Source organism: Leptidea sinapis, chromosome 5 (assembly GCF_905404315.1).
Source record: "Leptidea sinapis chromosome 5, ilLepSina1.1, whole genome shotgun sequence".
Taxonomy (NCBI): domain Eukaryota; kingdom Metazoa; phylum Arthropoda; class Insecta; order Lepidoptera; family Pieridae; genus Leptidea; species Leptidea sinapis.
In genome coordinates this window covers 6,358,623-6,430,711 of record NC_066269.1, presented here as the reverse complement: position 1 = coordinate 6,430,711, position 72,089 = coordinate 6,358,623, and the positions used below count along the sequence as shown (strand labels likewise).

Here is a 72,089-nt window from a genome sequence, read left to right as displayed (position 1 = left end):
AAGTGATTTAACAAAATACTCAATGCCTTACAAGATTTATTAAAAGAAACAGTAAATTAATAAATAATAACCCATGAGTTATTGAGTACAGTAGATGCATACACACACAAAATATATAAATAAATAAGATCGGCATTTGGAAGTAAACCTCATTTTTATGAATACTAAATAATATCGGAAAATCTTATATTTTTAGATCATCATCTGTACAAAAACAATATGTTGAATCATTAATTAACATGATATTGCTATCCTATAGCTGTCAATATGATCTCATAATAGTTAATATCCGGACGACCGAGCCTTGCTCGGATTTTTAAGAATGTACAAAACTTGAACAAAAAAAAAACTAATAGGACTTCTGGATTCGAACGAGGGGTCTTTAAATAAGTAATATTTTAATATTTACTATTTACTTAACAACGCCATCTGCTGTTGTGTCGTTAAAGCAATTGGTTGCTCACAAAAATAGTATTATTATTCGCCAATAGATGTCAGGAAGAGTCATATTTTTCAGTTGAGACTACTCAAACGCCTCCTTTTTGTTATTTTTCTTCCAAGTTTATGTTTAAGTTGATTATCGATAAAACACGAATAAAATGACATTTTCTAAAAATGATTCCTAGCTAGATCGGTTTATCGCCCCCGAAACCCCCTATATACTAAATTTTATGAAAATCGTTGGAGCCGATTCCGAGATTCCAATTATATATATATATATATATACAAGAATTGCTCATTTAAAGATATAAGATAATGAAAATAGTGCATAAGCAGTTATAACTTTATCAGTAAATAATGATTGTTATAAACACTCCAACAGTAACGTTAGTTGGAAAATCATAAAAAATTGGGGATAAATAAATCATTTACAACGAAATCGATTGATCTTTTAAAAAGTATTTCTGCCGTGAAGCTGTAATGTGTAAGCATTATTGTGTTTCGGTCTGAAAGGTGCCGTAGCTAGTGAAATTACTGGGCAAATGAGACTTAACATCTTATGTCTCAAGGAGACGAGCGCAATTGTAGTGCCGCTCAGAACTTTTGGGTTTTTCAAGAATCCTGAGAGGCACTGCATTGTAATGGACAGGGCGTATCAATTACCATCAGCTGACCGCCCTGTTCGTCTCTTATCCAAAACAACTGTATGCCAGTTGAAACTGTTTCTGATTAGTTTTTATTAAATTTAAATTAGCGTGCACACACAGACAACTGCCCATTAATTCTCAAAAATACTTTTTGGCCTCAGTTTACATAACTACAACCAACGTAGTCTGTGTTTTTAAAGAAAAAAACTATGTAAAGACTCGGCACGTCTGCGATTTTTGTTGTATATTATATAGCAGGCAGACCGATTATTGTGACTCAATGGTGAGTCATATTAATGTGAAGTTTATGAATATGCTCACTCATTTAAATGTTCGTTAAAACGTTAAGAGTAATCACAAATAGTTGTTGGGAAATTCGTAATTATTTTCCAACTACTTCTTATTGTTTAGTTAGATTTTCCATATTTGCGGTAGACCAGAGCATTCGCTGTGTAAATGCGTTATTACAAAATTTTGCAGAATGGCTAAGCGTTGAACAAAATCAAATACAAATTAATTTTATTCAAGTAAACGTAGATAGAAATGAGGAGTTCCGTAGGAGAACCACAGTCATAGCCCAAATGATTGCGAATCTGAAGTGGCAGTGGGCAGGGCACATAGTTCGACGGACAGATGGCCGTTGGGGCAGTAAGGTCCTCGAATGGCGACCACATACCGGAAGACACAGTGTTGATAGGCGACCACAAGATAGACTGACGATCTGGTCAAGATCGCCGGAATACGTCAGATGAGGGCAGCGCAGGAAAGATCGTCGTGGAAATTTTTGGGGGAAGCCTTTGTCCAGTAGTGGACGACTTCCGGCTGATGGTGATGATGAAACGTAGATAATGCACTTTTAAAATTTTCTATTTGGACGAGAACACATCTTTAAATTTGCGTCGGGAGGGAGGTAATCCACAAACTTCTGAGTTTTTCTTACTTTTTTTACAAAATATATTAATGTATATGTAAAGTTCAATTACTGAGCTTACAAAACTTCTAATTTTGACGAATACACGCGCGTACACCTTCCTTAAAGGCCAGCAACGCTCTTGTGATTCCTCTGGTATAGCAAGAGAATGTGGGCGGCGGTGATCAATTAACACCAGGTGACCCGTACGCTCGTTAGTCCTCCTATTCCATAAAAAAAAATACTCACCGACAAATAATTTTAGAATAGATTTAAAAAAATATATATAAAATATATATAAAGTATAATATTATCTGTTAATATAATTTAATAATAAATGGCGAAACAAAACTTCTTAGGGTCAAATGTCTTCAAAGCAGGTACAATCACAAATTTTAAATTCGCACATAATATTAAAAAGATTTATACGACAATGTTATATCATTAATGCCCTCTGTATTCTATTTAAGCAATTAAGACATCGCCGTTTCTCTAATAAATTATAGTTTTTTATCTTTAGGTCATCGCCCTTTTCTGAATTAATGTAAAAACTCTTAATAGAGCTGTTGATATCGTAATAACATGCGTATAATTAAATCTCTCCTTAATCATTAATTTATGAATGGTTTGACTCAATTGTACGCATTGATGACTCATTAATATATATATATATATATGTACACTCTGTAAATTATTAGAACCACGTACGTTATAGCAGGCAAACATAATGAAGATGTAGAAAGAATAAAAATAAGTGTGATTACTAACTCTCTTTTGTTTGAGAGAGAGAGAGAGGGGGGGGGGAGGGAGGGAGTAAATCACAGTAAAGCACTTTTATGTTATAAGTACCAGGCGAATATAAGTGAAGTAGAGATAGAATAATCTATTTGACTTGTGATGGCTACAGTGCGCGTATTTGAAAGAGACACCATCATACATAACAACATGAAGCTATGGTAACCACGACGTCATGAAAGTAGTAGAGTTTTATATTCAAAATATTTTGAACTTCTTATACTGCAGCCATAATAGGTGAAAGTTTTATTTTTCTTACCACGCTTGGGCAAGGAATTCACCATATCGTTACTTTTGAACTTGTATATTTATTGACAAAAATCAGGAACAAAATATTAAGTGCTGTATCAATTGCTGATCAAAATCAGGGGTTGTTCTATAATGACTCTAATTTTCTTTATGAGTTTTAACTGATGAACAAAAACATACCAATGGGAATAAAATTTTATCAGAGAGCTATATAATATAATATTCCATCCGAATGTAATTTGTAGAAATAATATTTTTTTATACAAGACAACTAGTACTGAGGTAAAGATTCACTTGTTGTCAAGTGATCACCGCCGGCGACAATCTGTTGCAATATCACAGGAATTACGTTATCAGTCCTACTTTCTCAAGAAGGGAATCTATTATCAAACATAACTGTACGTTATTCGTGCACTAGAGTACTTATTTAAAATGACAATACCGCATAAATTGTTGAAACGGTTTAATGTAAGTACTCATATAATTACAATAGAAGTTTGATATAAAGAAGGATGCGAGCAACAACTGTTACGTGTCTATAAAATCAATGTGACAGATCCAATCACATCATTGTGGGTAATGTTAGAAAAGTATTGATGCGTTTTGAAGTACCGCCGTGCACGTTTCCAGACGCCTGAACAATAACTGTAGAGTCACATAAAACCCATGCTTTGATTGGCGGAAGAAGACAAATCGACTAATACAAAGAGTTTTTAATGTCAAAATTATGGACACTTCTCGTTTGATTGAAAAAAATATTGATATCATTTTACTGATTAAGTAACAGACTTTTGATATCAATTTAAAGTTTTTTGATATCTGTAATAGTTACGAAATAATCAATTACACCTACACATAATAATATAATATAAATAAAATTGGAGTGTCTGTTTGTAATATTGAAATAACCGTTTTTTACCACATGTATATGAATATATATACGATACATACAACAAAATATTTTTTTACAATTGTTGTCTGTCTGTCTGTCTGTCTGTTTGTTCTGGCTAATCTCTGAAATGGCTGAACCGATTTTGACGGGACTTTTATTGACAGGTAGCTGTTGTAATAAGGAGTAACTTAGGCTACTTTTATTTTAGAAAAAATCTTTTATTTTCAATAAATAATTTTTTAAAATAATTTAGTTGCAATATCCAAGAAACGGTCTAACTCTAAAAATAATTTATATGGCAAAACAACGTTTGCCGGGTCAGCAAGTAAATTTTATACTTACTAGCTGACGTTTTATTGCAATATAAAGTAATAAAAAAAATTCAATAAGTAATTAAATTTTTGGGGTATAAAAAATAGATGACGACCGAATCTTAAACCTACCAAATATATCGTACATAAAATTTTGTATTCGTTTGCCATGTTGCAACTCTATTGCGGATTTGTGGATGGAACAGAATAATATAAAAATAGCGATACAAAAATAGGTGTTTATCGTAAACGGGTGAAAATTTGAAGTTGTATGTATTTTTTAATGCTGAATCATAATAAAATAAAAAAAAAATGGCTGACTCTCAGACCTACCCGATATGCATACAAAATGTAATACAAGTCGGTTTAGCCGTTTCGAAGGAGTTTGATAACAAACATTACACACAAATTTTATATATTAGTTTATAGTTTACGATTTATTAGTCTCAGAGTAAAAGCTATGGACAGACGTACGAATGGACTTGACGTAAATATAAACGTTTGTTTCTGTTCACTCTCCAGTGATACGACAAAAGTCGAAAGTCAAAAATAGAGTTTGTATACCATACTGAAGTACTGTACGCATAATAATGCAGTAGGTACTAAGTTGACCTTAAATGCACATAATTTGATTTCTTGTTAAGATAAAACAAAAGACATTTAGCAACTTAACACAAAAATGGAATGGTAACGACCATCAAGATTTTATCAAACAATATTTTTTATTCTCTCTCTCCTTACATGTATGTACTTAAATAGGTTGTGTTAATGTTAATTACTAAGTATTTTGGTAGATGATAAGATACCAAATTTGGTGGTTGTTTTTGACGTTCAATAAGTGATTTTAAATCCTAATTTGGAATAAAAAAGAATTTGAATTAAATATATTTTTTCAAATTTAAGGCTAGGTTGCATCATTTAAGCGGTTATAGTGAAGGTTTAAGTCAAATTTAACGTTAACAGTAACTCTGACTTTAACATCGTATTCCTTGGCTTAATGGAAGTTAAAATAAAAAAAAAGTCAATATCGAACATAAATATTTATTTGAATCTTTTGACTATTTAGCTGTACAGTTATTTAACATTAACAATAGCTGTAACCGGTGAAGTCCAGGTTACGGTTACGGAGAAGTAGTAATGTTTAAACATTAAGGGCGCCGTAATTAGTGAAATTACTGGGAAAATGAGTCTTAACATCGCTCAATTTTTGGGTTTTTCAAGAATTCTGAACGGCACTGCATTGTAGTGGGCAGGGCGTGTGTATTACTATCAGCTGATTGTCCTGCTCGTCTCGTCCCTTATTGTCACAAAAAATTCCCGATTTGCACTATCCCTGCACACAAAACAAGCATAGGTATAACTATGACCTACCTTCTTCTCTTCAAGCTTAACAGTGCTGTTGTTTCGAGTATGGGCAGAGCTGCTCTCTTATCATAAGGTTTGAAACCACGCACATGTCAGAAGTGAAATTTTTTATCTCAAAAATCTTAGTAAGGCGCGGTTATAATTCAATTTCCACAAAAATTGGTTTCTTAGAGAGTCAACTACAACATATCGCAATGAAAATATTCCGACGCAAAAAATACAGTGCACAAAGAAGGCCTTAAAGAAAAATTTTAACTGAAAAAAATATTTATAATTAATATATAAATAATATAATTTGAAATATCCAATAAAACATTTGGAAATCGCTTCCCAAAACTAAACTTTGAAGTCATAAATCTCTGAAATATTAGCTATAACAACATTCTTTTTTTAAAGAAATAAATATAGTTAGCACTTTTCTAAAACTTAAACCGAACAATTTTTCAATTTTATATGTAAATTTTGAATAAACAAAAGAAAATCAGTAAACTTAATGCTCATTTTCAGCTTAGCCACATGATCAGCACAAATATTGTAGGGTTGGTTGAAGCGTTAACAATCCTAGTCAGATCGCGCCTTAACATTAACTTTAAGTGTTACTTTGAAATATATTATGAAGAATTTTTATTACAAATTATTGCGCGCAAGAGAGCAAAATTTGTGCCACAGACTGAAGAAAAACAAACTTGAAGAGCCTTCTCTTAGGGTGCTAATAAGCTCAGCACCGGTATCTTTTTTATATGAAGCTTCGTTACAAGTTATAGTTAATTATGCAACTGTTGTGTAATGAGGGGTATTAAAACACGAATGTGGGTGATAATAGTATCACATGAGTGTTTAAATACCTAATAATCAACAGTTGCATACAAGTTGCATAGTTGCATACAATTACTTACACCTATAATATGAATCCTCTATAAAAGATTCTGAAACAGTTAGCTTTCTGCTAACATTTAAAAATCCAAAGGAGTGTTATTATGAAAACCGATGATATAATGTTGTACTGAATTTCATTACAACACTTGTTTGGATGATGTTATGGTTATTAGGACATCAGGTTTAAATAACTTTATTCTCATTAAGACCTATTGTCACTTACATGAGAAATTAATATTTTAACAATTAAAGTAGGTACTTAACAACAATGATTTTGGTAGGTACAGAATGCAATTCAATGTTAGGCCATCAGATAAGACATAAAACAACCTACATATGTTATTGAAACATTTCATAATTATTGAGTATGTACCTTTGAAGGCTCGCTTTAAAAGAAGACAGTGTTATGGCATTTCTTATTTCTGAGGGCAGGTTGTTATATATCTGAACTCCCTCAAAGGTTATTGTCTGTTTTCCATAATTACTTCTCACCATTGGCAGCTCAATATGGCTAGCTCTTCGTGTAACAGTTCTGGTTAAATTCCTTTTTTTTAAAAAGGATGTGTTAGTCTGATTTTTTTTATTTAAACCCTTGCAAATGAGTAAGCATGTAGTGTGTGTGTATAATTGACTGATTGTCATAATTTTTGTTTCTGTATAGATTTTTTCAGTTGAAGTTAAGTAGGGATAATGAAACAGTAGCTTTACTAGTTTTATTTTGTGTTGTCTGTAGTTTAACTAATTTCGACTTTGCAGTACAACCCCATATTTCTATGAGATACAATAGGTGTGGTTTAACTAGTGAGTTGTAAATTGTAAATCGAACACGGCGTGAAATAGATCTGACAATGTTTCGCAACATACCAATTAGAGATGATAATTTTGTTCTTACTTTATCGGTCCAAAATGAGGCCTAGATATTTCTCTTCTCTTTTTTCTTCGATTTGTTGATTATTTATTCTTAAATGTGTGAAAGGAGAAATAGTTTTGTTTTTGCTTTAAAGATGATGTACGAGGTTTTAGATATGTTTATAGTTAAAAGGTTACTTTGAAAATATTGAAAAATAGTATTAAGCTCGGCCTGTGCCAAAGAAACAAGTTCATTAATTGATTTTCCAAAGTAAAAAAGTCAAGTATTATCAGCATAAAGTGTAATCTGTCCGTGCAAACCTATTTCATGAATGTTGTTAACATAAATTAAATATAAAAGGGGTCCTAAGATTGAGCCTTGAGGCACCCCGTGTAAAGGTGATGTAGGCTTACTTTGATGATTTTTATTTTTACAATTTGCTATCGTTGACTCAAATATGATACAAAAATGTTTAGAGGTATTCCTGTGATACACAGATTTGCTAATTTCTGTAGTAAAAGTGTGTGGCTGACAGTATCAAATGCTTTTTTTAAGTCGATGAAAATGCCTAGAGCTCTATTTTTTTGGTCAATGTTTGTTTTTATTTTAGTAACTAAATCTATAGTAGCAGATACTCTACTGGATTGTGACCTGAAACCATATTGATGGTTGGAGAGAAAGTCTATTGAGTTAAGATAGTTTTGTAATCGTTTATGGAGTATTATATTTTAGATAGTACGGGCAGGACTTCATCTACACTACAAGGCTCTAGGGAGAAAAGTGATGGTTTCGTGGTGTCTGCACTTGAGCAAGACGTACTGTTTTTTGCGTGTATGAGAGTGAGATGGAATTTGATTTGCCAGAATTGTGCCGATTGTTGAAAAGTATTTGTTAAATTCTTCACAAATTTCTATAGAATCCGTTATTAATTTAGAGTTGATGACAAGCTTTGAGGGAGTTATCACAGTTTTAAGATTGTTTTTACTAAGACCGTTGATCAAATTCCACATTTTTTTTTGGCTTTTTAACGCATTTCTGGAACTATTTATAATAGTAACTATCCTTTGTATTGGGTGTTGGGTGTTTTAATGTTGACAATAAGCGAACTGTTTTAGAATCTTTAATAGAGGATTTAAAGCATGGGTGTAGATAAATTAAATTATAATACCACATAAGTGATTCTTAACAAATCTTTTAAAAATCGTTATAAAGGCTTATAAACCATCCCATAAAAGACTTACTAACCATGTAAGAGGCAGGTTTATTTTGTTAATTGTGTTAACATTATGATCATCGCATTTTCTAGAAAATTCGTGTGCTTAAGAACATACATTATTACATCACCAAGAATATATTTAGAGGCAACAGTTTCCCTTTATGATTTCTTAGGACCAACGTTGTAAACTGAATATATCAAAAAATCTGGATGTAACCAGCTCTTAGTCTAAAGAAAAATCTTAAAACTTATAGTAAGGATTGGTCTTCGCTGCGCTCCAATTAAATACCGCAGGCGTAGTCGCAAAGTGCGGCAACCAGTACTACGCCCAAGTGTGCGTACTCAAGCCAGTCTCGAAAAATGTGTGCAGACGTTGACGTGCCACGTGTTCTGTTTAACTTACTCTGTAAAACTTTGTAAAAGTAATACTACAAGAAATAAGAAAGACACTGGGGATCACAACATATGAACTAAGTATTTTTAACACTAAGTATTTTGTATTTTACTTATTTCAATATAAAATAAGACGAAATTATGGAAGGCGGCTTTAGTGAACCCGATCCCTAAGAAAGGTATACGCTCGGATCCGTCCAACTACTCCATTGCCATTACATCCATTTTCTCCAAAATAATGGAGTCGATAATCGATCACCAGCTCTTGGGATACCTAGAGGAGCACCAGCTGATCAGCGACTACCAGTACAGTTTCCGTTAGGGTCACTCAGGTGGTGATCTTCTTGCATACCTCACCCGTAAATGGGCGCAAGCGGTCGTGTCGAAGGGAGAGGCGTTGGCGGTGAGTTTGGACATAGCGAAAGCCGTCGATTGGGTGTGGAATAAAGCGCTCATAGTGAAACTGCCATTCTATGGGCCTCCCGAGAGGTTGTGCAAATGGGTCACTCGCTTTTTGGCCGATCGGAGCATCAAGGTTGTTATCAACGGTGCATGCTCCAACTTAAAACCTATAAACGCTGGTGTCCCGTAAGGCTGCGTGCTATCCCCTACACTGTTTCTTCTAGCATATCAATGATAAAAAATGCTGCAAATCAGCAGTATTCATTGCTATACAGATGACAGCACAGGGTATGCTTCATACACCGGCCGTGCCATCGTGTCCCGGGAAAGCATCGACGAGATCCGGAACAAACTTGTGTCTGAAATCGAGACTTTGCCTTGCAAAGTCTGGGAATAGGGCCTACAAAATTTAGTTCACACAAGTTTTGCGTTTACCGCTAAAAAGTCTCCCTTCGTCGTATCTCCTCGATTCGAGATCACTCCTCTAATTGCCACAGCCTGTATTGACATACTTCGCGTCAATATATCGAGTCACGTTCAGTTCCATTGTCACTTGGAAGAGAAGGCCAAACTGGCCTCTAAAAAGCTTGGTGTACTCAGTAAGGCGAAACAGTACTTCACTATGAGCCACCTCCCGCAACTTTATAAGGCACAAATTCGGCCTCACATGGAGTACTTTTCTCACCTCTGGGTGGGTGCTCCCCAGTACCAGCTTCTTCCATTTGATTTTGCATACAACGATGAGCGGCACGAATCAATGACGATCAAGTCATCTCCAATCGACTTGATTCTTTGGCGTAGCGTAGAGATGTGGGTTCTCTCTGCATCTTCTACCGTATTTATCACGGGGAGTGCTCAGAGGAGCTTTTCGGGTTGATTCTAGCGGCCGAATTCCACCACCGGATATTACGTGCAAGGTACCACACGCATCACGTTGACGTCTGGCATTCCACAACCGCGCGCTTTGCAAGAAATTTCTTAACTCGCACAGCCACTTTGTGGAATCAAGTACCGGCTGCGGTTTTCCCGAACCGATACGACTTTGGGACCTTCAAGAAAAGAGGATACTCCCACTTTGAAGGCCGGTAACGCATCTTTTGACACCTGTTGTTTCGGTTGTCCATGGGCGGTTGCCACACCTCTCTCCATCCCGTGAGCCTCATGCCCATTTGCCCCTTCTTATATAAAAAAAAACACGAAGCGTAAGATACAAAATTTGAAAAATGCCATTGATTGCCAAGAATCCACGCACACAAGTTCTTAGGTGGTGCGGAATTTAGTTGGAGTGCAGCGGAGACCAAACCTAAATATAAGTCTTAAAAATTATTTCTTCTTTTTCAAATGCTAGTAAAAGTACAAGGACGTATTTTGTTTACTGGTTAATAATAATGTCAATCCGTTACAATGACACAGATCAATAATTGTGACACAAATCAAATAAATGCTTTGCCAAATGTTTCTCGATTGAAAAATCCAATCACGCAATTAAGTGATTTAAGATGATTGATTTAATTGATTGCGATTTGTTAACATCGACGGATAACTGTGACTAGGTCAGCATGTTATTTTGCCAAGGAACGGGACTATCGAATGCTAAATGATTTAAAGTGATTGTCAAAATTCATAGTTATTTTATACAACAATTTGACTTATGATCTGGCTAATAGCTAGTTTTGCCAACAAATATTGTTTTAAATTTTCCATTTAAAACGGTATTGATATGAATATAATAATAAATAAGAATTTATATGATAATTATGGCTTGTCCTCTTTCTAAAATATGAGTTAAAATTTTGGTTTTTTATCTTGTCACATACATCGATACATACATATTTCACAAGACTACTACTGGACTACTAGACGACTAGGCACTCAATAAATGTCTTCATCATCATCATCAGCCAGAAACCGTCCAATGCTGGACAAAAGCCTCCCCCAAAAATTTCCACGACGATCGGTCCTGCGCTGCCCTCATCCAACGTATTCCGGCGATCTTGATCAGATCGTCGGTCCATCCTGTGGGGGGCCTGCCAACACTGCGTCTTCCGGTACGTGGTCGCCATTCGAGGACTTTACTGCATCAACGTCCATCTGTCCGTCGAACTATGTGCCCTGCCCACTACCATTTCAGTTTCGCAATCGTTTGGATTATGTCGGTTACTTTGGTTCTCCTACGGATCTCCTCATTTCTGATTCGATCTCGCAAGGAAACTCCGAGCATAGCCCTCTCCATTGCCCTCTGAGCGACCATGAGCTTTCACTAAATGTCCAAGTCATTTTATCATTTAGTTAATAAGAAGTAGTTGCAAGAAACTGATTATTTACCATTTCTTTATTGATATTTACAGCTTTGCCATTTTACACATATATCTAAACTATGCAAAGTGATACAACATGATAAAGTGGAACCTTTCAAGTTACTTGTTTATTTTTTATTATCCTATCAGATCCACTAATGGGAAACGGCCTGACCTGCTTAGCTCCATGTATTGCGGTCCTGTGTCAGCTCCGACCAGATCTTATTATAGGCATCCAGATATTCACGCCATCGTTTTCGGGGGCTCCCTCGACATCTTTGCGCGTCCTGAATTTCTTGTGTGTGCATCCGACATGCATGCCCAGCCCAGTTCCAGATAATCCTGGCGGCTTTTTCTCCCACATCAGCAATACAAGATCTGGAGCGAAGTTCCGTATTACTTATGTGATCCATTAGCTTGGCTTCATAGGTCGCTGTCAAACCTGGAGCTGATTTCTTCTGATTAACCATGTCTGTGCACCATAAGTTGGACAGGATAAGGGTGGACAGGATGCACATATCGACGAGTTTTCTTTTTATGAAAACACCAGTGGGAGGCCCCTTTGCACAGGAATGCCGACTAGATTATGGGTACCAAAACGGCGCCTATTTCTGCCGTGAAGCAGTAATACGTAAACATTACTGTGTTTCGGTCTGAAGGGCGCCGTAGCTAGTGAAATTACTGGGCAAATGAGACTTAACGTCTTATGTCTCAAGGTGACGAGCGCAATTATAGTGCCGCTCAGAATATTTAGGTTTTTCAAGAATCCTGAGGGGCACTGCATTGTAATGGGTAGGGCGTATCAATTACCATCAGCTAAACGTCCTGCTCGTCTCGTTCCTTATTTTAATTATAAAAAATCGACGAGTTTACGTACAATTAACTTTAGTAAGTGAAAAATGTAAGCAAATCACAAAAAATCTCAAGATTTATTGAGTAGATCTCCTCACATCCACTGTTAATAATAAAGGTATTATCCATTATATGAATTTTCGAAAGAAACTGTATAGATATGTTTTACCTATTTCATTGGTTGAAACCATTAATATGTTCTCTGGCAGTTATCACTAACCTTTATTGGACATAGACAAATAAACTATTTTGATATCGTTTGCTAAAAATTACTGTTTGTGTTTGCTGTCTAGTGTAAAACTGGTGGAAAATAATAATACTTATTTATGTAATAAGGTGTATTAAAACGTGGGTTTATCACACGAGGCGAAGCCGAGTGTGATTATAGTATCACATGAGTGTTTTAAGGTATTAAAGTATAAAGTATAATTAGGTATAATTATCAACAGTTGCATACAAGACTTTATCTACACCCAGAATTTGAATGCTCTAAAAGATTCTGAAACAGTTAGCTTATTGCCAACATTACAAAACAACCAGTCCTAGTAGTAACCTAATATCATCCATTACTAATTATATACAAATAAACTAAGTATTAATAAAAGAATTATTTATTTTACTAGTAATTTACATTTTGTATAGTGCAATTATTAAAATTCACTTGAATATTATGTTCTTTTACAGAAGTTAAGATATCTGGCGGTGTGCTGTGAAAACTTGAATCGTTCATTTTTTTTGTAAACAAAATAATAAAAATATTGAAGAAAAATGGTGGGGATTCGAATAACCTACTTTTTTTTACGGCGCGCGAAGTTCTGGTAGTGTGGAACACGCGTAAACAAAAATGTTCTTTTTTTGAAATTCGTATACCACGCATCGAGCAATAAGAATGTGGCTGTCTGTTGAAACACTGCGCATGAGGGATCTAAAAAAGAATAGGAGTATTGTTATGAAATTCAGTACAACATTACATCACTCGTTTGGATGATGTAATGGTTATTAAGACATTGGGTGTTTTAATGTTGGCAGTAAGCTAACTGTTTCAGAATCTTTAATAGAGGATTTAAAGCATGGTAGATAAACAATATTACAACATTAACGTCGACTTCAAACGTTTATATTATTACAATTGCAAAACACACCTGGTAGAAGTGAAACCTTTAAAAAGCCTTCTTTGGCTTTAAGATAATAAGACGAACGTAAAGTCAAAGTCAAAGTCAAAAACTCTTTATTCATTGTAAAACTTTATAAGTTATTTAGTGCAAGTCAGGATGAAGTACAAAAGTTACAATAGCATTCAAATGAGTATAACAATATTTTATTTTTTAATAGGTTACATTTTAATTTCATTTGGGAGTTTATTATAAAATACAACACAATCCACTTTAAAGGATTTAGCAATTTTACGGAGCCTAGTAGAAGGAATTGCGAGTTTATGTTTGTTTTGAGTATTGACACAGTGTACAACACTATTCTTTTTAAATTGGCTAATATTTTTATGGGCGTATAGGAGGTTCTCGTATATGTACTGGCAGTGTACTGTCATAATATTTATTTCACTAAACTTTTCTCTCAATGAATCCCTTGCACGCATTTTACAGACTGCTCGAATTGCTCTTTTCTGCAGCACAAATATGTTTTCAATATCTGCAGCCCTACTCCACAATATAATTCCGTAAGACATGTCACTATGAAAGTAGCTGAAATATACAAGTCTAGTCAGCTGCCTAATTTTTTTTATCGCAAATACTGCAGAGCTAAGTCGATTACATAAGTTTTTTATGTGAGCACCCCATTGTAGCTTAAAGTCTAATGTAATGCCTAGGAATGTTGTCGTTTCTACTACATCAAGTTTTTCATTATTAATTTTTATAGGTGTTGGTTGGTGCTTTATATTTGGAAGTGTAAACCTTACACATTTTGTTTTCCTTTCGTTTAAAAGTAAGTTATTAACATTAAACCAATTTACTACTTCAGCAATGTCGTCGTCAACCTGACAGAAAGTTTTTTGCTGGCGTTTTATTTTAAATAATAAAGATGTATCGTCAGCAAACAGTATAATATCATGTTTATTTTGAATAAGGTATGGTAAATCATTAAAAGTAAACTAGGAACAAAAAAGGACCCAAGATTGAGCCCTGCGGTACACCCATCGATATGATAGAGCCAGTTGATCTTTTTCCATTAACTTCTACTCTTTGAATCCTATTACACAAGTATGATTTTATTAAATCTAGTGAAACATCCCTAACACCATAGTGGTGAAATTTTTGAAGTAAGGTTTCATGATGAACGCAGTCGAATGCCTTGGATAAATCACAAAACACTCCTAACGCATCACATGAATCCTCCCAAGCATCCAAAATATTTCTTATTAACTCGATACTAGCATCTGTGGTTGAAAGACCTTGAGTAAAACCATATTGTTTATTATGCATGAGGTTATTATTGTAAAAATGGTTAATTAATTGCGTTAACATAATTTTTTCGAAAATCTTGCTAAAGGTTGGTAGTACTGATATGGGTCTAAAATTGATGGGGTCAGCTTTATCTCCCAACTTAAATAGAGGAGTGATCTTGCTCTGTTTCATTTGGTTTGGAAATATACCGCAATCTACACACTTATTGAAAATAAAAGCTAAGTCTTTGGCTACAATTTCTATTACAGATTTCTCTACGTTAACAGAGATTCCCCAGAGATCTTTAGTTTTCTTAACGCTAATTAGTCTTAACGTTTTAATAATCTCTTTGCGATCAACATGCTTAAATTTAAAGTTTGTATTACATAAAGATACGTTTTTCTGTAGCAGTTTCATTGCAGATACAAATCTCGTGCGAATGCTATGGAGCCTTTGTTATGCTCTATGGCCACCTTCACAAAATCTGTGTTATGGCGGCGTATATCGCGAGTCAATGACTTGGAGATTTCTCTATTTAGCTGCCTATACTGGGACGTATCGTCCGGCGACTGAAGGGCCATTTGGCGTCTTACATCCATCAATTTGAGGGTAGAGTCTGTGATTTTTCTGGTTCTTTTTGAACGGCTGGTCTTAAAAAACTTAAGAACCCTGCCGTTTGAACAGCTGCCACGAACCTGTTGTTAAACTCGTCCACGTCAACGCATTCACCGAGGCATTCGAAGCGGTTTTGCAATTAGAGTTGAAAGTTTTCCGGGTTTTGGATCTGGATGGGTGCAGGCCGGAGCGTAGACTTCACCAGTCGAGACCGCTCCAGTTTTGGATTTATATTCAATGTGCCTCTTACTATGCGGTGATCACTCCTAGTTTTCACTGAGTTTATCACAGAGACATCATGGAATATATGTCTTTTGATCGAAATTATGAAGTCAATCTCATTTTTGGTGGCACCATCGGGGCCCATCCAAGTCCATTTGCGTTGTTCTGGCTTCATGAAGAAGAAGTTCATCATATAGAGATCCTCCTTCTTCATGAAGTCAGCCAGCATCTGGCCTCGGGCGTTCCGATTTCCATAACCAAATTTCCCCACTCTCAACTCATCGCCGCCACGTTTGCCCAGCTTTGCGTTAAAGTCTCCCATGACAACGTTGAAGTGGGTCTTAGGGGTGTGAATGGCTGTTGAGATGTCCTCATACATGGCCTCCACCTCCTCGTCTGAGTGTGTCGAAGTCAGAGCGTAAACCTGAATGACCTTCAGCGAATACCGTTGAGTAATTCTGAGTATTAGGTACGCTACCCTATTCGACACGCTCCCCACCTCACCTTACGTTGTTGACGAGAGACTTGTGCACGAGGAACCCAACACCACCCTGAGACCGTTGGTCACCCTCCCAGAAGTAGAGCAGGTGTCCGGAATTTAGGATTATCAGGACCTCAGATAACCCCATGACATCCCATCGTAGTCTGCTTAAAACTTCCTCCAGTTCCTCCAACTTTTCGTCGGTCCGCAGTGTATTAACATTGTATGTTGCTAGGTCCTATGGTCTTCGTCGGTGGTAGCGATTCCGAACCCGGGGATTCTTAGCACCCCCTGCGCCGCCGCTAATTGGCTGCTACCGCGGCCACCACGAGGGGCCACCGAGGACTGGGGGCCGGGGCCTTTCAGCGTCCTTTTTCATATTTGGGTTGTTTTCTGCCGTAATCGCCACGCTTGGCAGGCGGGTTGGCGATCGCAGTGGGTATTTGGTTGGGTTCTCGGAAGGATAATGTTGCCCATCCTCCGTTCTTTGAATCCCTTAGTTGCCTCTTACGACACCCACGGGAGGAGATGGGGTGGTGCTATTCTGGTGCGACGAACGAACGACAGTAATCATGACCATCATATTCCCGAAACATCGTTACATAAACAGTGAATATTGGATACTTTATATTTATACAGCTTTTTTCTATATTAATTTTTAATAAATATTCATATACACAGACAATTCATATACTGGAAGAATCGCCTTACAAACTAATTTGTTTTGTAAATTACAGTCATTGTAAAAAGTATTTTAATGGAGTACTATTGATTGAAAAGAGTGGCCGTTGAGTTTCTTTCATGTTCTTCTCACGAGCTCTACATTTTACGAACATATTAGTTACATAGATTCAGTAATTTAAAAGAAATATTTATAGTGACGATTCAAAAGTGCTAAAGTCAAGCATAATTAAATAAAGTTTATTTGACTTTGACTTAGAATACCTAAACAAATAAACTACAATTATCAATTTGACTTTTTAAAAAAGATTCAAGCTGACACTAACTGACGCTTAGATTGACCGCTTCAACTAGATACCGCAGGCGTAGTCGCAAAACTTTTACTACGTCCAACTCGAGCGAGTCCTGAATAATGTGTGACGTTGACGTGCCACATGTTCTGTTAAACTTTGCTAATAATTGAAACTCAAGAAGAGAGACACTAGGATCACATAATATCAGTAAGTATGTTGTATTTTATTAATTTTAATGTAAAATAACACGAAACATATGTTATAAAATTTGAAAGATGCCATTGGGTGTCAAGATGCCACGCATCTAATTGTGCCGTACTAATAAAGCTATTGCTCTTAGGTAGTGCGGTATCTAGTTGGGGTGGTAGTGATTGACTTCCAATAAGTGACGCAAACTAAATTATAATAGCGGACTTGATTAAAGATTTAAATAAAAATTGATCAATCTCAAAATCAAATAATTTTATTCAACATAGACTTAATTCGAACAAGTATGCCTCAAAATAACATAAGAACGGGCGCTTTTTTTTTCCTTAGGAGGTTTACCCCCATTCTTAGGATTTTTCCCTAAATGAATTATTATTAATTTTTTATTTAACAACAATTTAACATTAATTGCTTTAATTTTTTTAATATCAAGATTAATTATAATATTTTTTTACATTCGAATTATTTATTTATCAATTTTACTAATTAATTTTAAATTAAAGTGATTAAAAATTAATTTTAAAATTAGTTTTTTTTTCATTTATTAATTTTATCTCTTTAATTTCTTTATCAAGTTTAATCCTTAATACTTTTTTATACAACGCCCCCCAAAAGACTTACTAACTCGTCGTAGACGAGTAGTAGGCATTGTAAGTTTATGTCTGTTCCTGGTGTTAACATTATGTTTATGACAGTTTCTAGCAAATTCACTTAAGTGCCTATGTAAATACATAAAATTATCAACAATATATTGAGAAGCAATAGTCAAGATGATTATTTCTTTAAATTTTGCTCTCAATTATTCCTTAGGTCCTAGATTATAATTAATTTCAAAAGTTGAATTGTCCTCTATTTTAATATGAGTCGAGATGACGTTAAGTTCGAAATGAAATGTCAAAATATGGAAAATCACATAACACGATAGAAACGTCATTATAAAGTTTTAATAATAATAATAAATTTACTTTATTTTCAAAGATTACATATACATTTTTATTGGTTGAGACTTCCCAGTAAGTTATGTTAGGACACTTGTATTGGGAATATCTCGCAACTTCCTTAGCAGATACATTTTATTTAATAAACAATATAGAAATACAAAGAAGTATGTATGTACAAAGATATATGATTATGTCTCTCTATCTGTAGTCGTTCCCTCATGACTGAGAATCGTGGTCATCAACAAGTGGTCCACACTTGGAGTGAACAATTTGTTTCCATTGCCTTCTGTCCATCGCGGCCCTGACGATGGAGCTTAACCTCGGGGACCTGGAGTCTTTTATTTGGATGGTCCATCTGGTAGGAGATCAGCGATACGGTCGCGTAGCAGAGAGCCTCGCGACGGTCACTTTTGATACGAACGGACTGTCGTGTTAACGTAATATTATCTTTGTCAATCGAACTTCACGAATTAAATTTATTAATTACAGTCTACTTTTTAATTGGACGCTAAGATCTCCCTATCATTCAAGACCAGGGCACTGGGCGCTCACCAGCGAGGCTGTCATGTGTGTTATGTACGTATATCCAATATAACAAGCGCCATTTGTAACGCCTGGTTAGTAACTGATACATAATTTTTATGCTCTAGATTTTGCTTCAAGCTTTCATTAAATTTTACTTTGAGTACTACCAACAATATTTTACCATCAGAATAAATTCAAATGACGAATTAGCATCTGATTTTAACATAAAACTGCGATTTGTACCAAGTTAAGTAACACGTTATCAGATTTTATTTATTTTAAATTATTCTTTTCATAATTTGAGAATTTAGTATTCTTCATAGCCTAAGCATTTAGTAGTGATGTTTAGTTTATGGTAGAGGAGGACATACGAGCGTACGGGTCACCTGAGCTTAAGTGAACACCACCGCCCACATTCTCTTGCAACACCAGAGGAACACAAGAGTCCAAATGCATAAGCTCTCGGGAAGCCCAAATGATGGAAGTTTTGAGAGGAGCGCCTTGTGCCATACACGATCAAAGGCCTTCGCTATATCCAATCTAACTGCCAGGCCTTCCCCCTTGCTTTCAATAGCCGCCGCCCATCTATGTGTTAGGTACACCACAGTGCGGTTTTCAAGGAGCTTTCTTCAACGTACTACAAAGCTGTGGAATGAGCTTCCTTGTGCTGTGTTTCCAGGACGATACAACATGGGTACCTTCAAAAAAAGCGCGTATGCCTTCCTTAAAGGCCGGCAACGCTCTTGTTATTCCTCTGGTGTTGCAAGAGAATGTGGGCGGCGGTGATCACTTAACACCAGGTGACCCGTACGCTCGTTTGTCCTGCTATTCTATAAAAAAAAAGAAAAAAGAGTGTTGCCGGCTTCTTAGACAGGTGTACGCTCTTATTTGAAGGTTTCAATGTCGTATCGTCCTGGAAACACCGCACAAGGGAGCTCATTCCACAGCTTGGTTATAAGTGGAAGAAAGTTCCTTGAGCACAGCACTGTTTAGGCTAGTTATTGTTTGGTTCTTGAAGATGTATCTTCATGTTCTAATAGTGACAACTTGCTTCTCATAGGTTACAGAAAAGTGTAGGAATTCGCTTTGCTGTTGGTAAATATACTATGTATGTATAGTATTATATCACTTCAAAGTCATACTACACAACAATGCTTAAATGTCACTGCTTGTGGCGGCGACATGGGACGGGTCGTCCCCTTCCCTAAAATATGGTCGACGGTGGCGATGGCTGGCCCGTGCGTCTTGCTCGTGAACAGGCGTTACTTGTGTTGGCAGGATGATCATGTAACCGGAAGCTCTGCTTCAGATTCTTACAAGATATCATATATTATTTTTTTATAATCTCTTCTAAAATCCTCGCAAAATACCAATATTTATTTTCGGTGTCTGTGGATGATGCAGCTACTGTACTCAATAACTTTTGTTCTGTATTAATTTACGTTTACTTTTTTGACTTACTCGTGTACGGTATTTCGTGACAATTTGAAGTTTGATTATTATTGTTGCATCACTTTACATATTATATTGTAACTAGCAGACCCAGCAAACGTTGTATTGCCGATATTAAAATCGCGATACAAATATAACTGTTGATCGTAGATGGGTGAAAATTTTAAATTGTATGTATTTTTTAACGCTGCCTGAATACAAATTTAAAAAAAAAATGTCAAAAAAATAAAATTTGGCGTGGACCACCCTTAACATTTAGGGAGATGAAAAATACCCAATATGCACTCAAAATTTCATGAGAATCGGTCAATCCGTTTCGAAGGAGTTTAACTACAAACACCGCGACATGAGAATTTTATATATTAGATTGAAATTATTTGTAAAACGATGAAAATGTAAATGTTGATTTAACAGAGTGGCAATGAGTTTATTGCTACTTCTTCTCATTAGTTCAACCCTTTACGAAGTAGCGGTAAATTCAATAAAAAAAATTAAGTTTGTATAAGTATCATTTCCGTGACCTAAATGTATAAAGTGAAAAGAAGAAAAAAAGTCATTTATACGTAAAAATGTACGATTTCTGACTGTACAATGTAGTTGAAAATCAATTTCCTCGATTAGCTTTTACCAATTCCATTTATAGTCTCTATTAAATCTTTTATGCTAGCCCATTCAATGCAACTATAAATTTATAATTAGCTTATTTTACAGCCATTTACATGCCTCATTCCATTTGGATAAGCGTTGCTATCATGATTGGTTTAATTCTAGTAAGTAGCTTAAATTTCAAAACTGCAAAGTCTTTTATAGTGTTGTCTAGTCATAATGCAAAAAAAACATTGTAAGGCCTATATTATTATTTATATTTAGATATTTTATTTCAAATTAGGGTTTCCATTAAACCCAACTTTATCGAACCTACCTTCACCCAGTAAGTGTTAACTTATATAAAAGTAAAGTTAATCCTAGAAGTGAGGGTTATCACTTTAAAAACATAACATATTGTTTATATAAAAGTGAATGATTAAATTTTCGCATTTTTTAATGATATTTGATTTCGATTACAATCGAAAGAGTGAACTTTTAAATATTTAAAATGTAATAAATGTTTATAGATAATATTATCGGTGGATTTTGTAGCATGTGGAACTAAGGATAATGCAACACTTTATGGAAGTTCTGAAAAACTCACCGACTTAAGGTTTCCATTTTCATATTTAATTTTCTTAGGTCATTTCTAAGTCAACTGGTAAACAATACCAGCTGTGGAAACGTCGAAAAATAGACTTTAAAACTAACCTATATTTTGAGCAATTCACGCATAAACTAATATGCCTGGCCTGTTTTTATCGGTTGTCTAACAGCAAGAGACTCTGTCTAGACGTATATAATATTATCTAAGATTTAATTGATAAATTTTGTTAACATTTTAATAATTATACTTTCTTTTTGGATTTTACAACATATGCGACATGAAATAATTATGAATGAAATAAGAAGATATATTACAAAAATATGTTAAATTCGCAATGTTCTAATACCATTTATCGTTTAAAATTTCAGCAAACACATTACTTCTGTGCCTAGTAATAAGACAATGAAGTTGACAACTAACAGAAAAGTTGTCCTAACTATAAACCCTGACAAAGCACTCCGCTCCATAAATCCACAAAAAACTACCAGCCTGTTATACCAAGATTATGACAAGGATGGAAAATTGCTCAATAGTGTATATATGTACAATCTAGCAGATGTAGCCATGTTTTTTGAACAATTCCTCGACACTAAAATCTGTTATGTCACATGTGAAGATACAACATATTAAAATTCTATATTAATAACTACATTAATTAAACAAAATAAAATAAAAAGCCTTTTATTTCCTGTTGAATAAATTAAATTTCAATTATTAATTATTATTATATGTGGGTATGTTTACAGTATTTCAATGCTAGTATATTGAAATTGGCAAGAACCCATCTTCAGGCAAGCAAAAGGCAGAAAAGGCATTTATTTTCCCAAAATTGATTCCTTTAAAATTCTGTTTGATGTCATTTCTAATATACTAGATACTAGTACCGTTTCGGTAACAAATTGCGCTCTGAGAGGGAAGAAGCGGTGCAAGAAACTCTCCTAGCATTCTTTTTTTGCGCTATTTTTAATGAAATATACAATTTTATACTGTCATTGCTATTGCTATAAAATAATCATAATCTGGTCCCAGGCTGTCAGATCACTTAGATATTTAGCTGTGGAGTAGTAGGAGTTACGACAGAGCAATTTTCTAATAAAATGTTTAAATTTATTTATAAATAATGCCTGAACATTGGCTGGGACTTCATGCTTTGGACAAATCACAAGAAATGCCCAATGCATCCTGTGAATTTTCCCAGACGTCAAACATATGTTAAATGAAATTGATCTTTGTTAAATAATTTACAATAATGCATGTAGCTGCTGAAGCAAAAGTCTTTCAAAAATTTTTCTAAAAACAGGCAGATAGGCGTGAAATTAGCAGGGTCAAAAGAAATGTCCGATGTAAGCAAAGGTATAAGTTTGCTGAATTCATGAGCAAAAAAATAGTCACGGAACACACCCTCATCTATGCATTCTTTAAATATTATCTCTAATTCAGGTGCTGTACTGTCAAGTATGGTTTTTTCAATATCAGTCGAATGGCCCCATAGGTCTTTTATATTTTTTAGGTTAATTGATTTGAAGATTTTTAGTATGTTACCGCTACCTTTAACCTATTTAAATTTCAAATCAATGGATGATACTGTTGTCGTAAAACCGCTGTTCGACAACACTCTCCTTAAATTTCTGTAGACTGCAGGTCATAAATATAGGAAGATGGTACCTGTAGCTGGTTGACATTCTGGCGCTCAATAAGGTCGGGTCCGTCCAAATGTGGAGTATTTATGCTCTTTGGTCTGGTGCACCTCAATATCAAGTATCATACTCACCAGCTAAATGTGTAGCGTTCCCTCTATAATGCGATTTTCAAGGAAATTTCTTCCACATAGGACCAATCTATCTACCAACTTCCTTGCGCGGTATTCTAAAGACGATACGCCAAAAAACACGACCTTAAAAAAAGGTGCGTAATTTTTTCTAAATGGCCGAGAACGCTGGCAACTCTGATGTTGCAGGAGAATGTTGGTGACGGTGATCACTCAATATCTTTAAGCTAGTTTTTCCTTCCGTTCCATAAAAAACAATGAAACGCTACCTGCATATAACCTTTGCTACCTCAAAGCGTTCCTGTAAAAAGTGTTGACAGATTGATAGACGGGCATTTAAAGCCATTAGAAATTTTCTGTCGGAAAATAAGATTTGATGAACTTGACAAGTACAAAACTTTTTTAATATAAAAATACATGTTATTAAAAATAAATTTATAAAATTTGATAACACTCTTACAATATCTAAAATTTGACCACACCACCCCAGGTTCAGTTTCACCCCAGAAGTGATGCAACGACCTGTGATGAAATTCTGTTTAGTGTCTCATCATCTTCAGTTGTTGTCTGAAACGATAAAATAATATTAAATAGCTGTAAGACCAAACTGGATAAACTCTTACAGCTTTACAAAAGCAAATTTGGCCTAAAATTGTACCTGACAATAATCCAAAAATATGCAAAATGTTTACAAATCTACATTTTGCTTATGATTTGTTTATTCGGATGAATAACATTTCCACGCTTATTTTCAAGGCTGCTTGACATTCGGAAAGCCTCAGAATTATTCTACTATAAATGAGTATTTTTCAATAAAAACAATTGGTTTTATTTATTAATGCTTATGGTTTTATAATCAACTTTATATATTTATTTGTAAAACAAAACTAAAAAATACATGCATTCATGTTTAGATAATAAGTAAAAAACAGACAAAGGAAATGACGCATCAAAGTCCTTATTAAATTTGAATGGACGCTATTTCAAGTCGAATTTATACCAACAAAAACTATATATCATCATACCATTATAATTATTTTAAAGACTGGGAAATATAGTCTAGATAAAAATAGCAATAACCAAATATTGTGTATAACTACGAAAAAAAATACAAAAAACTGCACAATTCATTATCACGTCGGCGGCCGATAAAGACTGAAGTTCCCGCACTCTGTTTCGTTAACTTTTGTATGCCAACATCCAATTGTCTTTGTTCTAATTTGTACAGATATTAACGAACATTTATTCAATAATAAGTTCAAAGTAAAATAGCAATTCCTAATAACAAAATAAGGCGAGAAATCGTGTGGATTTCGTCGTTGGGCCATATTGGTGGTGTCATTTTACGTTCCTTGAATTGGTAGGTTGTGGAAAGAATGCTATTGACTCAAGAGTAGTAAGATTGTTTTGGAAAAACCGTTCGCTGTATACGTTCTTATCATAACAAGGAATTTTTTCACAATCATACCTAACATGACTGGTGTCATTAAAGTGATTTAACTTTAATCTAATCGCACAAGTGGATGACCATGTCATCATCGTGCATTTATTCATGCTTCGCTGATCAAGTGTCCATGGGCAGTAAATATTATTCGACTTCCTTTATTAATTTTTCATTTGTTTTAACAATGCAATGATCAATATCCTTAAATCATAGAGTACCGTAATGAAGATACTTCGGTCACACTTATAGTTACTTTTATTTATTATATAAAAGGGACTTGAGATATGTTGCCAACTTTGTGGTTAGAGTATGCTTTGTTTGAAGATTTCCAAGTCAGTTCTATTCAGTAATAATTTTCATGAATTTAGCTTGAGCAGTTATCTTGAACTAACGACTCAATTCTAAACTAGTTCCGTATTGTCTAAACTATTCATAGTTTCTTATATGGTTATTGCAACTGTAGTTAATAATTATCAACAAAAAAATTAGAAAAAAGCCCTAAACCACAATTAGGTGAAAAAAAGCGGATAAAAGGGGAAAAAAATTAAATCGTAGAACATACATAGGGGTGATTCGGATACTCATCACCATGAGGCTTTCAAAAATTAGCTTTGGACGTCAACTTCTCATAGCCAGCAGCTGGTATCTACATCATCTACACAATCTACATCAATAGTAAAAAATGGCGTACCGTTTATGTCTAACAGTTGATAAGTTTTAAATCTTCTGCCGGTCAGCCTGAGTAATGTGAAACATTTGCATCAAACTAGCTTATGAGTCAAGCTCTGTTCAAATAACAAAAAATACTGCAGCAATAGTGAATCAAATGGTTTATCTAGCGATCTCAAGACTATAATCGACGAGAGGTGGCTATTTTGTTTAAATATATGTTTTACGAAAGTACTCAAAGTACGGTTACTGATTTATTTGGACAAATTTTTCAAACAAACGATTTTGTCCACTGTGTTATTGTTCCAAGGGCTAGTGATAAACCGTCACCATCCACCCTTTATAGGACAAGAAGTTTGCTTGTCTTGACTTCTTGTAGGTAAAAATACGACTATTGACAGTGCTTTTATTTGTAGATAAAGATATTCACAAGCCAACAATCAATAAGTGACTGATAGGATGGTCTTTATTCGATACATAATTGTTTTCTGTGTTTATTATAACACATCCTCAGAATTGACGACAAATTGATCCAAATTTTAATTTATAAACTCATTCAGTTATTTTTCCGCTCATACTAATAAAACTATAAACTTATTATACTACCGTAATAGACGAACCCTGTGTGAAAGTGAGATAACTATATTTACCAAAAATCTAGGTGTGAGAAAAAGACGCAATAGGTGAAGGCCATGAAATCGTTTTGAAACAATTTAGTGTCCATTAGTCTTCTGTAAAATTGGACCGGGTTTTAATGTGAGTGTTTTTATCGTTATTGTTCTGTGTTTTATTGGATTTAAATTAAGAAATATACTATCGACGTCTTCTGTATTAGATTGTGTTTTATTTATAGCAAAAATCCAACTAATGTAAGAATCATTTCACAGGCAAATACTGATTCTTCAATAATACTTTCGTGATGTTTATTTTCATAGAACAGATGCATTAAAATACTAAATATTACATTTTATATACGCAGTAAACACTCTATTTTCTTAAGATTATAACTATTTAAGAAAATATATATTAGCTAATAAAATGTTGTATATATGATGTGTATATGACGCCGTTTATCAATATTTTTCATAGGCAATTGACCAAAAGCAAAATACTACACTCTTCACTAACTCAATAACACATCTGTAAAACTATCACACATGAACATTTTAAAATAATTAGTCTCGCCGTAATTAGGAGAGTATTTGTCTATTACGCTAGTATAGTATGTTTATGGATAAAACCAAATGTTGACATGGTATAAGGTTGCACTGTGATTATGATCTGATTTAATTAAATTAGATGCCTAAGGACAGTAACAAAGGATACCGGATACTGGACTAAACCGGCTCAAATCAGTATTATGATTTAGTGCTTTTTATTGTTTGTTATTTTGCTAAACTTGTTTTTAATTATTGATTTTGTTATTCTCATTCCATTGGGTTTTCAAGGCTTCAGTTTTTACTTTTCAACCAACTTCAAAAAAGGAGGAGGTTCTCAATTCACCGGTATGTTTTATTTATTTTTGTTACGCGAACTTTCGATCGAGTGATTTTGATGGTTCTTTTTTTATTTGAATGCTGGTGCTTTCCTTGTGGTCCCATTGCAATTTGGTCCATTCAAAAATTAACTAGAATAATATTTGGAATTTAGTGTCAAACACTAAATAAATAAACACAAGTCTGTTGTTTCTTTGTTAAAAATATGTTTTATGTTGCTTTAGAGTTATGTTGGTATTGATTCTCCAGCTAAAATTCCATAACGTTTAATATCCTAACAATGAATATTCTAGAAACTTTTTATAAATATCAAAACTCTTACCCATATATCTGTGGTAGTGTCAGTACTGCTTTCAGTCGTAATAGATTCAGATGAACTATCAATTTCATTATCTAAATCAGTTTCTTGTTTCACACTTGTTTCAGTATCATTAATAGTTAGTCTTGGTTTCTCCTGAATGTTATTATCATTTGAAATATTTTTATCATAATTGCGATTAATTATCGGTTCAATCAAGGGAATATTTCTATAAGGCGTAAATGGAATTTTAATCTGCGGTCGGAATCCAAGTGTACTATCACTAGAATATCAAATAATTCATTAATAACATTGCACATTATAATTAGTATTTAAAATTTGGTTAATTAACACTTACAAAATGTTTCTCCCAGCATCTCTTATGGCTTCAATACGTCCACTTATCATCGGCAAAGGGTTCAAAGGAAGGAATCTTGGAAAACTTGTCACTAGGAAACCTTGTATTAACAATATGCCAATAACCCACTACAAAAAAGTACAAACAATATTAACAATATGAAAATCAATTAGTTAAAATTATGTAAAATATAAAACACAAATAATGACCTGAGGCCGTAAAAACATTTTCGTGTTTGACAATAACAATTTTAATCCAATATTGTCACTTATTTATATTTGGTTCAGCTTATATATTTTGTCAAATAAGAGTTATTGGCGAAGGTCTGGATAAACCAACCACTAAAGTTAACTTCCAGTTATAAATAAGTTCTCGGACAGGTCTAAGTCACTTATCATTCACATTGCATGACCTCATACTTTAGGAATCCGCAGGACATGTCAAATATTTTTATATATGATTTTAACTCAGTGTTTAGGTACAATGTGTGAAAATATAGATATTTTTTACACAGAATTCAATTATTCCGTTAATAATAATTCACTCAGACTAGGTATAAAATTAAATCAACCTCATCAATGCCAACGTGGCGTGTAGGTAGACAGAAGCTCTTGGGCGTCATGGGCTATTCTGCCTTAAATCGGCAGGCCGTATCAGTCATCATGCCTGCATTAATAATGGTATTTACCACTTGGCAAGCGTCCTAATTGAATGACCATAGTGGATCGGACACGAGGAAGAGCGCTGGTATGGAACGCACGTTGACACTCTGGCTGCTTCTCATATCTAAGCAACTTCAGTTGATGCTTGGGCTGCTGCTTCGACTACAGAAGACAGCAAGCGTCGCAAATATGTTGGTTTCAGTGAATCTTATATCGATGTGCCGTTTTGGGTTGAGACACTTCGCCCGTGGTGCCCAAAAGCGCAGATAATGTACAAATCACTATCTACGCACCTCAATAGGGACCAGGGATACTGGAAACCCAAGCACTGTTTAGAAACCCAGCTATTTTGGTCAGTCTAGCTATTCCACGCGGACATGCTGCAAGTATTTTATATACACTTCCTCGTAGTCATAACTTTAATTTCATGTACCTAATCTCCATACGATTTCTTTCTTATCAGAACAATGCTTTGAATAAATAAATAATTTACAATAAGAATTGTTTTGTTTTGAATAATTAAAGTGAATAATATTAATCTTATATGACTTACACTCAGTAGGTAAACAAAGAAATAGTTATCATCAAATTGCAATTTGGTATCTAGTCGAAAAGTGTAGGTATTGTATGTAGGTATACAAATGCAGAACTTTACACGTTTTATTGCTTTTAATAGTTATTTATTTAAATTGATATACTATATGCCTAATGCGAGTGTTTTCTTTTTTTGAATTGTTTTGGAATAGATTATTAGGAAGAAATTAGTTATCTTTCATTACTAATTGTCGTGATATAAACTGAAATTTCGTACTGTTGAAAAACTATAAGCTTCCTATAACTGTTTGTGGAGAAATAAATCCCGAAAAACAATATATGGAACTTAGCTTGGAAAATTTAGCTTTACAATATCCCTACCATAATTCATATTAAGTACTACAGATATAAACACGTCGGTATAATAAAGAGTTGTTTTACACGTTTTTTACGTAATTTTCACGAATTTTAAGAATGAAATAGTTGAATATCGAAAAACATTTGAAATAAGTGTATTCATAGTGAAATTTATAAAACTAGTGCTAATGGATTCTTTCACAGTTTAACTCTACTTAGTAAATTAAATTCAAAGTCAAATAAACTTTATTCAATTAGGCTTAAACTACGCGCTTTTGAATCGTCACTAAAAATATTTCTTTTAAATTACTGAATTACTAACTACTTATAGCGTATATATATATATATATATATTTTATTAAACAATGGATCGCTCGTAAATCCTACTACTCCACAGATGAATATCTAAGTTATCAGACAGCCTGGGACTAGATTATGATTATTTTATAGCTATTGCTATAAATGACAGTACAATATTGTATATTTTTATTACAAAGAGCAAAAAATTGATTGCTGGGAGAGTTTCTTGCGCCGCTTCTTCTCTCACAGAGTGCCATTTGTTTCCGAAGCGGTAGTAATATCTAGTATATTAGAAATGACATCAAAAAGAATTCTAAAGGAAGCAATTTTGAGATTGATAATAATGTACGCTTGAAATTATTTTATGTACAATATATTAGTCGTGCTTGGCTGTTTCTCGAACTCGTTATTTCGACCACGGTTATTACTTATAATACGATAGTTGTTTTTATCTTATTCAATCACCAAAGATACGTGTCCATACTTCCTTATTGAAATATACTAAATTATTTGCTAACTATAAAAGACGAAAGTTTGACAAATTCTTAATGACGTGTTACGATATCCGGTTGGAAATTTTGCAAGGTAATAATATAATCTAATTAGAACAGTGCTGAAAAGCCTTTGAAAATGATTAAATGTGAAAAATAATAATAGTAGGATGAAAATTATTGGAAAAGGAAGAGACTGTAACAAAAATGAAAGTAAAAATAAATTACGGGCGATCTGAGATCGGGAAGTGGAAAAGGAGGAGTGTTTTAGGATAAAAAATAGTTTTTTTTTAGTGCTTTTTATTGTTGTGTTGAAATCTTTACTTTCCGATGGTGTAAAAAATATACATTAATAGGCATTTCATAGAGAATTCATACCTGTAATTTCGTAGCAGCAAAATTATGGATTAGAATTAATACATGATGATTAGACATAAGATGTAATGTCTCATTTGCCCAGTAATTTCACTAGCTACGGCGCCCTTCAAACCGAAATACAATAATGTTTACACATTACTGCGTCACGGAATAGATAGGCGTTGTGCTACCCATAATCTAGCCGGCATCCTTTGCAAAGTGCATATATTTAAAAAAAACTATGCAATCAAAGTCTTAGCCATTTACTTGTTAATTAATAGGAAGGGAAAAAATATAATGAAAGCATTAAATATATCAAACAATTTATTTCCAAATGTCAGTTGTGATCAGCCAAGAAGTGAAGCAACAACACCCGGGGGCACTGCCCCTCCAGGACCCTGTTCTATTGTGGGCTGGAAGCCATTCTCATCAGCCAGGTACGTTACTGTGTACGTCACACCATCGGGACCAACCCAGCTGTAGGATCCACGTACTGATATAGCTTCGTCATCAGTTCCGGCATTCTTCAGTTCACCTGATTCTTCCTTCTTCGTGCCGTCGCTTTGTTCCAAACTAGAATATGACAAATACCATATATTACCATAGGGAGTGAATAACATAGCACAATGCAACAATAGTTGGTAAAAGTCTTGAAGCTAAATCAGTTCGTAAAGGGGCTATAACATGGGGAGAAGAACTAAGCCCATTCGAAATCCTAACCCATCTTTTAAATCATATAACAACTTAGCCTATTTAATATAATATTACACAATTATGGATGGGCTGCGCAGAACCAGACACGAACCATGCATCATTATCCCCTATATAATAATAATAATAATAAAGACATTTTATTCCGTACTAAACACAGTTTCATTTAAAAAAACCAACAATTTTAAGCCATTAACTATAAAATGTCTCTTAGTTCGGCGTGCCGATTGGCAAAGGCCTCATCCAACGAATTCCATACTTTTCTGCAGTCAGGTCCTGCTGTCAATTTTATTTCATCTTCCTCCTTCATGTCTTCCTCGTTTTCTTTTGCTATATTGGGTAACATTCTGAAACACTTTTCCTCCCCACTTTATCTCGCATCATGTGCCCTGCCCATCTCCACTTTTGTTGGTCCATTCGTTTCCTCTATATAATCTACTTAAACTATAGTTAGCTTTCGTTGTCAAAGAAGCTTTAATATATTTCTTGAATTTATGCTCAGTGAGTCCTAGATTACTGTCTGGTATTTTATTCTAAATTGAATGCCAAGACCTATGAAGGAAGTAACTAGTATTAAAATACAGGCCCTTCCTAGTTTAATTAATATAAATAGTATTACTTATTTTAATTAATTATCAGAAGTACACTTATGTAAACCTGTAATAAATTTCATTTTATACTGTTATTTCTTGTGTTAAACATCTTCAATATTTCATTTTTATTTTGTATTTTTCGGCATTTTATATTAAATTTACAATTTTATTGTTAGTGTTTAGAATAATTAATTAATGATCAGTGTAAGATTAAAAGTATATCTAATATTACCTAAATAAGGAACCCTTTATTTATTTAGAAATACCAACATTTGTTTACATTACTTTACGTTAGCTAACTTATTAAATCCGTTGTAAAGAATGACAAAGTAGTTGTTAAAATTTCTACGACTCAACTAATGTATTCATATGAGTTTTATACTATATGATAGTTATTCTGCCTGTCTTTCTTTATATATCTGAAGTTACGGGATGAGCATATTCCATCGCGAATTATTATTGACGCCAATTTTTATTAGTTATTCCATGCGGATGAACTCAGGGACAGTTTATGTTAATTTAGTTTTATTTAAGAACATCGTTGCAGATCAAATAAGTTATTCATAAACTTCACGGAAACATAATTATAATCGTATACTGGTTCAATATTTCAAAGTCCAAGTGCAGTTAAAAAAGTAGTTTAAATTTGATGCAAACATGCTATGAAGTGTTTAAGTTAAAAAGATACAATAGATTTTTTCCTGAATAAGTTTAAAAATAGGATAATCTCCACCAAGGTAAAGAAACAGCTTGATGTACTCAGTAAGGTGAGCTATACTTCTCTTCAAGCCACCGCCTGTAACTTTATTATTTGACGACCCATATAGCGGAATGGTAAGTGACCCTGACTACTTAGCTAGAGGTCCCCGGTTCGTATCCCGGTAGGTGCAGTCATTTATATGGTGAATATGGATGTTTGTTTCCGATTCATGGATGTTTATTTGTATTTATATATGTTTAAGTATGTATATTGTATTAAATATATCGATATCTTGTACCCATAGTACAGGCTATGTCTAGTTTGGGGCAAGATAATTTGTGTAAAAGTGTGTCAATATTATTATTATTATATAAAAGGAAGAGTGGCTAAAATCGACTCAATTGTGTCATCTCTAACAAGCTTGATTCTTTGGATGAGGTTGTCTTAGATAATTTATACGTCTAATAATCTAAAATAATTAATTAAACAATATTGATTCATTATTTTATTACTATGTTAGGCTGTAACTTTTTATTTTTTTATTTTTTATTATTATGTTAAAATTTTATTACTCCTGACATCAGTCATATTTCACCATCTAATTTTATTATGTGTTTAATTACCTATACTATTTACTGTGTTTAATTAATTTGCATGCCTAGTTAAATATCGCGAAACATGTGAAACTTTAAGATTGTGCCATTGGAACATACCATGTTTTTACGCAAATAAAGAATTTGATTGATTGATTGATAGGTAGAGTCTCTTGCTGTTAGACAACCGATAAAAACAGGCCAGGAATAATAGTTTATTGTGCGTGACAAGGCACGTCTAACACTCGCGATTTGTATGATACTTTGTGTTAGTGAGCGTAAATTGCTCAAAATAGAGGTTAGTTCTAAAGTGTTGACGCTTTAAAAGAAATTCTTTGCCTCACACAGCCTCTTTGTGAAATCCACCATTACTTTCACCAGTGGGGGGCTGCTTTGCACAGGATGCCGGCTAGATTATGGGTACCACAACGGCGCCTGTCTAACAATCACGGTTTATGAGATACAGCCTGTTGACAGACAGACAGATGTATAGAAAATGGAATCTTAATTATGGGCTTCTGTTCTTATCCTTTGAGTAATTATTTTGGTAAATTTAAATATTAAAATATTCCACTATTCTTAGAGGATTTGAGCCGACTTCACCAGAACACGTTACCATAGCCAAGAACGACGCATCAATCTCATTCAATACCCATTAATGGAGTGGTCATCAGGCCTTCAGAAGTATTCACCATAAAATATGTAATATTTACATGGCGATTTCAAGGAACGTCTTTCCACGTACTACAAAACTGTGGAATGAGCTTCCTTGTGTGGTGCTTCCGGAATGATACGATTTGGGTACTTCTTTAAATTTGGGCAGCGCTCCTGTAATTCCTCTTGTGGCAAGAGAATGTGGGCGATCGTGATCAGCTAACACCAGGTGACCCATACGCTCGTTTGTCCTCCGTTTTCCATTTAAAACAAGCTTTTAAATCACAGAATATGAATAAGATAAATTTACTCCATGCCACATAAAAATACAATGTAAATACTTAATATATTATATTCCTAATCCTAACTAAACTAAATATGCTGTGTGGCAAAAGAAAAGGCCGATGCTCAGCTTGTGCTGTAACCAATACTATAATTTTCAGCATCTACCTAGTTGACTGTCGGAGTGCCAGTAAAAAAAGTGTGTCTGTACTTATGAATGCACGCAAGAATAACTTCTTTGGCCTAACGAAGCAAAAATCATTAAAATTATTTATTCCTCGTGCTATTCTACATTTTTAGAAAGAACAATTTTGTAAAAATCTTGAAAAGATGGCTTTGACAATTAATTATTAAAAAATAAATAGGGTTGTATGGGCTTCAACCCTTTGCCTGTCCTAATAATGGACAAAAAAATAAATAAAAATAACGAATGTCGCAAACGTCAGAAAATTTTAGGAACCAACTTCACCCTGTTAATTTTGTATTGCAGTGATGCGCGCACATCTTAAAATTTCATTCTCATCATTTCATAACGCGCCTAAAGAAGTATAACTTCAATAATTTTGTAAACATACACACGTAAAAGACAGTAAGCTAGTGATGTGCACACGTCTTGTATAATATTAATACAATTCTGAAACAATTATTCAAATACATACGCATATCTGTAGGAGCCGAGACCGCTATTTTCAGTTTCCAAACGGAGTATTTGGACTTCCGGTTCACTGGGCGAAGCTCTTTGGGCTTGCGGCGCTGCCAACGCCAGCGTAACAAAACCCAGTAGTACCAACTGTAATCCACGAAAAACACAATTAAATACACCATCACATAACTCACGATTCACATAAAACAAACACTAACCAATTTCATGATTAATAAATCACCGAAGACTATCAGAAGATGTGACTGTATGATATTCACTTGCAAAGTGATTACTTTATAAAACTAAACGCATGTTTTATACATTTCTGTATATTGTATTACAACATACATATTATTATTAAACATGTTTCTATCTCGTTAAATGTTTTGTGAAGATGACCGCTCCTATGCTTTGAAGGTAAGCTGTAGGTATTTTGTGTATGTGATGGGTGTTTTGCAATGCCTTCAATTTACATAGCTTAAAGTTAAGTTAACCATGGATTGACTGTAATTGCACATCCAACGTTTAATATTGCAAGTTTGCGTGTCATATTTTATTTGTAAATTAATTCGAAATGCCATTCGATGACATGTTACTAACTAGTTAAAGGTTACTGTTAAGTCATCTATGTTATAATACATAGATGACTTATTATCTTACAGTGAATCATGTATCGTAATACATAAATATGTTAAGAACATAGTATAAAAAACCTAAGTAATTAACTGGATTATTGTTATACCTTATAAATACAAACAATTTGTTATTTATTTTTATAAAGTGATAACCCTCACTTCTAGTATTAATTGCACAAATTAAATTAGAAAACAAAATTTTTAAACGATGCGGGACTCGAACTCGCAATCTCTTACGCTCCGTGCGAGCGCTCTTTCCACTGAGCCAACTGTTCGAGTGTCGTATCGTGGATAAATCTTGTATTTCTTGCTCTACTCTCAGGTTGTGGCTTCATCTACAGGATCTACTTTACAGTTGATAATTAATTAAAAAATTTAAATGTATCTTAAAAAATAAATTAACATCTAAGGCCTATTATAATGTGAAAGATTATTTAAATGATAAAGATAGTTGGAATTAATGTTCTGAATTTTGTTAATGAATATTGTTATACTCATTTGAATGCTATTGTAACTTTTGTACTTCATCCTGACTTGCACGACTTGCGTGACTAAATATTTTTTGACTTTGACTTGATAATTTGCTCAACCCTAATATTTCCTACAATTGACTTGAGATGTCGCTCTGTTACATCTCATCAATTTGTTTTAAAGTTTAATAATTATTTAAGGATACTTACACACTTTAAATTTGAAAACAGATTTATAAATATAATAAATTAATAAAATAATAGCCAGTAATATTTTTAATGCCCGCCTTTTTTTATTTACTGTACTAAGTTAAGTATTATATTATACTAACTGTTATAAATTCTATTTGACTGTAATATTTGTATCTTGCTGGTTGTCATGACTTTTAAAAGATTACATCTCATTAAATTACATCGTACGTAAACAGAAACTCCATACGCGTAAACATGAATTTTCATAAAAAAATGTTCATGAAATGAAAACTACTGGGCCAAGCAATGTGAAATTTTTATGGGACTAAATGGCAACTATTCCGCTTCAAACTAAAGAAGAATCACGTAAATCGGTTCACAAATCTCAGCGTAATATGTGTAATATAATAAACAAAATACCGATCGAATTGAGAACCTCCCCCTTTTTGAAGACGGTTAAAAAATAAACAATTTATTAGTAAAATGTTGTTTCCAACTATTTTTCATATTTTTTTTGAAGTGACAAAATTTGTGGAATATTTTAAAGCTTTATTACAAAAAAGTAAAAAGAAAGCAACGTATCAATTCGAATTTATCTATAGAACGACCACACACACCTTGAGGCACTAAGCAAAAATTAAGAGATTTGGACGGGGAGGTGTTAACACATCCGCCGTAATATAGTCTTGACCTTGCATCTTTTCAAAAAGATTTTTTCAAAAATAAAAAATTTATTTATGTAGCATTTTAGTAAATAGAATTTGAAGGACTTCCCTTTTAAGTTCGCAGAACCTGTGATATTTATTTCATTTAAAATTGTAGTACCAAATAATTATCACATGCACCTCGTAAGGCAATGAACGACGGAGGACGGATTTTTTAAATATTGGTTTCAACTTTTAAGTGTTCTGTTAACTTATTATAAATTTTAACTGACATTGGGTAGGGAACGTAAGGGAAGACCGCTCCCTCCACCGGAAAGATGCTAACATATTGAACAAAAACATAAATACTTAAATAAACTAATCTGAAGCCAATTGTTTACTCTGAAATACAAAACATCATCGACAAATTTATAATCGTAATTTTTTGCACGAAATGACAACATTGCGTACTATAGAGACGTATTAGTTATGGTAGATTTATCTAACGAATATCAATAAGGAATTTTATCGAACGTAAACTATAAAGATAACGCCTGTAAATTTGTAATAGCAAAAGTTAGTCGGAGATATATGGCTCGGTAATATTTGTAGGCTGATCCAGTGCAAATAAAGTTATTTCCGCAATTAGTAAGACGCTTTCAGTATATTTTTCAATCTTATATGAGCACAAGTTGATTTTTTTTAAGTAAAATCTATTCAAAAGAAGAGTTGAAAGGCTGAAGATACAATGGAAACATGATGATAATAATAATATATATTATCCACACAGTCCGGTTGGATGGATTACACTTCCAAATGTTTCAGACAAATTCTTTTATTATTTTTCAATTAAAATCGCCTTAAATATGTTCGAGGGGAACGATGGCTGGACCATACGTCGACTCGTGAACGGGAGCTGCTTTTGGTGCTAGGTCGACGGTCGATAGTTAATAAATCATTGTATTTGTTTGATGCGATAACTAATTGTGACAGTAATAACGAGCATCATGTTCACGAAGCATCCTTACACGAACAATGAGTTAAAGGTTTAAAGGTTAATGCATCCAATATACGATCATTTATTGAAATAGTTTATATTATTTAAACACCACTCATATATTGGATGCAGCACATTACAACCTAATTTGTTATGTATATTACAGCCATTGTAAAATACTCTATTTGATTAAAAAGAGTGGCCGGTGAGTTTCTTTTATGTTCTTTTCACGAGCTCAACTCTTTACGAACAAATCGGAAATTCAGTAATTACAAAAAAAAAATTAGTGACGATTTTTTGAATCGTCTTTCGCGCTTTGTTGAAGAATAATTTTATTTGACTTTGAGTTTGTTTTTGATTACCTTGACTCATTTATACGTACATGCTATATAATATATTATATTTTTAAGCTATCTGATATATTTTATACATTACTCATTGCTGGAAAGATTAAGCTAATTAGCCCAAATGAAACTAAGATTGTCTTATTAAATCAAAACAAATCAAAATCACTTTATTCAATAGGTCAAGAAAATGACGCAAATGAATGTTTTTTTTTTAATTTACCACCACTTCGTAAAATGTTGAAGTTTACTGAGAAGAAGTAGCAAGAAACTCATTGCCACTCTTTTAAATCAACATTTAGTAAATTTCTTCATCGTTTTACAAATCATTTCAATTATAATATATTAGGTAAAGTGATTAGGAGGTCCTGCTTTCAGGTCAGTAAAACTTTAAATAAAAATTTTAACTTTCAAACGAACGCTTTAAATTTGATTAAGTTCGTTGAAGTCGCCTAACTATCTTGTCACCCATCTGTGAAATATTGTATTCTAATTATGCATAACTGAATACTTACATTGGCCATTTAATCCCTGCGAATACTCCCAAAGGAGTGCCATTTGCGCCTCTCTCTCCCTAAGAGACGGCTGCCTTCGATAAAGGCATCGAGGGCACTTGCCTTAAGCCAACCTCAGGTGGTGTTTAGTGGGTAGGCACTAAGGTTCTTACGTGAGTCCCACATAACCCACTCAGCCTATGTTTGCGTTGGTATGCATGAGCATTCACCACCCGTTCCCTCCTGTCATTATCCCGGAGGGTAGCCCTGTCCCTTGGTCTGGGCGCAAAAAAAATGGGCATTTGTGGCCTCTTCAACAGTTTCACTTCACAAAATGATACTTTCTGTGTAATATTTTTAAATTTATTGTTGAAAAAACAAAAAACGCAGTTTTTTATTGTTTGTTATTTATTGGTTGATTATTTATGTATTAAAGAATTAATTTCCTGTAGGAAAGAGAAATGTGGGTAGACCACATAAAAGGTGGACCGATGAGATAAGAGAGACTGGCGGAACTAATTGGCTCGAAAAAGGAAAAAATAGAAAGAAATGGAAAGGAATGGAGGAGGCCTTTACCCAACTGGGATCCATTTGAAAATAATCAAGAAAACTAACATAGTGCATGCATTATAACTTACTAACATAAAAGTTAATAATAAAATAATCATGTTTGTCGACTAACCGTACTAACATACTAACACTAAAATGTAGAAATCAAATGGAAAATCATTAATAAAGGCTTTATTATTATTATTATTATTATTTATGTATTATTATTATTTATTGATCACTTGGCGTTGCGTAGAGACGTCGCTTCATTGTGTGTCTTCTACCGCATTTCTGCCGCCGAAACAATCTTCGCACGACACGCCAAAAGTTAGGATATCATCCTCACCATCTGGATGTGTGGCGGTCCTCCACAGTGCGGTTTTCAAGTTTCTTCCACGTACTACAAAGCTGTGGAATGAGCTTCTCTGTGCGGTGTTTTCAGGACAAAACGACATGGGTACCATCAATAAACGCGTACACCTTCCTTAAAGGCCGGCAACGCTCCTGTGATTCCTCTGGTATTGCAATAATATGTGGAAGGCGGTGATAACTTAACACCATGTGACCCGTACGCTCGTACTCCTTTCCCGTTAAAAAAATGTTAATTAGTGGATTTAATCGTGAGATATAATTTTTTTTAAATGGAAGCAATCTGCAATAACTTATAAAATTAAAAATAGAAACAAAATTGGTCCATGAATGACGGAGTTAAAAGGGAACAAATATTAAAACACACGATATCAAACCTCCTCCTTTTTTGATGTCGGCTAAAGATGAATCGTATTGAAGCTATGGTTTTACTCATTTTAAAATGCCTTTAAACATATTCTAGTGTTAGAAATAATGACATAATATTTATTCTTAGTAACTTAACTAAAGGTTAACAACACAGAAATAGAAAACAAGTTTTTCCCTTGAATTTCAAGGAACCGAACAAACGATAACCTTAATATTGAACGAGATACTCAAAGCTAATCTTCTAATATATAAAATTCTCGTGTCAAGGTGTTTGTTACTAAACTCCTCCGAAACGGCTGAACGGATTTCTATGAAATTTTTTGAGCATATCGGGTAGGTCTGAGAATCAGTCAACATCGACTTTTCATACCCCTAATTAATAACCCCATAATATTAAGGGTACCCCACCCCCAAAATTATTTATTTTTTTATTTTTTTTACAATTTATTTTTTATTTTTATTTTATAGTGATTCAGCATTAAAAAATACATACAACATCAGATTTTCACCCGTCTACGAAACAACATCTATTTTTGTATCGCAATTTTATATTATTCTGTTCCATCCACAGATCCGGAATAGAGTTGCAAGATGGCAATCGAATATAATAATTATTGTAGTACGATAAATTTTATGTACGATATACATGGTAGGTCCGAGAATCGTTCGTCATCAAATTTTTCGACCGCAAAAATCTTAATTATTGAATTTTATTTTAATTACTTTATATTATACAAGTGGGAGGCTCCTTTGCACAGGAAGCCGGCTAGATTATGGGTACCACAACGGCGCCTATTTCTGCCGTGAAGCAGTAATGTGTTACTGTGTTTCAGTCTGAAGGGCGCCGAAGCTAGTGAAATTACTGGGCAAATGAGACTTAACATCTTATGTCTCAAGGTGACGAGCGCAATTGTAGTGCCACTCAGAATTTTTGGGTTTTTCAAGAATCCTTAGCGGCACTGCATTGTACTGGGTGGGGCGTTTCAATAACCATCAGCTGAGCGTCCTGCTAGTCATGTCCCTAATTTTCATAAAAAAAAATAGAGCGCTCGGACGGTACCCTGGAGGTCGCGGGTTCGAGTCCCGTATTTTTCATAATTTTTTGTTACAAATTACACTTAAAAATAATAAATTTTCTTTAACTTTGAATATCTGCAGGTTACAAAGGAGTATATAAAACAATAAAAGAATCAGGTAACAGTTTATTTAACTTATAAAGACTAGGCGTGTATTTTATTGTGCGACTTAACCGAGTAGGGATGCAACGACTGCTGGGGGAACTGCTCCTCCAGGTCCTTCCTCGATCTCAGGTTGGTATCCGTTGGTGTCAGCTATGTACGTCACCTTGTAAGTGACACCGTCGGGACCCACCCAAGAGAAGGAACCCCTGACAACGATGCTCTCATCTTCACGACCCTGGTTGATGACTTCCCCTTGTTGCTCTTGCTTTGTTCCGTCTGTCTGTTCAAATCTGTAAGAAAATGTGAGTAATTACAGAAATTTACAAGTAATTTGATGGTACAAATCTCTTTAGAGAGTAATAATTAAGTGTTTGGTAAGTTTCAGTCTGTTTCATACAATTGGGAAATTAAAATATGCACCATATTTTAATTATTATAAAATATTATTGATTTCTTAATCGTTTATGTTTAATTCAATTTGTAAGTTATGATTTTGAAGTGTGTGTAACATTTTTAATAAGCAAACAGTTAAAATTTATTATTTATTGTAATAATATTATGATTTTGTTAGTGTTTGCCTTGTTGGTGTTAAATAAATATTTAAATTACAAGATCATGCCATTTAAATATATCATACCTACCGCTATTTGATCTCATTTTTTTTTACAAAACAGATGGACAAAAAATATATGGTGCTGCGCCCCAGACTGTACATATTTTATAAAAATCTGTCATTTTAAAGAATACATCTTCTAGAACAAAAGGTGCATCATGCTTCGCAGCAGTGGACAAAAGTTGTGGAAGTTTAAAAAAGTTCTGTAACTGAAATTGTAGTTATTACTGGATAATATACACATATTTTGTACAATATATACATTGGTGCCCGGCATTTTGAATACATAGACACTTCATACAATTAATAGCTTTTTATTGAACTTTGATGAGAATCGGTTCAGTAGATTTTGAGTTACTTCGGATGAAATAAACAATAATATCACTTATCTTTTTTTATGGAAATGGAGGATAAACGAGCATACGGGTCACCTGGTGTTAAGTGATTACCCACATTCTCTTGCAACACCAGAATAATCACATGAGCGTTGCCTTTAAGGAAGATGTACGCGCTTTTTACTAAGGTCGTATAGTCTCGGAAACATCACACAAGGAAGCTCATTCCGTAGCTTTGTAGTTCGTGGAAAAAAGTTAATTGAAAACCGCACAGTGGAGGACCGCCACACATCCAGATGGTGTGGATTATATTCTTATTTGTGGCGTGTCGTGCGCATGTGGTACTTTGTGTCAGAAGTCAGGTGAAACAGCTATTCGGAACACTACCAGTGATAAATGCGGTAGAAGACACACAATGAAACGAAGTCTCTACTCTCTACGCAACACAAACTGATCCAGGCGTTCACAGAGCAGTGCGGCCCCGACAATTGAACTGTCAAATGTATCGGGCTGATACTGGCGCCAGACCAGAGATGACAGCAATACTCCAGTGATAAATGCGGTAGAAGACACACAATGAAGCAACGTCTCTACTCTCTACGCAACACAAACTGATCCAGGCGTTCACAGAGCACTGCGGCCCCGACAATTGAACTGTCAAATGTATCGGGCTGATACTGGCGCCAGACCAGAGATAACAGCAATACTCCATATGTGGCCGGAGCTGCACTTTGTAGAGGCCTAGAATGTGGGCCGGCTTGAAGTATTACCTTGCTCTATTTATAACACCCAGCTTACCTACTGTATTTATTATTTTAAGCAATATCTCAAGTTCTTTGACCAGGTATAACGAATCCAATCAAAGTGAAGAAAAATATCTGATGCAAACTGAATTTACTTACATGTCAAATATTTCTTTATTTTATGGGTATCGAATAACAATGGTCTATCATGCTCTGCTACACAATACAGTTGTACAGTTTTATTTATAAATATAACCAAAGTTATTATATTTTCATAAATAACATAAAAATGTAGTTCGTATTTTTGTAAGCCTAGGTCAATTGTAAATGTAAAAATTAACATGGTAAAAGCCGAAGAAAACTTTCAGTCGGTCTAGTCAGTTCTACTTAAAGCTAAGGGAAGTAATAACCCAATAATTTCAATATCTAATATTATATATAAAATTCTCGTGTCACAATGTTAGTTACCTTACTCCTCCAAACGGCTTTACTTATTTTATTTTTTATCAAATTTTATATGCATATTCAGTAGGTCTGAGAATCGGCTACTATCTATTTTTCATCCCCCTAAATGTTAAGGGTGGTCTACCCCTTAAATAATTTTTTATTTTTTTGGACGTAATTTTCTGATCTGTTAATATTACAAAAAAAAGCGATTATTATATTATTCACTTAAATTTTCGCAATTCTTCAATTATCATTTTTTAGATTTTCAAGTGTTTGAATTTAAGTTGAGCAAATCACTTATTTATTTTCTAAAATAAAGAAAAAAAAATATTTAGCTACCAAGCCAGAAAAAAACTCTGTCAAAATCAGTACATTGTTTTGGAAAATACCGGGACATTACAGATAGATTTAAAATTGACATTCTGAAGACTATGAGAGCATTCACATTGCAAATTACAAATTTATTCATATTATTTATTTCACATCGATTCAAACCATAAAAGTGTGTGCTTATAATTTTTTTATTGTACTTGATTCAATTCCCGGATATGGCAATCATGGTTTCAAAAATTTTTGATTATATATTTCTTTCTTTTTAAAAATAAATTAATTATTTTGTGTAAAATTTCCTCCCTCTTAATAATGATATCAAAAGTAGGTAGGTACATGCTTACAATTTTAATGCAATTGTTTAATGTTTCAGTTTAGAGTGGCATTAAGATTTCAATAGAATTTTGTCACGTAATACTTTGAAAATCTTTTGATTTCTCTTCAGATTATTAGAAGTGCCCTGTATTATTTTAATCACTAGAATTGAAACATATTATTAATATAAAAACAATTTTTTTCTGCGATTTACATTTAAATATTATTTATTTTATAATTGTGCATAATGACGTCTAGTATTTATGCTTTATATCCATATTAACAGCATAGTGAAAATATATATTTTTAAAGACAAACATTATTAATTTTTTCCTGACTTAACTTATAATTTCTAACAATCAGCTAACAGGAGTTTCGATCCTTTAAAGTATTTCGTTTCATGAAAAATATTTTTGAAGTGAGAACTTCTTTAGCGGCGTTGAGCACTTTTCTTGGGATGGGTATAAAATGTTAAACTCGCGTCAGGACACGTGACCTGATCAAAAATTCGTAAGTCAGTCGTTGAAATTATGGATGAAAGTTAATTTTTCTGAGAGATAAACGTTTCAATGTAAAATAGTTGTAATAGTTCTGAAGTGTAATTTTTTTATGTAATATAAATTGTCATTCTTGTGTACGATAGAGACATGCAATTCCTGTGAAATTATTCCCTAACCATTCCAAATTATTCAAAAATGCACAACGTAATTGTCAAAGTTTTAAAATACTTTCAATACATTATTAAGTTTTGTATGTTACTGCCTGTTTCACTTTATTATTATTATAATTAGCTTAACTACACAACCGTTTTTCATATAATCTACTATGCACAAAGTAAAATTCATTATTTTATTCCGAAGGTTTCTCGATTTTTTTGAATTCAATAAAAACGTACTGTACGTTGTATTTGTTGGATGCAATTACTAAATTATGACAGTAATCACGACCATCATGTTCAAAAAGCATCCTTACATGAACAATAAATTCAAGCTCTAAAGGTTGATGCATCCAATATAGGATAATTTATATATAAACAGTATAATCTTTATAACTTTTTAAGAAATATTTGAATATTGAAATATTATTTTAAAACAACAAACTAAATGTTTTGTATATTGTAAAATACTCTATTTGATTGAAAAGAGTGGCCGTTGAGTTTCTTGTATATTCGTCTCACGAGCTCAAACTTTTCCGTACATATGGTAAATTTAGTAATTTAAAAGAAATATTTACAGTGACTATTCAAAAGCCTTTAGCTGAAGCCTTATTAGATAAAGTTTATTTTATTTTTAAAGTAAAAGCGGATGGAAGTCTTGCTTACTTACCCGTATTTATAGCTGCCTAAGCCAATGTTGTCACTGTCGTAACGCAAAATTTGTACATCCTGTGGGTTGTAGTAATTTTGGTAGTTAACGTTTGGAGGAACAGCCGCGCCATAGGCAACAGCGACAAAGCACAGTACAACAAGCTGCAACAAACAATATAATTTGAGATCTCAATTGTCTTTCGAAACAATTAAAACAATTCTTTAAAGACGCACCAGTTTCATTGTTTCAGCTACTTTGGTTATTAGTTGAATGCAACTTTTCGTTCGTCGCAACCTTTATATCTAAAACAAGTGACTTATTTATAATCATCGAAGATACCAAATATGTATATCAGTGTATCATTGGTTGGTGATGAAGGTCAACCAGTTTGGATTTTTGTAGAAACTTATATTATTACCAAATGTTTGTGTGACATTCGAGTTAGATCAGTGCGGAGCTTACTTAACGCGATTCTTACCTTTGAACTGTGGAACTTTGTTCAGTTATATAACCAGATATTTGAACTTCTGTTCATGTTGTTTCGATATCTGATATCGTGCTTATATCAAATTCATGGAAATTTTAAGTAATATTTATTACTACTGGGAACTCCGTTCGGTATGAAAATACCCATGTATTCTAATATATAAAATTCTCAATGTGTAGCGGTGTTTGTTACCGAACTCCTACAAAACACCTGAAGCGATTCGAATGAAATTTTCTGTGCATATTGGGTAGGTATGAGAATCGGCCAACATCTAAAGCCCAAATTTTTATGTTTATTTTCTTTTACTAATTTGTGTGGCAATACAACGATTGCTGGGTCGGCTAGTTATTATGTAATATTTAAATTGTCAATAGTATTTGCGAAAATACAATATATGCGATTATTTTTAGTAACAGCAAAAATTTACGTTGATTTATGACAGATATCATGTCTTATATTACACAGTTTGCCGAGCTCGAAAAAATGTACGAATTTTCTTACTTGTTAGTTAAAGTAGCATACACCTTCCTTAAAGGCCGGCAAGGCTCTTGTGATTCCTCTGGTGCTGCAAGAGAATGTGAGCGGCGGTGATCACTTAACACCAGGTTAAAAAACTTCAAACCAGGTTAAAACAAAAGTCCACTTAAAAAAGGAGTACGCTCGTTTGTCCTCCTATTCCATAAAAAAAAGTCTAATTATAGGATAAAGCTGCACTAGACTTGTTTTAGATCGAGTAAGTTATCAAGTTATATATAAAATAAACATCTTGACTAATGCTTCTCAATAAATTCTTGATAATGTAATGTATGTATATAGGCACATAAGTAAATTTGCTAGGAACTGTCAAAACCCTAATGTTAACCCCAGGAACAGATATAAACTTATATTGCCTACTACTCGGCTAAGTCGAGTAAGCAAGTCTTTTGTGGGGCGATGTACATGCTTTTATAACAGGATCTCAGAAAATGTTCGTAACAAATGTATTATTCGTTATTAAATTCGAAAGATTTGTTAAAAAAGTTTGCACGATAAAGGTTACTATAACATAAATCACTTTTTTAACGATAACACTGATCTTGAATGGAGCGACCGCCCTCAGGCTATTACATAACATGTTTTATTGTACGACATTATGTTATAACCATATTTTTTACGAAAAAAAAAACCCGCTGAGTTTCTTGCGCCCGTTCTTCATATTTTTTTGAATGGGCGATAGTTTTTGTCTTTCAATAAGTCATCTCATAATATCCTATTTTGACCAAAAATATTTGAATTACGGCGGTGATCACTTAATAGCAGATGACTGGTTCTGTAAACAAACTATCGCGAGCAATTTCTAATACCAGTCATGACAAATTAATTGAGAATTTAACAAACTTCTATTTCAACTTTCTCATAAGAATTTACCTTTATTTTGGTACAAAACTTAGTATTTATTTGATGAGTGTAAGTTCCTGCTATAGACTTTCCTGTTGAAACTATAGTCTATATACAGGTATAATCGTTAAGTATGTGCAGGCCATTATTCCGTAACTATTACAGATATCAAAAAAACTTTCAACTTAAAACTTCTTGTTTGATTTAAACTTTTTTAAAATTAAACAAGGAATATCTATAATTTTGAAAATTTTAAATACGCCCATACATTAAGTATCAGATTAGTAGAAAGATCATTTCATCGCACTACAAGGACGTCGCTTCGAACATCTGCTTCGAATAAGTACAAAATTTTCTACATACTAAGAAATAAATATAACTCAATTAGAAGATAGTTTTATTACTTTGTTAGGTTGATAAGGTTGAAAGATAAAGATAAATTAATTAAGACACTCGATTCATAGATATTAAAATTGTGAATATTTTTTCATTATTATTGTATTATTATTTTTTATATACCTTTCATTGTATAAACATAACATTTACATAACTTTATTTAGCCTTTACTTATTTTATAAATTTTAACTTTTTGTACGACTTGTATTTGTGTACATGCTGTAACTGCCTATAAATATAATTATGTATATCCCTAGCACCTAAGACTTGTTTAATGTTAATGTATCACATGTAATTCTGTTGGTAGTTCATTACTAAATAAATAAATAAACAGTTTCGTTTAATATCAGAACTAAACTGCACGAACCTTTTAAAATAAGATAACTAAAATTTTTCTACTAATCTCTCTTCTCATTTGATATTTTAAAACCTATTGATTTGATTTTACTGATTAGGTAATGTTTTTTCGATATTAGTCTAATGTTTTTTGATATCTGTAATAATTACGCAATAATAGCCTGGTTTCACTTAAAGATTACACCCTGTATACACATACTTACAACTAATATGTAATTTATCTATCAAATAAATAATTGCAATGTTGATGTGTTTCTCCACAGTGCAGTTTTCAAGGAGCTTTCTATCACGTACTACAAAGCTGTGGAATGAGCTTCCTTGTGTGGTGTTTCCGGGAAGATACGACATGGGTAGCTGCAAAGAAAGCGCATACACTTTCTTTAAAAGCCGGCAACGGTCCTGTGATTCCTCTGGTGTTGCAAGAGAATTTGGGCGGCGGTGATCACTTAACACTAGGCGACCCGTACGCACGTTTGTCGTTCTTTTCCATAAAAAAATGTTTTACCAGCATGGTTTTAATTAAATGATCATTTTAATTTAGACAGATAATTTTTTGAACAATCCTCTCGCGATAAATACAATCTATCCTCAACTAATAAGGCCTTGTTCACATTTAAAGAACAATGGCAAAGGAACCAGCCAAAGATATCCCTTCGCTTTATTCGAGGTATATTGTGCATGTGCATATCTTTTAAAACAATATAATTGTGAAAGATGAAACACAAAATAGTCAAAATTCTTATATTTAAATTAAATCTAACGAACAATACATAAATATTATATAAAGTTCAATGAGTATTATTTACAATTTTAATAAATTATCTAATTGAACTATCCGAGGAGTGAAGCAACTACAGCTGGGGGAACAGCACCTCCAGGTCCTTGTTGGATTTGTGGTTGGAAGCCGTTTTCATCAGCGATGTATGTCACGGTGTAGGTAACACCATCTGGACCCACCCAAGAGTACTGGCCTTGTACAACTGTCGCTTCGTTTTCAGTGCCCTGGTTCTTCAACTGTCCCTGCTCCTCATGTTTAGATCCATCTGATAATTCCCATCTGAAATTGTATATTTTATTGACTTTGTTAACATACTAATATTTACACTGTGAGTTACGTTACGTGAGGAATTATGAAACTATTTTTGCACTGTGCTTCCCCGGGACAAAGAAAGAATAGGAAAGTCCCAGGCCCGGTCTGTGTAAGCGTTATTGTGTTTTGATTCGAAGGGCACTGAGGTAGTGAAATTACTGGCCAAATGAGACTTAACATCTTATGTCTCAAGGTGACGAGCGCAGTTGTAGTGCCGCTCAGAGTATTTGGGTTTTTTGTATCAATTACCATCAGCTGAACGTCCTGCTCGTCACGTCCCTAATTGTCATAAATAAATGAGACGGTTTGACATACAGAGTAATGTGGAATTTAAAAATATGTATTTATTATTAAAAGGGATAATTAAGGTGATTTGGTCACACAGACAGAATTCATGTAAGTAGATTGAAAGCAATTCTGACAAGATTGATGGAAAAGTTAGGGGAACCGGAGTAGGGAAGTTAACCTGGGAGTAGATTTCTTATTCAGAACGTAACAGGGAGGAGAGAGATAGCATGAAAGAGCTGATGGGAGCAGAAGGCACTAGGAATTGTTTCAGAACTGTGTCAAATAGCGACCGTAATATCTACAGATATCGCGCGAGTTGAATGTAGAGTTCGGGAATACGATAGTGCTGTGACCTAATTATAATTATATCGATAAAACCATAATCGTGACAGTGTCGATAAATTTAAACAATGCTTCAAGTTTACAATTCTACACTTGTTTAAAATGATGATTAATTCATTATTTTTTCATCATTTTAACCTAATAATTAAATCTTAAATTTTTACTCTGTCTTTCTTCAACACATACGTCTATAACCTTTGTCAAAATATTTCGTGCTTGGCGACGAATAAAAACTCGGATTAGTCATTATTAAAGTTAAAAAAATCGCACCGGATCGTAACTTTAGTATTAACGCGAGGACACGGTGAGCGACAACAAGAGAGATGCTTCCGCTTATCCCAGTCCTGACTGCATTCAACTCGCTATACATCATATACACCAAAACAATCATCATATACATCAAAACTATCATCATATGCATCAAAACTATCATCATATGCATCAAAACTATCATCATATACATCAAAACTATCATCATATGCATCAACACTTATCGATGATAAAATAAATGGAATCAGTCTAAGATATGCATAAAATGAGGCAGAAGTAACTAACTCATAGCTTACCTCCCTGGCTATTGCGAGCTACCTGGTATAAGTGAAACCAGTCTATGCGGATACTGTATAAAGGACGCCGAATACTCTATACAACAAACTGTAGTGATAGACAGTATTACCGTGAGAGCAGGCTCACTTTAGGTTACCCGCCCTTATGCTCGAAGAAGAATTCATATTTCACTTGAACCCCCTAAGCTTTCTACGCTTTTTTAAAAATGGCGGGCGTAAAAGACGAGATTTAAAAAGACTGAGTAGGTACACGAACAAATGCACAATTCTCTAACGAATGAATACAATGCTACAATCCCAAACATAATGAATGATTAGCACACTGGCTTAAGCTATCGCTGTAAAGCTAGTTTGTATTAATTATACATTAAAACACGCATTCCTTCCTCAAAAGAGGCATTTGGCGAAGATGACCAACTGACCTCGATAATGTCAGAAAATCTCAAATATTGCAGTAGCTAAGTGGGTATATAGTTGTTTTGAGATTTCATTTGAAACGAAACATATTCAAACATACACAATTCTTTTTTTTAAAGTGATAACCCTCACTTCTGGGATTATTTACACAAATTAATTTTATGATCGATGCAAGAGTCGAACCCGCGACGTCTCGCGTTCCGTGCGAGCGCTCTTTTTTCTTTTCTTCTTCAAAAAATAAAGAATTGTTTAGATTTGAAAGAGCAACATCTCAAGTCAATTTACTAATATCCAAACATTGGGATTGAGCAGGTTATCAACTGTAAAATAGATCCTGTAGATGAAGCCACATCCTGAGGGTAGAAGAAAAATATATCAAGATTTATGAACTTTACGTCAATCGAACGGTAGGCTCAGTTCGAGTGACATCGTTCATAAATTTTGGTTTCAATTTTAATTTGTACATTCAAAGATCTTACGCAAAACTATATGAGTCTAGTCCACCGTTGTTGACGTCATAGCGCAGGATTTGGACATCCTGCGGGTTTTGGGGCGCACACGACACTGCGGCTACAAGAGCAATGACCACGAACTGAAAGAAATATCACATTATTATTTAAAACTAATTATTTAACGGACTATTTCACTGCTTCCATGATTAATTGCACTGACCAGCTTCATTATCATTTGTCTATTCGTCTGTCTTCGTTTAACAACAGCAAGGGTATGGTTTAGTTACGTTTTGAAACGGACCTTTTATATAATATGTATTTCTTCTAAGACAAGTTGCAACATAACGTTTGGTCGGCGCGGTTCTTCTTCACTCTCGAACGGAACATTCGAAGTCTGTCAACTCAAGCAAGATTAGCTTATTGTTATAAGTATAATATGTAATTCATAGTTCGACCATATTATATGACCTATGCCGTTGTTAGTTGTTAAGTAATAGTAGGATTATAAATGTCAATGTTAATAACCATTGCAAAAGGTAATTTATTACACTCTCTTGCAGACAATGGGATGTTGTTGGACTTTCATGTATTGGCAAGAATTGTTTTAAATTATTTTACACTGTATCAAATGTGACACTGCGAAATGAGCGCTACGTCAGTATTTCTGTTATTACAGGTAACATGTTGAATAATTTATTTATATAAAAGGCATAAAAGGCATTTATTTGCTCAAAATTGATTCCTTTAGAACCCTTTTTGATGTCATTTCTAATAACTACTAGATACTACTACCGCTTCGGAAACGAATGGCGCTCTGAGAGAGAAGTAGCGGCGCAAGAAACTCAACTATAGTATTCAAATTATAGTATTCAAACATGAAGTAATTATTCGGTAAAAAAGAGACTTACTACAATATATGAGGGAACAGAATGTGCAAAAGCTATCATATTGTTTGACAAGGTCACACTGGAAGTAAAGTATACTAAAATTCTTCAATAAAATATTTGAAGTCAAAAGCGCTCTGACCTGATTTAAAAAACATAGATGAAAATATTGCCAAAAAAAACCAGTTTCTGTAGAAAATATTGTACAAATATGGCGCGTGATTAATGTATGCGAAAGATCTGTTAAAATCATGGCAAGGTTAGTAATACAAAATACAATCGAGCCGACTCTGCCCGAAGAAGCATTAACATAACTCAGCGTGACAGCTTAGTATCATTCAGTAACCACAAAATGAAGTGCTCATTGCGACAAATGAAGTGTTTTCACTTGTTGTCGTAATTATACACCGTTATTTATATAAATGTAACATATTAAAAAACAAAGTCCTCCGCCGCGTCTGTCTGTCTGTCTGTACGCGATAAACCTAAAAACTACTACACTGATTGTCATTCTGTTTCAACAAATTGATAGCGTGGTTCTCGAGGAAGGTTTTAGTATATAATTTGTATACATATTTTCATTAATAATGACATAATTTTATCTCTTCCATAGCAAAAAAAAAACTAGGTTTAAAATAAGTTATAGTTTCTATTTCCATGTTAAGTTTTGGTGACAACAATTTATAAAACAAACTCATTTTGCGAGGTTTTTTTTTCTTAATTTAAGTACAATATATGTAGTATCATACAATAAATTGTATAATTAAATAGCCTATATAATAAAATAAATTAATAGTAGTAGTATCATTAAGAAAATCATTTATGTTATAGTAACCTTTACCACATTAACGTCTTTTAACAATTATTTTGAATTTATTTTGTACGTTGTCTGGGATAATGTTGTAAAAGCATATACATGGGACAATAAAACATTTACCAATGCGACTTAACCGAGTAGTAGGCATAACAAGTTTATGTCAGTTTCTAGCAAATTTGTTACTGTGTATTAGAGGCTGTAATTGCGGAGACGAATATCGCATCGTATAAGACGGATTCGTCACTCGATAGTAAAAAGCACTGACCGCCAATATCGAAGTTAGCAGTAAGGCTTAGCGACCGTCTACGAGCTTGTCTATGTTGAATAGTCTCCTTGAGACATAAGATGTTAAGGCGACACTCAATGCCGGCGACCTTGAGAGTAATGAGTTCACGGCTCCTGTTACAAAGCCAATATTTTCAAAATTTTTGCGTCGAAAATTTATCATTTTAACAGGCGCAAACAGTTTAATTGCTTACAATCCTCATTATTGATTACTAATCTTAATAAATGTACCTACACAAAAAAGGAAAAGCTATAAGAACAACTTTTATGAGAGCAGTATACTAAACAAATGCATCATGCCGAGAAAAAACTTGTTTAACTTCAAACAAAACTGGTAGTTCATAATAGCTATGGAGTGTTAAGTTTAACTAACACCAAGCATTAGCAACCTACAAGTAAGACTTAAGGGTATGTGTAATAGGATAAAGTAGTGTTCATAGCTCCAAATGCTATATTTTCACCACAAAACTTGCCTAACGTGTTTTCTGCTTACTCTTCGCCTTAAGTCTCATTTGCCCAGTAATTTCACTAGCTACAGCGCCCTTCATACCGAAACACAATAATGCATCACGCAGAAATAGACGCCGTTGTGGTACCCATAATCTAGCCGGCATCCTGTGCAAAGGAGCCTCCCACTGATAGACTTCTAGCGCTTAGACACACAAAGCGTGTGAGATATAGCAAGATAGAAATACATTACACTTCTATGTACATAGTCAAAGTCAAATAAACTAAACACAAAAATTCTGAGGGGCATTACAATTGCGCTCATCACCTTGAGACATAAGATGGAAAGTCTCATTTGCCCAGTAATTTAACTAGCGCTTTTCAGACCGAAACATAATAAAGCTTACACTTTCGCCTTCACGGCAGAAATAAGTGCCGTTGTGATACCCATAATCTAGCCGGCATCCAAAGCCAAGGAGCCTCCCCCTGGAAAATTAGTGTGTAAGGTGCTGCATCCAATATATGAATCATGTTTAAATCATATCAAATATCTCATAAAAAGTTAACACATATTAACACATATAAAACCAATTACTTGGAATTAGAACTCCATACACACTCATCATACCAACGTCTATCTCACTGGGCTCCTGCCCAATCCAAGTGATCCTTCACTGAACTATTTCTAAACGTCGGGTTGAAAATTTCTATATCACTACCAATCTATATATATCTTGTAGTTCTGGTGCGGCGACCTTGATAACGCTTTCGTCAGTACCTCCTGTCTCAAGATTTCGCATCCTAAGTCTGTAGATGACTCCAAATCAAATCATTAATTAATGACACCATATTTACAAGTCAAGAAAATAAGTAAATTAATAATTCGAATTAGGTATCAGTTGAGATAGCAAAACCAAACTCACAAGAATACAATGTAATATAATTGTTGTTATGTTATAAAAAAAATTACGTATTTTAAAATAAGTGTGCTTAAGTGAGTAGGTATTAGTCAAAATACTGGCATCTTATAAAACTCCTCCACTGAATAAAACGTATGTTGTTGGGTCTAAAATACCGTTGTGGAAATTGCATCTTTTTTGATCGAGTTCGGCAGCCTGTTATAGGCAGATGGACCCTGTTATAATATAATCTGATCTCTCCGATTTTCGCAGCATATACCAAAAAACCGCGTACGCCTTCAAGGCTGGCAACGCTCCTGTGATTCTTTTGGTGTTGCAAGAGAATGTGGGCGGCGGTGATCACTTAACAAGTAACAACTATCTATCTATCTCTTTGGTTTTGCGTGTTTATGGAGACTTGGTCACTTTATTGTGAACTGCTTTTAATTTTCTTCGACAAATAGTTCAATATTATTTTGTGGATAATTATAATTAAATCGTCAAGCTCATATGATCAATTAGCCAGTCTTGTTCTACTCTCTCTAAACAATTGTTTAGATTTAAAAGAGCGACATCTCAAATCAATTTCCTCATATACAAATATTGGGGTTGAGCAGTTTATAAACTGTATAGTAGATCCTGTTGATAAAGCCACAACCTGAGAGTTGAACAAGACATACAGGATTTATAAACGTTACGTCACGCTTTCACGAAACACGAGAGGTCGCGGATTCGACTCCCGTATCGTTCATAAATTTTGTATTCAAATTTGATTTGTGTAATTAATCCCAGAAGTAACAGTTATCAAGCCAGTATTTTGACAAAATATCTATACAATCAGTGGGAGGCTATTTTGCACAGGATGCCGGCTAGATTATGGGTACCACAACGGCGCTTATTTCTGCCGTGAAACAGTAATGTGTAAACATTACTGTGTTTCGGTCTGAAGGGCGCCGTAGCTACTGAAATTACTGGGCAAATGAGACTTAACATCTTATGTCTCAAGGTGACGAGCGCAATTGTAGTACCGTTCAGAATTTTGGGTTTTTCAAGAATCTTGAGCGTCACTGCATTGTATTCACCATTAGCTGAACGTCTTGATCGTCTCGGCCCTTATTTTCATAAGAAAAAAACAGTATATATGCATTTTATGTAATCAAAAATATTACTTTTAAATTGCCTTCAACACTAATTATATAATTATAGGCTGTATGAACTTAATACAAGATAATTTCCCAAGAAAACATTAAAAGCGAAACGCAATACAATGTTATGTGAATTTTATGCGCCTGGGTTTGTTTGACCCAACAGAACGCGGAACATGTTTTCTTGTTTTCATATAAAGCGCTATATTAATTAGCAACTGTTGGTATCGGCATGAGAACCTGATGATACTAAATCGAGTTAAAGTAGGTAATTTAATCTTCGTATCAGAATGCTCAAACAATACAATTCTTTATTATACTGAGATTGCAAGTTATAGACTTGTTCGATGAACAAATCACTGTAAAAGGCATAAAAGGCATTTATTTTCTCAAAATTGATTCCTTTAGAATTCCTTTGATGATACTAGATACTACTACCGCTTCGGAAACAAATGGCGCTCTGAGAGAGAAGGAGCGACGCAAGAAACTCTCCCAGCATTCTTTTTTTGCGCTCTTTTCAATAAAAATATACAATATTGTACAGTCATTTCTATCGCTATAAAATAATCACAATCTAGTCCCAGGCTGTCCGATCATTTAGATATTCAGCAGTGGAGTAATAGGATTTACGACAGAGCCATTTTTTTATAAAACATTTCAATTTATTTATAGATAATGCCTGAACAGTGGCTGGGACTTTATTATAGAAGTGTATACATTTACCCTTAAAGCTATTATGTATCTTATGAAGCCTACTCGAACTAGATACAAGCAATCCCTTATTTCTAATGTTATAATAATGAAAATCACTATTAAGAGCAAAAGATATAGATAAAATAAAAAAATATAAAGGTAAGATTAGGTATGTAGGTAAAATATGTATAGTAGTACTAAAAAATGGCTGTCGTTGATTTTACTTTAAAATATACGCCGAAGACTCTTAAACGAAAACAATTCTTTCAAATTATATTTATAGTGAAAACTTATTTAGAGGCGTTGAGCACTTTTCTTGGGATTGGTATAAAATGTTAAACTCGCGTCAGGACACGTGGCTTGATCGAAAATTCGTAAGACAGCCGTTGAAATTATGGATAAAAAATTTATACTTCTAACTAATAATTATAGTTCGGCTATTTTAACTTGATGATCATACGGTCATTGGACCAGTGGTTGAATCATTCTGATTGCGAAGACGAAACACCGCGAGGTCGAGGGATCCTATCTCAGCTGTGTAATATTTCTACAGTTTAATTATTTTAAATTTTGTCATTAAGGCGAAAAGTAAACAGAAAATACGCAAACATGGTGTTTTTAGACAAGTTTTGTGGTGAAAGTATAGCATTTCGAGCTATGAACACTACTTAATCCTGTTACACATATCCTTAAGTCTTATTTGTAGGTTACTAATGCTTGCTGTTGGTTATAGTTAACACTGCCGAGCCTTTTTAAACTACCTCTTTTCTTTGAAGTTAAACAAGTTTTTGGGCATGGCGTGATGCATTTTTTTTTGGTACTTCTCTCAGAAAAGTTATTATTATAGGTTGTACTTTTTTGTGTAGGTGCATTTATTCAGATTAGTAGTGAATAACGAGGATTGTAAGCATATAAACTGTTTTCCACCCAATAATTTTGAAAATATTGGCTTTGTTACATAGATGGCGGGCCGGCAGCCGTGAACTCATATCGCTCAAGGTCGCTGGCATTTAGTGTCGCCTTAACAAAGACACAACTTTATTCTTTTTTATTTTGTTTCTTACTTCAGATACCATGAACCTTCTGTATCAGTTTTAGACAATCGCGATCATGATTCTGATAATGAAGATGGTGAAAGAGTCGTTGAAATTATGGATGAAAGTTTATTTTTCTGAGAGATAAACTTTTTAATGTAAAATAGTTGTAATAGTTCTGAAGTGTAAATTTTTTTATGTAATATAAATTGTCATTTACGTGTTCGAGAGCGCATTAAAAGAATATTGTATTCCACCTCATAAATGCTTTTATACTTATTTTTCATTGTGACGAGCGCAATTGTAGTGCCACTTAGATTTTCAGGGTTTTTCAAGAATCCTGAACGGCACTGCATTGTTATGGACAAGGCGTATCAATAACCATCAGCTGAACGTCATGCTCGTCTCGTCCCTTAATTCCTTAACAAATAAAAACATGACTGAAGTTAAATAAAGTATTAATTTAGAAAATTGTTCTAGAAAGAAATGAAATTCCGAAGTAATTACGAAATCACCGTTCGCGTAACGCTAGCATTCGTTCCTAAAGCTCTCGTTACTCATTTACCAGCTTACTCCCCAAGTCAAGCATGCGGAAATAAGTTTATTTAAAAAAAATTGAATTTCATAAGTTCAAATTCATCCCTTACATTTTTATATATTCACTTCAAAATTCTTGTAGAATGAACCTACATATATAGTTAAGTGAAAATGTAATATGTAATTTTAGCTGCGCAATACTTTATGAGATCTTAGATTAGCTTGAGCAACACACTCTTAATCGTACACTAATATATACAATCATTTGACTATAAAATTTATTATAATAATAAAATATAAATCTGCTGTTTTTATATTGATGTACCCGTTAATCGAATATTATAAGTGTGCGTTGATATATTGGCTTAATCCCTTACTTTAAATATAATACAATTAAATTCAAAGTATTTACCATTTACTTTAGTTACTTTGGTTACTTTAGTTATTTCCATAGTATTATGTCCTATGGTATATTGCTATGGGGCAACATTGCCGATATTTATACAATATTTGTGCTGCAGAAGAGGGCTATTAGCGCTATTTATAACTTAGGTTCTAAAGAATCATTGAGAGCAAAATTCAAAGAAATAACATCTTGACTGTTGCTTCTCAATATATTCTTGATAATGTAATATATGTACATAGGCACATAAGTCAATTTGCCAGAAACTGTCATAACCATAATGTTAACACCAGGAACAGACATAAACTGATGATGCCTACTACTCGGCTAAGTCGAGTTAGTAAGTCTTTTGTGGGGCGATGGATATGCTTTTAAAACAAGATCCCAGAAAATGTTCAAAACAAAAGTATTACGTTATTCAAAAGAATTGTTAAAAAACGTTTGTGCAGGTAAAGGTTAATATAACATAAATGACTTTCTTAATGATACCACAGATTGGGAATGGAGCGACCCCCCTCAGGCTATTAAATAATAAGTTGAATTGTACAATATTACACTGTAAACATATTTATTCGATGAAAAAAAAAAGTCCGCTGAGTTTGTTGCGCCTATTCTTCTCAAGTCTGAGGCATTCATTTTGGAATGGGTGGTAGTATTTTGACTTTCAATAAGTGATATCACATCCTATTTTGAATAAAAATATTTGAATTTGAATAGATAAGAAAGACGTATTATTTATTTCTATCTTTCTGTTCTCAATACTAAACTAGATACAAGGATGTCCTTATAACATGACGTGTACACAATTTTTAAATGATTCAAGTTGCAATGTAATGTTGTTATTCATCATAATATTACAAATTCTTGAAAGGTTGTGGGAACATTAATCAAGCCCATAGCGGCCTTTACGATATGAAGATGATCATTTAAAATAATTTATTGTATTATAGGTCTTATTAGTACGTGTATAAAGTTGATGGTCATACATTCACAGGTGTCGTATGTTAATAAACGCATCGACCACAACGCTTTGCTTATAATCATCTTATAAAGGTCAAGGTTTCGGATTTTGTGTCGACTAGACGGCGACTGTGTCCAATTGATACTTGACAGATTTTTCTGTTCTGATCAATAAAAGGCTTATAATTATAATAATATAAGCCTTTATTCAGATAGTATCATTTACATATATACTTACAAACTATCCTTAACTAAATATCTATCACTTTCTGGTTGTCTATTGACAAAGGCCTCTTCCAACTTCTTCCACTCTTTTCTATCTTTAGCTAACCTAGACCATGTCTTGCCTGCTATCGTCCTATGTTCGTCTGACCATCTCCTGTATTGTCCTCCCGGTTTCCTTTTTAAGTTTCTGGGGTATCAGTCTGTGATACATTTGCTCCATTTGTCTATACCCCGAAGGGTGTGTCCCGTCCAGCGCCATTTAAATTTTCTTATAGCATTAGTGACATTAGTAATTTTTGTTTTCTGTCTTAAGTCTGTGTTTCGAGCTTTATGTGTTTTATTAATTTTCAGCATACTCCTCTCCATGGCTCTTTAGCAAGTCTAGTTTTTTAATCTGTCTTTGCGTAGGCGACCAAGTCTGACAATAAAAGGCTTAAAAGACATTTAATTTCTCAAAATTGATTCCTTTAGAAATCTTTTTGATGTCATTTCTAATACTACTATCGTTTTGGAAACAAATCTTTTTTGAGCTCTTTTTAATAAAATATACAATATTATACTGTCATTATCATTGCTATAAAATAATAATTATAATCTAGTCCCAGGCTATCCGATCAATTCGATGTTCAGCTGTGGAGTAGTAGGATATACGAAAGAGCCATTTTTTTAATAAAACATCTCATCTCATCAAACATCAAATTTATTTATAGATAATGCCTGAATAGTGGCTGGGACTTTATTACAAAAGTGTATACATCTACCCTTAAAGCTAGTTTCTAATGAAGCCTACTAGAATTCAAGTATATTCTATATTCTATCCTTATTTCTAGTGTTATAATAATGAAAATCACTATTAAGAGCAAAAAGGTGACGATTTTTGTGAACGTATATTAAATATTCATAAGTGTATTGAAAATAAACAGTCATAATATGTATTTATTTAAATTTTTCTTTGAGAGACAGTCTATAAAATAAAAATAAAATTTATTGAAGTAGGCGTTACTTTGCGGAAATTCATAATTATCCAAATGTTTTGAGTTTTTCTTTAGTATGAATTTCGGCACGAGACTCATACCAGATTTTGGCAAGTCAACAGGTCCTGAGGATGCCTTGTATAGAATCGAATTGTTTAAAAGACAAATATTGGCGGAACTAATACTAAAGAAAAACTCAAAACATTTGGAGACTGTCTATAACCAAGCTATACAGCACGAACTCTTTTGCAGAGCAAACACCATATCAATGTCAGCAGCATGACCCCACAGCAAAATACCGTACGTCATGATACTGTGAAAATAACTGAAGTACACTTATAATCTAGCCGTCGCAACATTCGTGTACTCTCTAATCTTTCTAACTTTTCTTTTATGGAACATATTTAAGTTTTTGTTTTTCATAACTTCTGATAATGACCAGTACCTTTTCCAAGTATATGTAAGCAATTATGTGTCCTAGATATTCTATTGAATTTGTCATAAACTTTGGAAATATTCATAACCAGTCCTGCTGTAGCACTTTCCTCTGCTAGTTATTGTAACATGCTTTCTAATTTTGAATTGTCTCATAGGTAATCCGCGGGTTTTCTTTAATTAGCCGCTTAACAGCATAGTAATAGAAAAAAACAAATTAATATATATCATGCCTTATTTATTCTTAAAATAAAAAAAAAAAACTTTGTCTGGTGTGGGGCTTAAAGCCACGTTCCCTCTCGGGATCTTGACTTGAAAGTAGTAGTTGAAATTGAAGATTCAACTTCACACAACCTCCTCCTTGGCTGTAATGCGACATGCGAAAGATGGATGAAAATTTTGAGGATATATAAATGTACTTTAAGCTTTACTTTAAAAATAAATAATACTTTGACGGGTCTATACTCGTCAAGGAGATAAAATAAAAAGATTATATATATTTGAAAAGGGTTTCTCATTCAATACTCATCAAAACTTCATTATGACAACCTGCATAGGTACCAGGATCGCATAAGAACGAAAGCGTCCGAGCGCATGAACGTTAGTCGTCAGGTACAATTGAATATGCAAATCTGAAGTATCTTTTTCTTAAAAATGATTATGCATATAATACGCTCAAATTAAATGTCGATTACCCATACCTACCCATACACAATACGATATATATTGGTGTAAGTCACGCTGGTAGACTTAGTTTATGCATTTGACGACCATATACGTAGGACCACTAAAAGTTTTGCGTATTAAAACAACATGTTATAACCAAAATATTATGTTTATTGCTTTTCAAAATACTTTCCTTGACATTTTAAATATTTTTTCATGCTATCGAACCATTTTTTAAAACAGAAGGACCACAGATCTGAAGACATGTTTTCTACGTGCTCATTGAACGCTATCACTGCCTCTTCGGAATTGGTAAAAGTCTCTCATCAACTCTTTGATTTTGGGGAAAATACAGAAATCACAGAGTGCTAGGTCGGGGCTTTATGCAGGATGGGTCACGAGTTGTACTTTTTCGGAAGCTTAAAATGACTTAAATTTTTTTTGGCCGTCTGTGAACAAGCGTTGTCATGATGAAGGAGAACGCGGCTTTTTGGTTGTCCTTCGCGAACTTTTTTTAACACCCTGGTTTAACAAATGGTAGAATACCACTCGGTATTAACACTCTTTTTTTCTTCAAGTGGATTTGTGTAGATGGGATCCGTAGCTGCAAAAAAAATGCGATCATTTTTTTATCAACTCGCCTGCCTCAATTTTGTTGGCCTGTTCTTATTTTCAAACACCCATTCACAAGATTGCTGTCTTTTTTCGAGTTCAAAATAATAAATCCACGTTTCGTCTCCTGTGACAATGTCATAAGCAGCATTAGAATGTACGTGGTCGTACTACAGTAGCATTCGTGAGCACCATGTCACGCGAGCACGCTTCTGCTCCTCTCTCAGTTCATGAGGGATCCAACGAAAACAAAGTTTCCGAACTTTCAATTCTTCGTTTAAAATATGTTCTGAATTTGGCTCATACCAATCCCCAATAGTCCACGAATTGTCTCATACGTAATCCGCGGGTTTTCTTTAATTAGCCGCTTAACAGTAGCCACATTATTTTCTTTGACGGCAGTTGAAGGCCGCCCTTCACGAAATTCGTTATGTAAAGAAACCCGACCTCTCTCAAATTCAGCAAACCATCGCCTCACGGTGCTCACACAAGGTGCTTTTCTCCCAAAAGCATTTTGAGGACGAACTGCACAGTCTTGCAGAGAGAGAGAACTTTTAAAATCATAAAAAAATCATAGCTCTAAAATCTTTTCGACTTAATTACATTTTCACGTCCTGCTCGTCTCGTTCCTTATTTTCATAATAACAAATCTTTCCTCCTTTCCTTCCCGAGCCATTGACAAACTAATACAAATAAAGTCAATACACAGCAAGATATATTTAGTAATATCTCTTATAAGTTATCACGAAGTAAGTTGTATACCCTATGTGGTAAGTAGGCCGTATTCATATTGATTTCAACCTCCTATTACGTCAGAGTCTGTTGAACCTCTGTAGACGACACGTTCGACCTCTGACACCCATATCTACTGACTTCGTTAGAACTTGTTTCAGGTCAGCTTGGACAGTTCTTATGTCATTGAGTCTCAATTTTTGGTGGATAATTTTTTTGTTATCATTCCCGACTTTTACATTTATATCAATAGTATAAAAAATAATTATTTGTAGATGAACCTGTTGCGTCAAATAGGAGCTACTGAAAATCAATGCTGTGACGCATTGTTACAGGTAACATGAGTAGCATCCCTTTTGAAAGCTCCCTGCCAAACAGCTGCTATATAATGATATATTGGTTAAGTTGTTTTTTTTTTTATTTATTCTTTGTTAAATATGTTCTAGGTTAGTTTAAGTTATAATTTTTCGTTTTTGTCGTCGTAATGTTTCATGTGTGTGTCAAATGTCAGATATTATTATTATTATTGTACCTTGGTACTATGTGTACCTAGGCCATAATACTGGTTTCGAAAATTCCCGCGATGTTAAAATCTATTGTCTAGTGTATTCTGTACGTCACTACTGACTATTCAATTTGAAAGTAGTCACTTACCGCCATTAAGCCGGTGCCGGTGTTTGGTGTTATCGACGGCATTTTTTTTAGGGAAAAAAGCACGTATTTATAATATGCTTTGAAGTCTGATAGTTTTGAACGTTTTATAATAGTCACTGAACTTTTATATGCCATTTGTTCCTTTATTTAACTAGTACTAAATAATTATAAAGTTACGAGAAGAGTAACCCTAAATTGTTTTAAATCCACCGTTTTGTTGAAGTTGGAGCCAATTGTACCTTGGTCAGTGGCCAAGATATATTTAGATGTTTTACTTTGGCGAGGAGAATATTTTTTTAATTATTTAACATTCACGTAATATAATATTCATAATGAAATTGAAAAGCTTTGTCGCATTATAAAAAAGAAATTATGAATTTTATTTGATTTTGTTCAGAATTTATGAGTTATTTTTTGTTACATATGTTATATAAACGAATAAAACGGTTTTAGTTAAGAATAGTTATATTTTCCATAAATTACCCCCAATTCCTAGGTACATAGGGTATATTGTAACTTAGCCATAAATCCCTTTTTTCGTTTTAATTATCAAAACACTTGTAAGTATGAAATTTACATTTTTGATGTTTTGGTGGTGAATAGTCAAATAATTGAGCTTTCAAAATATGCAAATATCGTTTGAGTACAGCTCGTCACATAAAAAAAATAAGTACCTAAAAAAACTGTCCTAGGTACAATAGGTATTGTGAGTACTTTCTCCAGTATAATGGTATATTATTACTGAGCAACACGGGCTGTGTTCTATTTAAAAAAGATATAGAGATCCTCAGACGTAATGTAATTTTTATAATCATTTTGACGGGTAGTCGCGATACAATATATTAAATTTGATGTCGATATTTCGATCCAATTGCATAAATCGTGTTCGCGGCGGAACTGTGGAGGCGGCGAGAAACTCTTGACACATTGACACTTGACACTAATAGTACATCAATATGTCCACGTGGCGCCTAATTCGTTTTGCACGACGTCCTTACTTTCAGGTCTTTTTGTTGCATTTGTACCGCAAAGTGAGACCACGGGATTCCATGTTCCTTAGTCTAAAACCATTCTCCCTATTAAAATTGTTTGGATGCTTTTTAACCGACTTCTAAAAAGGAGGAGGTTCTCAATTCGTCGATATTTTTTTTATGTTTGTTTCCTCAAAACTTTCGACTGGATGAATCGATTTTGATAATTCTTTTTTATTTGATTCCGTGTGGTCCCATTGTAATTTGGTCCAGATCTGACAATGGCATCAATGAGAAAACCATAAAAATCTTAAATTTGCTATACATACGTATAGTAAAGTGGATGATAAATTTATGAATAACTCAATATCGCGCCAACCGATTTCGATGATTTTTTTTTATTGGAAAAGATATACTTCAAAGATAGTTTGTTGAGAGTTTGGTTGGGTTCTAATAATGGGACAAAGTAACGGACGAACTCTTCAATCCTTAGGAGCAATTTAACGATACTCAGCCGAATCTTTTTTCGAATTTTTGAATCCGAGAGTTGAATCATCATACCAACACTTGAACTATTGGCTTAGTTGATAAGAGCGAGCGTTGGTAATCCTAATTTGAATAAAAGATATTTAAATTAGACTTTGAATATGGAACAATGGTCCTATTAAATTTACTGACAATTTTTAAATAAGAAACCGAGTGTAAATTTTGGTTTCTATGAAAAATATTATTAGTTTTATCTTTGAAAAATATTAATTGAGTATCACACACACAGTTTACCCGCCAATAAAATAAAAAACACACTTTGATCGTTGATTAAAAACATAGATATATAGAACCAAACTAACATTTTCCTAACAAGTTTGTGTGAAATAGCTAAAGCGTCGTAAAAGTTATATAACTGCAAATATTTCACGAACGCAATCAGAAATTCCATCGATAGTTCAACAAGATCTTGGTAGATGTCGTACCATGCCTATCTATACTAATATATAAAGCTGCAGTGTTTGTTTGTTTGTTTGAACGCGCTAATCTCTGGTACTACTGGTCCGATTTGAATGATTCTTTCAGTGTTGGGTAGTCCATTTATCGAGGAAGGCTATAGGCTATGTTTTTTTTTCAAAATTAGGGATCCGTAATAAAATTGCTATTTTGTAACACAAGGTGTAAAATCGAAAACATATTTTTGCGTGCGCTGCAAAAACTATTGACAATAGAACAAAATGATGTACAGGCTATAATATAGGCAATATTTTATTACTTATAAAACTATCGCGTGAATTATACTTTATATGGCAAAACAACGTTTGCCGGGTCAGCTAGTAAATAATAAAATTTCACAATAAAATATAGTAGTTTTCTTTTTGATAATGAGCGTATAATTGATTTTCGCAAGAGTTCAAGAATGGTAGTAGCGATAGTGATTTGTACCGTTAAATGTACGATAACGAATGATTACCGGTCATCACGTTGGTCGACGGCATTTGTGTATCTGATGTTGTTGCTACATACTCGTAAAATTATAATTTTTAGGTCGAAGTAACACTTACTGTAGTTTCATAAACGAATATACATAATAGCAGCTCTACTTAAGGCCGTTCCCAATATACTACAGATAGTGATAAATTACTACCTTCTACTGTCAGTAATTAGCTGTCAATAATCTGAAACTGTCCCAATATATCCGATAAGTCATTCTTATCGCCTTATATTGGGAGGCGTCAAGTGAAATTTCCATACAAACTTCTATCGCTGGTAAGCTATACGTCGTCCCATTGACAGACAGCGTGTATGGATAAGGTGAATTACCTTCGATAAGGTTATTTGGACAGAAAAGTCAACGATAGTTACGATTTTTATCTCAAGTAAGAGATAGACTGAATATTGGGAACGGCCGTTAGTAGGCTTGTCTGATAAAAATATTAGGAAATCATACTAGGGCTCACTGAGCACAAATTCTATATTGTTTATGAAGTTTTAAGTATGCGCTCAAGAAGTTGCGAGATATTCCCAATCACTGACCTGTGTAATACCAGTGGACAGGCTGTTCCTTAAGTTTGACAGCAAAATTTTTATGTCTATTTGAAGCGCCACTCGCGAGCGTCCAGAGAACTAATTTTGACGTATAATACAAATGGCTGCGAAGGAACGTACAATACTCTGAAGTATTTTTGCATTTTGAATTAATTTTATTTATTTTCCGTCTTATTTATACTTCAAGAATCAACGTACCTAATAAAGTACACAATTTTTTTGGAAATAGTTTCCCACAATCTATCGATGTTCGCTGAGGTTGTCATCACTTGTTTTAGTACCGCAGACTCTCGCTATGGCCAACAGCGCCAAAATGGCGAATATCAAGCAGGCTCAAAAGCACTTTAACAGCCGCCAGTCCAGTGGTATATAGCTTTACTATATACCACAGTGTTCCCAATACATGTGTCCTAAGACAACTTGTCGCTATGGCGACGGTCCAGTGGCCAGTAGGTTACATTAACAACAAAATTAACATAAACGATAACTTGTTTCGGTAACACGTACACCTAATAAAACTGTTCGATTTGATTTTATGGCTGTTCTGAGCAATTAGAATAATCAGAAGAATTCATTATATATTTGTTATTTATAAGTAATATCCCTCATTTTTGGAATTAAAAAAAATATAAACAAAATTTATGAACGATTAAGATGCGGTTCTTGCTCTGTCCAAACGCTCTTACCAACTGAGCCAACCGTTCGAGTGACGCATGTATCGTAAATCTTGGTATGTCTTGTTCAGCTCTCTGGTTATCTATTGTGGCTTCATCTACTAGATCTACTTCACAGTTGATAACCTGTTAACCCCAATAATTACATATTAGGTAAATTACTTGAGATATCGCTCTTTTAAATCTAAATAATATGCTTTTTTTAATATGATAACCCCCACTTCTGGGATTAATTACACAAATTTAATTAGAATTTCTTAGATCATTTATACGTCAAGATAGACGTCGAAAAAAATTGTGTTTAGGACTAACCTCTATTTAGAGCGATTCACGTACACAAACACAAAGTGTCATACAAATCGCGAGTGTAAGACTTAGCTTGTCACGCACACGAAACTAATATTCCTGGTCTGTTTTTATCAGTTGTAAGTAAGAGACTCTACTCGTATCGAGACGTATAAGTTATCTTAGTACAATTTATTGTTATTTTTATATTTTCATTCATATCTGGAAGGATGACACAACCCTGTCGAGCTCGTCCTCAGTGAAACAGAGTAACATGTAACAGTACACTCGTCTCTGGTCCACGTGGCTTTCCTGAGCTTCATTCATGTAATACTGATTTTCTTCGAGGGAATATCGGTCGGAGTCTAAGCGACACACCTGAGAATTTAAATATCATTAGTAACGAAAACTTGGCTATTAACTGGTTATTTAATTTATTAAATTAAATAAAATTATATTAAATGTCCCGGGTTCGAGTCCCGGTAGGTGCAATCATTTAAATATGATGAATATGGATGTTCATATGTATTTATGTATGTTTAAGAAGTATATAGTATTAAATATATCATTGTGCTGTATCTATAGTACAGGCTATGCCTAGTTTGGGGCAAGATAGTTTGTTTAAAAGTGTGTCAATATTATTATTATTAACTATTAAGGTAATGAGCATAAATCAGCAATCTAAAGCTGAGATCTATAGAGCGTACTTAAACTTTACTCAGACTTTACTTACGTAAAACTTAGCTAAGTGTAAGCTTAGCATAATCTTTGATTTCGTTTTCCTAGTTATGTGACAGCTGAAATTATTAGTTTATTTATTATTAATTATGAGATTAATCTAAGACAGAGCAATACAAAATTCAAGTTCGTTTTATTACACTCAGCTAAGTCATACTTAAGTAAAGTCTGAGCAAAGTGTAAGTTCGCTCTATACATCTCATCCTTAATACAAGAGTAGCGGTTGGTAAGAACAAATATAATATTAAATTAATTTAAACTTCGAATAAAGGACTCTTTGGTAACGTGATGAGTTTTGTTGTATTTATATGTTATTTATTAATTTAAATTTACGCCAATTTTAAGAATCAGTTTAACACGTCTAGATAATTTTCCCTCTAGAATTTATAATTAAATCAAATAAAGTCAAATTCACTACTCATTATTTCGCGAAAATGACACTTATGAATGTCAAAACTTATACTTTTTACTACCACTTCGGAACACGTTGAGCGTTGATGAGAAGAAGTGATGAGAAACTCATTGCCACTCTTTTAAATCAATACTAACATCATCATTGTTCACAAAATATTTTACGACCTAACTAAGCTAATATGGATTGTGAATCAATCCGCAGTCCTTATAATTAAAAAAAAATCACCAATTTAACTATTTACCTTTTTACCATGATCGTCGTAGCAGGCTAGTTCTTCGAAATGGGAATTGACTGACGATTTAGGCTTAAAAAAGTAACCTTTTAACTCCTTGTAACGACCAAGATGCTAAAAATATGATTAAAATCTCTTAAAATATTAATAATTAATATGACATAAAAGTAATATTATTAAGATACTTAGAAAAGTGAATAAAGCATAAAATATTATTACTTCAGGATAAAGTACACCACTTCTTCTTATCGTATCCTGTGGAAATTCACTCGGGAAAATTCTTCTCAATTCAACGTCCTCGCTAAAACGCAAAATCTTCAGTTAAAAGTATTGAAGTGAGTACTTAATAAACATGTATCAAAGTCACTCACTACGTGTAAATAACTCCATTACACCGTTTAATGAGGAGATAAAATACCTAGAAAAGAAGAATATTCAACAGTGACACAATAGTATTTTATGCAACAGTTGTAAACACGAGTGGCGTGGGTTGCGATGTGAGCCGCAGGCGCCCCGAGCGTTTCTTGGCCTAGTTATACAACGTGTCGCATACAATATTTTTCTACGATTTGGTAATTTAATTTATTAATAAAAACAATTATATAAAAACAATATAAATCGATTTGATGCTTAAATGGGCGGGAAATGTATTGTATAGATACTTACAGTGTCACCAACTTATCTGTGAACTGATGGGTATCGCCATCGTCGTTTCAGTGTTGCTAATTAATTCCATTGTATACAACAGTTTTCAGCATATTTAACGCTTAAAATTCAGAAGTATCGCAATAAAACACACGGAACACTCGAAAGCAGTAGACATTGACAGCCGAATGACATTTCAACATGGCGAACGTAGTTAGTTCCTATTTTTGCCACTTCACAGATAAGTTGGTAATGCTAATTACTATATCTCTGGTGAGTTGTTTCATTTTTCCTTCAAGGAATGGCAAAGGTACACCCATACAGCCAACACGGGTCCATTGAAAATTTCAAAATATACATAGCAGCATCTTGACAAATTACATTAACAAGTTGTTTTCTTAAGTTGACATTAATATGTTTAATCTAATGATTTAAACATGAAAATATTATGTATCTAATATAGTATATACTACGAATAACCACAGAGTAGGGATGGATACTTAGGTATTACCTAATATTTCTATGAACCTTCTATACCTAACCTAGATTTATTAGTCTGTGTGCTTTTTGTGCTGCTTCTAGCATCTTAGGCATCTTTAGGAAATTGCTGTGCCACATGAAACTAAAATCATTGAATTCATAATTTTGCATGGCGGCCATCTTGGATTCCAAAAATTATCCCAAATTCGTTCTCTGCACCCTCGAGAACCTCGGATACGATATCTATATTGTTGAAATCATAATTTTACACGGCGGCCATCTGGGATTTCAAAAATTATCCCAAATTCGTTCTCTGCACCCTAGAAAACCTCGGACATAGCTGGGAACTGCGCTTCTATCGTCTCGCTTTTTCGTTTTATCGAGCTTCAAATATCGATTCTAAAGATCTGCTCTAATTACACTTCAAAAATTGTTGCAACAATAATTAAATACGTGATGTTTTTATTAAATTCTTAATTTATATTTTATTTCTTCTTTCTTATTACATAATATAATCTAGTATTTCTTACAATTTACTGATTTAGGGAAATGTCTATTTACTTGCAACATTATTTGGCTGTCTGTGTGCGTGTTGGCGTATGTAAGTACGTGACGCTCACGCACACATTAATTATAATGTTACTTCTATATTGATAGGAACTATGAATGAAACTATCGTTCTGAGCGTTATTCTTCTATGTATGTACTTATATTACTGATCGGGGCTATAAATTTAATGACAGATAAAAGTATAGGAGTAGAAAAAACATATGAAAATTTAAACAATTTCTAAATGGACTTACTAAGTACACTGACGTTAGGTTAGCAATGAATTTCATACTGATTTCTTAATATTTAAAATTTTTATCGATGTCTAAGGAACGTTGCGCTGGTTTTGTAATATCAAAATAATTTGAAAAGCGATAAACGATGTAATATAATAAAACTGTTTCAAATTGTATTACGAATGACGTATTGCAATAAAAGTTGTATGGGTTTTAGTGGAGTTGTTTATTTCGGATTGAATTATACTAGAGATATTATCTGCAGATCAAACTTTACCATTTTAGGGGTTTGGACTCAAAGTCTGTCTGTAATAAAAATATCTCAAAAAAACGCAATTTTAAGACTAAAAATTTTGCTAAACCTTTTTAATTAAAAACCTTAGATTACTAATTCCAAACATCTAGATACTTATATTTATTTATTTATTCAATACAAACAAACGGTCACATTCATAAATTAACATAACAACATAAGCAGGACATAAACATAAACAGGATATTAAATCTAGACCTTAAGTTCCCTAATTTTTATAACAGCGATATTAAATGTATATACCTATAGATATGAAATATACTAAGGTACTACCAACAATTTTTTACTAAATTTAGAACATGTTTTTAAACATATGGTTACAGCATTTTTAAATATGGCTAATGATTAAAACGTGAAAAGGTCTAAGTGACAAAGTTCAGTATCCATATAATAATTACACACTCTTCTGATAAAACAAGACATAAGCGGTTCTGCTATGCCATGCAAACCATGAAATATATGAAAGACATGTCTTTTTCATAAGTATATTTCTTATGTAAAAAATGCTTGATTATAGGTCGGACCGCATTTCGGCGTATCGCATGACGTCGCTCGACGATACCTGCCGCAATACAACTGCTAGCGGCAGCTAGCGCCATTTCTGTACTAATTTCACTGATCTGTATAAGTACCACTAGACAGACTGTTGCATATGTTTGACAGCAAATTTTTTGTGCCTATTTGAAGCGCCACTCGCGAGCGTAATATACTCTGAAGTATTTTTGCATTTTGAATTAATTTCTTTCGTTTTCCGTGTTATTTATACTTCAAGAATCAACTTAATAAAGTACACAACTCTTGTTTTGTAAGTAGTTTCTCACCGTCTATCGATGTTTGCTGGGGTTGTCACTAGTTTTAGTACCGCATACTCTCGCTATCAAATAAATATCAAACAGGCACAAAGCACTTTGACAGCCGCCAGTTTATTCAAAATAGGATGTGAAATCACTTATTGAAAGTCAAAAAACTACCACCCATTCCAAAGTGAATGCCTCAGGCCTGAGAAGAATGGGCGCAACAAACTCAGCGGGCTTTTTTTTTTCATCAAAAATATGTTTTACAATTAAAGTAACATTTACAAAGTAACATTGTACAATTAAACTTATTATTTAATAGCCTGAGGGCGGTCGCTCCATTCCCAATCTGTGGTATCATTAAGAAAGTCATTTATGTTATAGTAACCTTTACCACACAAACGTTTTTAACAATTCTTTTGAATAACGTAACACCGGTCAGTGACTAATTTACGTGCGAGAAACGTTACAAGTTGAGCGACAGTAACGAGGATTTCATCGTTATTTCACTGTACTGTGCAGAAAAAGAACAAATTATGGAACAGAAAGAAAATAAGAAAAAATGGTTTTCTCTCATACCAAGGCCACGTTATCAAGATGGCAGATAACACTATATATATTATATATGACTTCACACCTACTTCCGAATGTCGAAGACAAAATCCAATAAACTTAACAATAAACAGTATACAAGCATACTAAAGTGACGCGCCGCTTGCTGTGTCTCACTAAGTCACGGTAATCTTATATCATATCATCACTCGTGCGCAGGTCGGAGCTGGCCTGTTCCATCAGCCA

At 33.8% G+C, this 72,089-nt stretch overlaps 4 long non-coding RNA genes across 4 annotated transcripts; 1 reads left to right on the top strand and 3 right to left on the bottom strand.

Annotated features, from left to right (window-relative positions):
- The first annotated feature begins 21,034 nt into the window (after positions 1-21,034).
- On the top strand, positions 21,035-22,057 carry LOC126964614 (uncharacterized). The gene is made up of 3 exons (XR_007729406.1): positions 21,035-21,082; positions 21,428-21,513; positions 21,876-22,057. It is a non-coding gene; the product is annotated as an uncharacterized LOC126964614 (long non-coding RNA).
- A 1,711-nt stretch (positions 22,058-23,768) lies between these two features.
- Positions 23,769-27,902, bottom strand: LOC126964609 (uncharacterized). Its single transcript, XR_007729401.1, has 4 exons — positions 27,750-27,902; positions 27,541-27,668; positions 27,207-27,465; positions 23,769-23,842 (listed from the first exon to the last, which is right to left on the bottom strand). It is a non-coding gene; the product is annotated as an uncharacterized LOC126964609 (long non-coding RNA).
- Positions 27,903-48,388: 20,486 nt separating this feature from the next.
- On the bottom strand, positions 48,389-50,793 carry LOC126964608 (uncharacterized). Its single transcript, XR_007729400.1, has 3 exons — positions 50,744-50,793; positions 50,551-50,663; positions 48,389-48,425 (listed from the first exon to the last, which is right to left on the bottom strand). It is a non-coding gene; the product is annotated as an uncharacterized LOC126964608 (long non-coding RNA).
- Positions 50,794-66,495: 15,702 nt separating this feature from the next.
- LOC126964605 (uncharacterized) lies at positions 66,496-70,366 on the bottom strand. The gene is made up of 5 exons (XR_007729397.1): positions 70,203-70,366; positions 68,646-68,692; positions 68,494-68,575; positions 68,284-68,388; positions 66,496-67,267 (listed from the first exon to the last, which is right to left on the bottom strand). It is a non-coding gene; the product is annotated as an uncharacterized LOC126964605 (long non-coding RNA).
- Between the last annotated feature and the right edge of the window lie 1,723 nt (positions 70,367-72,089).